The sequence below is a fragment of the Periplaneta americana genome, chromosome 8 (genome assembly GCF_040183065.1).
Source record: "Periplaneta americana isolate PAMFEO1 chromosome 8, P.americana_PAMFEO1_priV1, whole genome shotgun sequence".
Classification (NCBI taxonomy): Eukaryota; Metazoa; Arthropoda; class Insecta; order Blattodea; family Blattidae; genus Periplaneta; species Periplaneta americana.
In genome coordinates this window covers 77,054,373-77,126,461 of record NC_091124.1, presented here as the reverse complement: position 1 = coordinate 77,126,461, position 72,089 = coordinate 77,054,373, and the positions used below count along the sequence as shown (strand labels likewise).

The window sequence follows — 72,089 nt, the reverse complement described above, 5'->3', positions numbered from 1 at the left end:
GCAGAGGTAAAAAAGCTGTAGGTAAGACTCTCAAGCGTGTAATATTGCAGAGCATAGTTGAGGATATTGAAGTAATATTTTTACTGTCAATATAGACAACATTACATAAATATTTTATAAAATAAACGTATAAGCGGCACAAACAGAGCACTGAAAGACACTGCAATATCAAAAGGCACAGCAAGTGAGTTGAACGTAATCCAAAAGAACCAATATCATGAAAATCTGAAAATCATGAAGATATTAACTTGACGTTTAGCATGGATATGTATACAGTAGTCTACCATTATGTTCAGCGCCAACATCATAATTAATAAATTAAATAATCTACATTTTAGGGAATTTCTAGAACAGTATATAGAAAATCAGTGAGTTTTCAGTGATGAGCGACATAAGCAATATCCTAATGAAACACGAAAAAATAACAGACAATAGGAATATCTTGTACTACACCATGCACCAATAACCTCATGTGCTATTGAAAGAATTTCTTGCAATATATCTAAAATCATTTCAAGTGACATCCGCATATGTTCAAGTTCCATAACTCACGAATGCACGTTATTATTCACTGCAAAGATCACGACGAAAATGAACATTACGGCTCAAGCACGTGTTTACTAATATAGCTTAAAAATGTCGGGAGTTGACTGTACTCTATGGACACGCAGCGACGACCTGTCTGTTTACATCCTTATCCATTGCATTACCTGTGTCCGGCGTACTATATACCCGATGTGTCTTTAACTTCAGTCTTTAGGTAGCTGAATACGAAGCCTACAGATATGGTTCCAATATAAAAAGTGTGATGTTGGAATATGTATTGAGTGTTTCGTTGGTTATGAAGTTTGTGCCTAATACATAAAATGGTTACCTAGTAAACTTTGATGTGCATCAAGGAAAAAAGCCGCAGGGCAATGATATTTATGAAAATGATTTTGGAAAAGCAGCAGTCCCATTGGCGCAAATGATAGACAACCTGCCTGACAATGTGAGAAAAATTCCATTCAAGTTTTTCTTTGATAATTTGGTTACTTTTAGCAAATATTGAAACTAGATAGCTGGTATGCCTGTTCAAAATAAAGCGTTTATTTTCCCCATTATTAAGACCACCCTACTATCCGTCGAATATTACAAGAAGGACGTTTCCATCCACTCTTATAAGGAACACCTAGGGCAATGTTACGTGTGATTCAGGTTCACAACTAAGGCAGCTAGAGTTTAGGAGTGATTTCTTTCAGACATGTCTGGCCAGGTACAGAATTCCAAAAGGTCTGGCAGATCACCAATGGCTCTCTGCACAGTAAAGAACACAAGGGTGTTAGAAAATATAACTGTCACTTATTTACTTGAAAATTTTATAAATTTTGCTTTTAAGTGATCAATATAAAATGGTTTATTTTATTACTCTTAAATAAAAGTTATAGTAATTATTATTATTATTATTATTATTATTATTATTATTATTATTATTATTATTATTATTATTATGAATTCAATAGTTGACTGTTTCATATAATTTATCCTACTTTGCATACCGAACTGTTTCAGTTATCCTCAATACTACATATATTAATTGCATGCACTAGAAAAATATAAATGTTTCAAAAAAGTTGTGTAATTGTCCCCTGTTGATGTACATCCTCCTATGAAAGAGTAAGATCCGTATAAACATAATTTATGGGTAAATATGTTAATCTTATTTTATTTAATGAATTCCAAAACTGTATTGATTCTTGTACTTAGTATTGACAGGACTTCGTATGTTTAAGACACTATCACATCAATATAATTATTGATATTACATTGTGTAACAAAATATACATTCTACTGGATTTAATAATCCTATTAATTATTATCTCAACTTCTAAATAAATATGGCTGAGTAGTTCCTAAGAACATTATATGTAATCGGTGTAACACGGATACAATATTATGATAAATCGTCAGCAGAGTTATGTTTCGACTATAAAAGGAACCGTTTCAGGCGGTTTTGGTCTCTCCTTTTAGGTCACAAATCTTTTCGGTCATACGACATTTCGGTCGATACGGCAATATGGTACAACGATACTCTAGTAATGCAACGTTTCGATATCACGGACATAATGGTCAACCGGTTGTCTTGGCTGTATGTTTGCAGTGTTCATCATTCAATTGTATTGTCTGTATTCTAGCAATGTACATCATTCATATTCGGTTTAGAATTACTTTAATTCTCATCCCGTCACTACTTTTATAGAATCTTGAGTTATAACATTATTATAGTGAAAATTGCACGAATAATTCAGTCCACGAAGAACAAACCAATGCTTGTAGCCCATTAAATGAATTCTGTTACCAATTTGACACGTGCAACAAACAGAAAACTTGTCGTTACTGGCTTTATGAGGACAGGGGAACATGTACAGCAAGATGTACTACTGCTATGAGTCTTCACAGCATAGAAATATTCGTTGATGGAACAGGAAAACACAGTCTTCCTTGAAGAAACTGGTCGTGAAGACGATTACGAATGACTTTTGCTTATGCCACAAAAATTCTATGTAGGCTATTCGTACCACGAAAATGAAATACGTAAAAGAAGTTTTGTTTTCCTTCATTCTTACCGAGAAAATGAGTTACCGATTTCAGGGTCCCTAATGATTGACCAAAAAATCGTGACGCAATATGTGGTGAGTGACCTAAAAATTCCGACCAATATCCAGTGACCGAAATATATCTTTGAGCGGAAAAAGTATATATTATATATATATATATATATATATATATATATATATATCTGTCTCGGAGATTAGGGTCACTTTTTTCGCTCAAAGTTATATATGTATATATATATATATATATATATATATATATATATATGACTCATACGTACATTGACCGATAAACATTGAACAAAGTCGCTGTGAATCAAAGGAGCAATGGATATTGTGTTCTCCAGCAGAACAAGATGAAACTGTATATATATTTTTTTCCAATTGTGATATGTTCTCAAAAAACAATTGAATCACACAGGTGTTGGAGAACATCATAAAAAGGAAAAATACAATTTGGAAGACTTCCGAAGAGTGTATGACAAAACTGATTGGATTTCGTAACAGACAAAATATCAACCGTTTCTGAAAACTAGTAATGATACACATAGGAATCACAGAAATCGTGGGTGAAATATATTATATTCTTTCAGGAAAGTCAATAATGAAAATTTGTGAGTATTGATCCATTAAGTTATACAATTTTTAAAAATTGTTTATTAACAGTGTCAGTGTCAAATATTACCACAATCGATACTCTTATTACCTAGTACTTCCAATTTATTGGAAGGAATATTCGTCCAAAAGTTTTTTTTTATGTAAAGCCGATTTATACTAACTTAACTTCAACATTAATAGTAGTATTTATCTTAATGTGCTGAATTGCTTTCTTTCCTACAACTTTATATCCTATTCAGCACAAAAGTTTTACTTTTCAATTATTAACACAGTGTTATGATTAGCAAAACTTCTGTAGCAAATGATGGCTTGTGGCCAAGATGTCGGAGTGTAACTATGCTGCGTTCTGTCTTCTTCTATTACGCGATCCTTAAAACAGGGGTGCAAAAGACAAGATTTAGGTTTACAGCGACGTTAACAACAATTCACTTCAGAGGACTCTTGTAACTTTATTTGTATACAGTATGTTTCATTTCTAACACCTCCGAAGTATTATTTAGGTACAGCTTTATTTGCAATAATAAATTAAATTTTTTTTTGCCAAAAATATAAATTAGACCTATTATAGGCCTATGTTGTATATACAAGCGAAGTACTTGACTAGATGCTCACGCAACTTCTATTTTTCCAAGTAAGGCAGAACAAAACATGGACCACTTTAACAGTTACAATAAATTATTTCCATTATATATACTAGAATAAGTTATTTTTTCGATTTAAACTATCATGAAGAATGTAGGCCTACATTGATCAATGATCACACATTATTTATACATTTAAGTACAGTGTCTACGTATATATATTTTTTCTTTTGCTTTAATTTGTTTGTTTATCTTTCTTTTATTTCGGAAAGAAAATCTCCCAAGAGTTTTTCTTTATTTTCCAGTCGAGTCAGAGTTTGGAAATAATTTGTTCCACTATAAAAAGAAATAAAAAAGTGAAGAGATGTAACATGTATACAAATTAGTGTCACATTAATAAAAAAAAAGTTGACGTAGTCGGAAATCGAACGAAAGGAGACCGCAAGCAAGAATGCTGCTAACTGCTCCACTAGAGAGAACGTTGGAAGGCATTGCGAAGAGCCACTTGGCTTGAAGTCAATGGAGACATCGCAAATACAAACGTACTCGTGTAAATCGAGAATCAATTCTCCAACATTTCCACCACCAAGAGACACGACAAAACTTTTTTTCTAAAATTGTAATTCGTTGACTGAGCAAAATACGAATTAGAAAGTTAAGTACATTGTTTGATCTACTATATCCAAATTTTAATTGAAATGTTTAAACAAATGAATGAACTGACTATAGGTAATATTAAAATATTGAACACAGCCAGACCATTATCTGAAAAATGGAATTACTCACGAGCTACATATGTCCTACACAGACTGCTTAACAGAAACTTGTCTGGAATATTATTGTCCATATTTATGTTAAAGTGGTAATGTTATTATATTCCGTCTTTTCCTCGTTGGAATCAAACTTTAACCACAGTCTAGTATATACAGTCACGAAACTCAATACGTAGTAAATATGCATCCATAGATAGTTGCTAACCGCTAGGATCGCTAATATCGCTTCATTACAGACAATGCGAAATAGTACCGGCACAGTCTATTGTTCCTAGCAACCTCACAACTCAAGCTTCGTGACTGTATATACTAGACTGTGGTTTTACTTCTTGAATCAGTTACAGATTATGGGAAGTTCTGTAGTAAATAATGACTTGTAGTGGTGATGTCAATCCATACGCCGCTTTTATCTTCATTTATCACGCAATTCTTAATCAGGGATGGAAAAAACGTAACTTGTAAGTTTACTGTGACTTTAACAACAATAAATTTCCAGTAACTACACTGTATGTATATCTCTGATTGAGGTTCTGGCTATACTGTATGTACAGTAGTGGCAAAAAAAACCCGGACAGAACCTTGTAGCTGATTTCAGAGCCTTGTTCTCAGTGACAGCACGATAGACTGGTAGTGGCAAAAAAAAAAAAAAAACAGGACCGAACCTTGTAGCTGATTTCAGAGCCGTGTTCACAGTGACAGCACGATAGGTTGGTAAGTAAGACTTTCGTGGTTCGAATCTTACCTGGGAAGAAAACTTTTTTTTTTTGTTCCTTATTCAAAATTATTCCTAATACTTTTCGATTGCAGCGATATTTTACTACTTAATTAACTTATTATTCCCAGAACATGAATTTTACCAGCTTATTTTCTAATAGCTTTCGAAATGGGCTACGTCAGCAGTCGAAATTACAACAATTTCAATAGATTACTCACTATCTTGTGAATGCGGGCGTGGCATGCGCAGTGGCTCATTTCGAGGACTTCGATTATTCCGTCGGTCCGCTTTTTTTTGCCACTATTGTATATATTTCATCAGGCAGTACATCTCACTTTACGATAAGTGTCAGAGGAAGAAAAGTTTTATTGTTTGTATACACATTAAGCCTGATTCATGAAATGTGTTTTTAGTCAGCGATGTATGCAACAAATGGGGAAAGTAACAGGTCACCCTACCCCATTTATCTTGGCTTAAGTGACTTATGAGTGATGTCATTTATAGCCTTGGTTTTTCGGAACCGACGTATGTGAGGTACAAGTTGAGAAGTTTGGAAGGCGCCGTTCTACAGGGCGCCCGCGTATTTCAACAGGGGAAGATGACGAGACCCTTCGCAGAGCTCACGAAGAGTACCCGTTCCGCTCTGCGAATCAGTTAAGGGCCGCGACCAACTTCCCTGGTTCTTCTCGAAGAGATATCAACCGTTTGAGAGAGGTAAATATTCGTTGCCGAAGAGCTGCGGCCAAAGAGGCTTTCACAGAGAAACATGCTGTCAACCGCCTAGCTATCGCAACGATTGGATTTCAATTGGAGAAGAGTAATTCTCTCCGACGAAACAACCATCCCATCCAATGGCGAATCACGTTTATCGTGAGCCCGGAACCAGATATGATCGACGCTATATCCAACGACGACATGATCGGGAAGATTTAGCGTGTCATGCTAGGGCTGGATATCTCGCGATGGCGCTGGCGTGCTAGAGCTATCTTCAGTTACAAGCCGGAACATGGGTAGGTTTGGCAACGCTGACTGGAGGCGGGCGGAGACGAAATAATGCACGACGTTTGACGTTTTAGTGCTTTGGGTTCGTTGTCACGTGTACATTTTCGACATTAATTTGTACAAAAGTAAGTCCATAAGATCAAGATTCAGTATATTGATGTACGTATTTTATTACGGATTCCAAAATGGTACTTTGAGTTACAGAATACCGCGTAAGTACTTGCATACAGCCAATTATAACTTAAAAAAATTAAAAGCATACGTGTTTTTTATTGATACAAAGGAAAATAAATAAATACTTAAAGAAATGTTACTTGTACCAAAAGTAAATAAAGTAACGACGTACTTTCCCAGTACCCTATTCCAATCAATTAACCATTATGTAGGTAGAAAATTGACAATGTTTTGCCGCTTTATGTTGTTTCACCTCTTACGTGAAATATCTAGGATATCCTACATTTTAATCTCATGTGATTATCTTCATACTTTTCTATACATATTTCAGATGCCTATGAAGCCAGTTTTAGTTTCAACCTGGCCAATCACCATAACAATACTGTTATCCTGAATTATTTGTTACAAACATTTAGAATATAATTTTAAATAAATATAACTACAGAAAACGAGCTAAGAACGTAAATTATGTAAATAAAATAAAAATATAAACAGAGGAAATTATTGACATATTATAATAAAGCATGAGGATGTAAATACAGTTAGACCAAGTAAAAAGAACTATGAAAAAATACAGAAACATATCTTCAACATAATACATAACAGAACACATTATCTATTACGTATGTGCCAATTAGTATAAACTCAGTGAACTTTAAATCCTGTAAATACTAAGCAAAAGAAATATGTTATAACTAATTTATTACAAAAAAAATAATATTAATAAACAAACCTTGAAAACCAACAAAGCGACTGTATGCATCTACAAATTACAGATAGTTCTTACGTATAGCAGGTGTTCCGAATCTTCAACAAAACTGCAACATTTATGGGATTACAAAATAAATAGCTGTTTCCAATGAACTTGAAAATCAACGGCATAACTTTATTGATATAATTATGTAGCAGGTGAGATCCAATAATTTGGCTAGAATTCTGATACATCGCAAACCACAAGTAAGAATATAAAAATACAGTTTATACAATATTGAATAGCTAGAAGAACTGGCAATGACTTTGTCATCATTAACCGTAAAAACTGTCAAAGACTGCAATCATTTTACTTTCATTTCTTGTCTTGCTTTCATCGTCAATACACACTTAGTTTATAATACATAAACAATGAACTTTTGGTACGACCGCGAACATAATTTCATCGATACATACTTGTTATAACATTCATTTACATTGAACGTCGATATTAACAAAAACATGTGCTTTTGTATCGTAGGCCTCCGCTTGACAGTTAATTACAGTGTTGCCGACCCATTGCTCCGGCTTTGTATATAGATGACTCTAGACAAAACACATCATTCATATTATAAAGATGACATGCTGAAAGAAACTAGGTATTTGGAAGACAATTGCCATTAAAATGAAGTGTAAGAGTGTGTGTATTTTGTTCATTTAGTTCATCATATTCAGAACATCATAGCTAACCTATAATAGCCTATTAACCATATCTAGGATAAATAGTAATTTGTAGTGTTCAGTCATGTCTTACTATATGGAACAAATAAATATCTCACATTTGCAATAGGCCTAATTCTTTTATTCGAACATAACATATTCGATTGCACTTTCATGTAATTCTTGTTTGCGACTGCAGTCATCTGTTTACGCATAGGGTAAATTTGGATCTGTTGGACAGTCGGGCATGTTGAACACTTTGTATTTAACGTGTTACCTCGCCACTTGTGGTCACCACATTCTGCTAGAAGTCAATGACGGAAGTAGCCACGATTGGGGCTACTTCCGTCATTGACTTCTAGCAGAATGTGGTGCCCACAAGTGGCGAGGTAACACTTTAAAATACAAAGTGTCCAACATGCCCGACTGTCCAACAGACCCTAATTTACCATATAAAATTTACACGATGACTCAACTGCTTACCTTTACTGTAATGTTTACGTTCTCACGTTAATTTTACAATTTTCATTGTGAATGGGCCCTGTTCTTCCCAGAAATGTTTGTTAGTTTGTTGTAGATTTTAATACAGATTTCTGAACACGTTTCTGAACTACATTTCTGAGGTGAGAACCATGAAGAAATAAGTAACTATGGATTCATAGCGTACTAGACTGATGGAAAATGAAGTTACTTCAGATCCTTAAAACAATGCAAACAATGAGTATAGGAACTACAACTCTCGTACACCTGTATTCCGGCCGTCAGTCCTCTCCCTCGCTATAGTAGCGCCGCCAGTCTATCCTATTCCGATCTTCGTTGAGTAATACTCATTGTAACCATGGCAACGGTAACCATGATAACGGTAACCATGATAACTGTAACCATGGTTACAGTTGCCATGGTTACCGTTGTCATGGTTACTGTTGTCATGGTTACAGTTATTATGGTTACCGTTGTCATGGTTACCGTTGCCATGGTTACCGTCGCCATGGTTACGGTTATCATGGTTACCGTTGTCATGGTTACCATTATCATGGTTACAGTTCCCATGGTTACAGTTGCCATGGTTACCGTTGCCATGGTTACCGTTATCATGGTTATCGTTGTCATGGTTACTGTTCCCATGGTTACAGTTATCATAGTTACCGTTGTCATGGTTACCGTTGCCATGGTTACAGTTATCACGGTTACCGTTGTCATGGTTACAGTTATCATGGTTACCGTTGTCATGGTTACCGTTACCATGGTTACAGTTCCCATAGTTACCGTTGTCATGGTTCCCGTTGCCATGGTTACCGTTGTCATTGTTACCGTTGTCATGGTTACCGTTGTCATGGTTACCGTTGCCATGGTTACCGTTGCCATGGTTACTGTTGTCATGGTTACCGTTGCCAATGGTTACAGTTATCATGGTTACCGTTGTCATGGTTACCGTTCCCATGGTTACCGTTGTCATGGTTACCGTTGCCATGGTTACTGTTGCCATGGTTACCGTTGCCATGGTTACAGTAATCATGGTTACCGTTGTCATGGTTACCGTTGCCATAGTTACAGTTGCCATGGTTACCGTTGCCATGGTTACAGTTGCCATAGTTACCGTTGCCATGGTTACAGTTATCATGGTTACCGTTGTCATGGTTACCGTTGCTATGGTTACAGTTGCCATGGTTACAGTTGCCATGGTTACCGTTGTCATTGTTACCGTTGTCATAGTTACAGTTATCATGGTTACCGTTGTCATGGTTACAGTTATCATGGTTACTGTTGTCATGGTTGCCGTTGTCATGGTTACTGTTTCCTATTCCGAGCTTGGTTGCGTAATACTACTATGTAACTTCAGAATAATACGTAAATATGAATGTTAAATTTGTTACTTATGTGTTACGTATAATATTTACGTCAAGGAAGATCGAGGTAATTCATTAATTTCTTACTGAATTAAATTTCTACATTCATTATTGTATTTTATTGGTGCATAAAATGAATAGTAGTGCCTAAATTGATTACTTACTTGTTTACGCACTAGTGTTTTAAAGGCTCAATTTAGGCATTGATAAGAGTGGATAAAATGCAACTTGATGCACTATCGTAGAACAAATCTATCAATTCAAGAAACTGCTAATTTCAACAATAATACCGTATTATTAACACAGGTTAGGAACACATTCCTTTACAGCATATGATTAATACACACATGATCAGTCGGCTGAGGCGATTGACTTCCGATCCGGATTTGGGCTAGAGTGCGGGTTCGATTCCCGTTTGAGTTGACTACCCAATTGGTTGGGTGTTCTCCGAGGTTTTTTTAAATTTTTTTTACTTCGTTATTTAACAACGCTGTATCAACTACGAAGTTATTTAGCGTCGATGAAATTAGTGATAGCGAAATATTTTGGCGAGATGTAGCCGAGAATGCGCCATAGATTCCCTAACATTTGCCTTACGGTTGGGAAAAACCTCGGAAAAAATCCAACCTGAAGTGGGAATCGAACCCGCGCCCGAGCGGAACTACGGATCGGCAGGCAAGCGCCTTAGCCGACTGAGCTACGCCGGTGGCTTCGAGGTTGTCCTCAAATAAGGCAAATGTCAGGTAATCCACAGCGAATCCTCGGCTTCATTTCGCCAAATACCATCTTCCTATCACGAGTCTCACCGACACTAAATGACCCAGTAGTTGATATAGTGTCGTTAAATAAATAACTAAAAAATATACACATATAACCATAAATATTTTAATCTATAAGCCATAAAATTCATCGTTACAATATAAAATATGGTGAGAAGTGTTCAATGATAGTAACTTCACAGAGTAGCCTAAGTCCTTAATATAAAAGTACCTAACAGAAATATTCTTTTTTGGCATTTTAAATTATTTCTTTTAATTTTGCGGGAAATCTACTTTCTCCCTCCTTCAACATCGCAATAAATTTAGCACCAATCGCCATCACATGCAAACACCAATTATCTGCAGCAGTGAGGAATGTTATGTAGTCACAGTCAACATTAGATCTGTTTCACGAGGTCACTGTTTCTGGTAACAATTACGTCTAAAGAAACATTCAATTTTTATCGTTTTTAGTACTGTAGCCTACTTACTTTATATTTGGGTGATAAATAACAAAATTTTAGAAATTTATAGTGAAACATTGAAAAGAGAGAGAGAGTGAGAGAGTATGTGTGTGAGAGTGTGTATGTATTGAACTAAATTGATACGATTAACTGAATTAACACAATTAATTGAAAAGTAATCAGCTTCGTGAAACAATCAATTTTACGAGAATCCATTCATGTTTGTAGTACTACTGCACCCAGCATAACTCCACCTATATTGATTACGCTGTCACTGAAGTAGCCAATAGAAACTTAGGAAAAGGATTTCAATAAATTATAGTAAAACTGAAGCTTTCTCATTGGTTATACAAGTGAAATATAAAGGAACATGGACACATCTTTTCAGTTTCATACTTGGTGCGATCGTGGAATCCACTTATAAATCAGACTGGAATTTGTTGCCAGAGATTGAAGTAACAAGATGGAAACGCGTACTAGTTCAAATTCGAAGCAGAAATCTGACAAACGTTTTCCATTCCTTTTCGCGTTGTTCACCTTCGGTGGTTTACCTCTTGGAACAAAAGAAGTGTTTATTTTACAGAAAGTTTATAATTCAGTTATTTCTGTCTGCAGTTGTTTAGCTTATGCGAGTGTTATAGTCGATGCGATTTCGCGTGCTACAGAAGATCTGAAGATCGCTTTCTCAAGCATCCGTGTCGCCTTCTTAATGGCGATGTATTTCTGGGCAGAATTCATAATCAGGTACTTAATTTAGCCACTTTTCGTCAAAATACTAAAGGGATTAAAAGACAACACTGAAGAAGTTGATCATTGCTTTGGCATCTCTGAATTATAAATCTCTGATATTATGTATAACTGCAAATCTTAAGACATAAAAGGAATAATACAGCTATCTTTACATTAGGTTCTCATTTCTGTAGACATGTCTACCAGAAAAGGGGTGCTTGTATTTTTCTTAGACATAATCTATTACGTAGTAAAATTGCTGTCTCTTTCTGTAGACAACAAGATATTGAAATCTCGTTGGATTCAAGTTGGTGATCAGTAGACTTCGAAGTTCAGGCACATTTTCTCTGACGTTAAGTACACAGAAAATAATAGTGTTTACAATGAAGATGGCAAGGTAGTCTTCTGTTCTCAGCGTATTAGTTGGATGGAGCAATACAGGCCGAACAAGATAAAAAATTAAATGTTCGCCTAACGGACAAACGTAAATATTACGTTTCTTACAACAAATCGCATTGCCGTATCTGGAGTCTAGAAACGTAATATTATTCTTCGGTCTATAAACTGTTACATAGAGCAATACTGTTTACAAAGGTACTTTGTAACAATTTTAATAATAATAATAATAATAATAATAATAATAATAATAATAATAATTCTTTATTTATACTGGCAGAGTTAAGGCCATAGGGCCTTCTCTTACACACTACCACGTCACAAAGTATACAAGCAGTTAAAATATAACAAAAAGTTAAAGAACAGAATACTAATATATTACACAAAAAAAAATAATAATAATAATAATAATAATAATAATAATAATAATAATAATAATAATAATAAAATCGACACGAAACAACTTGAAAATAATACCATAATAGAAAAAAGAAAGTAAAATACATTCAATAATATATTCAAATCATTCAAACTTCGTAGAAATACTATCATAATGTTCTTTCTCCCCCACTTACAATGTTAATAATCTGAGTTCTACAACTTCAATCATATTTTTTTTCTAATTAGCATATTTATCTAGAAGGATGTCATATTATAGTCGATTTTGAGGACCAACTGCAGTTAGACACTTAATACTGTCAGTTTAACTTCATCTTCATATTATAGTCTCTTCAGTGAAACAAGATCAATGTTCCATTTTCCTTTAAATTGAAAGTTTTCTGTTAATAAATCACCGGAAGTTGTACTTACCGCAAAACTATTGAATCTGCATTTTTTGGTTGGTTATTTAACGACGCTGTACTAACTACTCAGTTATTTAGTATCAATAGGATTGATGATAGCTAGATGATATATGGCGAGATGAAGACGAGGATTCGCCATAGATTACCTCTCATTAATCTTATAGTTGAGGATAACCTCGGAAAACGCCCAAACAGATAATTAGCCCAAGTGAGAATCCGGATCGACAGGCAAGCGCCTCAGTCGACTAAGCTACGCCGGTGGCTGAATCTGTATTCCACAAACTTATATAATGTCATCTTCCTGCCACCTGATTTTTTTGAGTGCCACTGGGATCTTGATATTCGAAAATAATACATATATAAATTTTAGCATGATCGGTATCAATATCGATAACATTAAGGGGAAGCTTCTTTCTTGGCAACTAGTCACTGTTCTGAGGTGTATAAAGTATCTTGCTTCTAATTCTTTAGTTCAATGGAGCCAAAATCCCTATCACATGAGAGGTAGAAGTGTCTCTTTGTAGGAGAAATATGTCCAATATAATCAAAACTATCCTCTGATTGAGGTTCTGGCTGATATTTACAGCTATTATCAAGCAGGACATCATATTAATTCACCATCTGCGAAATTAATATTACAGAATTGCAGTACACTGCCTCGAAAACGTATCCACTGCAATCACAATAACAAATCTGACACGTATTTCTATTCCACATTAATTCTGAGAATCTTAGAGTATTAAATAAGCAATTTTCATTTACAGGATAAAAAGGAAAGCATTGGATGACCTGTTCATTCAAATGGAAGGCTTTACATGGGAAGAAATTCCGGAAACTGACATCGTTACTGGAGAATTAACAATAGTTGGGTGGATGCCTCGAATTCAAAAATTGATTAAGATAATAATGAATTCGACAGTAGGACTCTTTTCAGTTGTATCAACGATAAAGCTCCTGGCAAGTCGCGATTTAATCTACCCTACTACGCTCCCTTTTGATGTATTCGTCAGCCCTATTTACGAGGTTGTACTACTGACTCAGGTAATGTTAGAATTTAATAAAAATTGATATTAAAATTTTAAAATAAGAACAATTTAAAGAAATGGTTACATAAACACTGGTTACTTAATTGCAAAATTTCCCGATTCCTAAAATTGTGTAAGAGTGGAAGAAGAGAAGGTATGCCATAGCAGTTAAGGAATAAGTTCAAACGTGATACAATGTGCATAAAAATTTCGTAATATTCGAGTTTCATATTTTCAATCACAATTTGAAATTTAACAGGTACTTCCATGTGGAACAAGAATGCTACTGTTCCTACCACTGCGTTTGATCAATAATTCGATGGCTAAGAACTCACACCTGTTATGTATAGAAATGGTCATTCAGTTTAACTACGCTATTATTTAAATTAACTACGTTATTATTGTGTTCACAAAATTGGATAAGTAACTAATTATTTTGTCCTAGAGTAGAAGACCTTGCAAAGCAGAAACAAATGTAAAAATGTTGTCTATTTTGAGGAAAATTAATTTTTAAAACAGTTATTTAATTCACATGGAAATTTACAGACACAACATATGACTTCTTAGCCATCGAATTAATCCTTCATCTGTTTTGAGTCTATGTCATTAGCTACGCTTCGATTACTGTATGTACAGATGGTCAAAATATTATTTCTGCGTGTGTGTAATGAGCGACATGAGGTTTTTGCAAGTCAAAGAATTCCACACTGTGTATGATCCAAGCAGAATGATTTCGGTCATTTGTTGATGAGATATTCGCTTCGTTTTTCTGTTTAAATATTACATATCTGTGCTGACAGGGAATTATTATTATTATTATTATTATTATTATTATTATTATTATTACTTACTTACTTACTTTTAAAGGCTTCTCCACTTTATAAGCGGTTGCCTTGGATTCCCTTTTTCCATTCTTCTCTGTTATTCCAGGATCCATCTTCCAGGCCTCTAGCTCTCATTCCTTCTATAATTCTTCCCCTCCACATATATCTAGACCGTCCTCTTTTTCTTCTTCCAGGTGGAGACCAATTCAATACTTTCTTGGGCCACCTCTTGTGTGACATCCGTTGCACGTGTCCAAACCATTGTAGTTGTCTTCGTTCCATACGGTCGATTATATTTTCTTGTAGGTTCAACTCTTCCACAATAATGTCATTCCTAACCTTTTGTAAACGAGACACCCGCAAGCTACGTCGTAAACCATCCATTTCCACTGCTTTAATAGTATTTTTTTGTCTTTCATTCAATGTCCAGCCCTCGGCACCATATGTGAGAATACTTTCTACTATCACATTTAAAATCATCAGCTTTGTCTTGTGTGTTATGTTCCGACTCCAAAGGACTCCATTTAACTGCTTTATAGCAGAGCGGGCCTGAGACACACGATTTTCAACATCTCTCTCACATGTACCAGATTGATGTAGTACTGATCCCAAGTATTTAAAATGGTCCACCGCCCGAGTTACCTACATCATTCTCTAAATTAAAATTTCTGCTTTCTCCGCCGACAACCAGATATTCTGTCTTTGTAAAATTAATATTTAGATCTCCTGATTTATAACAACTTATTAACTTTTTGTCATAAATTTTATGTCATCCCTTTCTTGTGCCATGATGATCTGGTAGTCTGCAAAAAGTAATGAATGTATAATCTTATTCTTAATTTCAATTCCCATTGAGCTACAAGACCTATTCCATTGACTCAAAACAGTTTCTAGATAGATCTTAAATAGAGATGGTGACATTCCACATCCTTGTCTCAGTCCTTTAGATACAGGAAACTCTGATGAAATTATTTTTCCACATTTAACAACAGCTTTACAGTTCTGATACATTCTCTTCACCAGATTAATAATAGGTTCTTGCACATGCATTCTCTCCATTGATCCCATAGTTGTTGTACGGGCACTGAATCATATGCTTTTTCCAGGTCTATATATACTAAATGTGTTTCTTGACCTTTTAAGCTTCTCTTTTCCGTAATCTGTCTAAGTGTAAATATATTATCCAAACAGGACTTTCCTGCAGTAAAACCAGCATGTTCTTCTGATATATTGGTGGATATACTATTTTCAATTCTTGATATTATTTTATTAAATAATCGACTCATCGAGGCCATCACACTAATACCACGATAATTTGATGGGTCTTTCTTACTGCCCTTTTAAAAATGGGTATTATTATTATTATTATTATTATTATTATTATTATTATTATTATTATTATTATATTTTTAATATTCGTGACTACTGCGGAAATACTAAAACTAAAAATAAATAGACAAGACAGAAGACAAATCACTATATGTCTACTTACAATAAATAGCAAATTAATTCATATTACTGAAAAAAATATAAGCTTACACCAGCTTTACCCAATTTTATGGTTGCAGGCGCAAGGTTTCTTTTTATCCTTAAAATACAGTCTATTGTGTAGGTACAGATATGTTAGTCTTATATAACCTTCAAAATTACAGAAAAATATTCGGTTCATGGCTCTACTAACATAAGTTCGTTCGCCATTTCCTATACGGTATTCTATGTGTGTTTAAGTTCTTATAAGGACGAGTGACAAGTCAGAGATGAGATTTATGGCATAATTCCTTGGCTTAACTTTGAGAGATAGGCTCAGAACAACAATGGTAGAAGATACTACGTAATATCAAATTAATTACATTCGATGGCTTACTGTAGTGCACACACGTGGCAAGTGATAATTTCTCAATTTTGAGGAAACAAGTTTCAATTTTCAGTACTTAATTACACTTCAATTAACATCTGTTCTCAAAAAGTAAACCTAACATAGGGAAATCTTATTATTCACTTCCCACATTTTTGCATAGTAAAGATACACCTCACAGGACTTCGATTTTGTACTTAACTCAATTTGACCGGAAAATGTACTTAATACATGTGTCCACTAAGCCATCGAATTTTTGTTTAGGAATATTTACACTGAACAAAACAAGACTGTAACTTTCAATTACTATATAAGGATAAGATAAGTAATTTCAGTAATGCATTTTGAGTAAATATTGAACTTAATTATTGCACTTCATGAAAATATAGCCTAACTATTTGGAATATTGAGTGTGAGTTTGCAGACAACGAAAAAATATTGTAACTGCTGTGATCAAAATTCTTGTCACATTTTGTTACCAAAAATAATTATTTATAATTGTCGTCACCTTCAACACCACCAGCAGCAGCAATACTACTACGATAAAAAAACAACAAAACAACCATTACAAAATCTATCCACACCACTAGCACCACTAGCCTCATCACTATCACCCAGCACTACTAATCAGCGATATTTCGAATTATAAAAATGGAGAAAGGGAAATGAAATAAAGCAGAATCGACTCCTGAATGAAGGTTGAAGTGTATAGTAGAGCATTAAGGGAGAAACTTACACACATCAAATGGAAGAAATTGTATCAAAACAAACGCAGTTCCTATTAAAGAAGCATAATATAATGCGTGTTAGTGTACTGATGGTTCATTCATTGTTCAGATGTAATTTAAATGGTTTATTTTAACTTATAATTTTATTTAATATTTTAGGAGAAAAATTCGTTCCGGCATCGGGAATCGAACCCGGGTCCTTGGTGTACGTACTAAGCGCTCTGACCACTGAGTTACGTCGAATTCAATCCATCGAACCTTCCTCATTTCGATGTTTTTCTTTGTGGCCTGACTCCAACTTTGGCATATATATGTTGACGTGTATCTTTTTTTTTTTTTTTACCTTGGGGATTTAATTGATCCAATATCAACTGCCATTACAGTAGGAGCGCACTCAGCTAAGTGACTTGTTGGCCGGGAATCCGCAGTTATTATGCACTGCTAGCTGAGAGAATATTATATATATATATATATATATATATATATATATATATATATTAATTTGTCCTACAGAATTTATCTGTAATATTGACATTTAATATTTTAGGAGAATTTTTGCCCTAAAATATTAAGTGTCAATATTACAGATACATTCTGTAGGACAAATTAATATATCTATATATATATATATATATATATATATAATATTATAATTTTATGACAAACTAAAAGTATACATCACTCAATAAATGGTACATAAATTTATGTAATATACAAAGACGAATGACGGATGAAGGGAAGGAAAGGTAGAGAGATTTGTAACAAAAAACAAAACAAAAAAAAAAAAACGAAAATGAATTAGTTTCTTTTTTTTTTCAGATATTGTCTTTACCGCGAATTCTAAGCTTATTTTACGGCATTCCATACCTGTACTCTGTACTGATGTGCGTTGGATGCACGCAGCTGCAGAAGATAAGAATGTGGCTACTTAATATCAAACAGAATCACGAGATAGGAGTTACCAATTCAGAAGAAGAAAAGTTTCGGATAGAAAATGAGCTTAGGTGCTGCGTAGAACTCCATCAGCAAGTTCTGAGGTTTGTTGTTTTTTATATACGGTACTATGTTTTCCTTTAAGTGAAAGTAGGTTTTTTGCTAGATCCTGGACTCATTTCGCTTGTCTTATCACCTTCATTTCACTCAAGACGCTAGTTAACAATCTCAGTCCATTCAGCATCGTAAAATATACCAATGAATTCCTATGAATATAATTAAAGGCCACATTATACCGTTGAACTAATAAACAATCAGACCAATTATTTGTTTATTTAGTTTTTTAGCACAATTGTTATTTCATAAATATTTGGTTACAGTTTTCATCCATTTTAGATAATATATTATAGAAATATAATAATTGTTAAAATATATTTAAGCATTATATAAAATTGTAAGAAAAAGTAGCTGCAGATTATGAAGTTGCTGTATATCGGAGGAAAAGCATAAATAGTATAACTCGTGAATAAGTGCTTAAAATTAAAAAAAAAAGTGGTTCATTTTTAGTGGCAAAAACAATTCGCTAAAATTCTACATATTCCACTAGGGTTGAAACGTAATTAAAAAGAATATTTTTAGTTCACTCTATTGTGAGTCATTATTTGTATTCATTGAGAACTCTGCTCTGTTATCCGATGAATATAATAATCTTATTAATTTCCAACATTTAAATTGTTTATTGACTGAAAGCCATGATGTTTAGATACTTTAGTTCAGAAAAATTTCCGTCCCAATGCCTATCGTAAGAATCTGCATTCATTTCAACAGGAATACATCGCATATTTCATTTTTTTTTTAATTACGCGAGAGATTTTGGAGCTAGATTCATGTCACGAGATAGTACAGCTGTTTCTCAATTTGCAACGATTAATGAATTCATCCTTGTTGCAAATGTCTGCTTGTTAATTGTCATTTCACGCACTACATCAATCAAGTCATTGTCATTATTAAAAAAAATGCAGTACACAATATAGCGACGACTATTCCTCGCGAAAAACTACTGCATAGCACAATCTGACATAGCAACGTGTAATATCAGAGGAAACTCGGTGTTCGCGATCGTCCAGAGACAGAGAGGAAAGCAATACTGGCACTGGTATACAAGTTGGATATATATATATATATATATATATATATATATATATATATATATATATATATGCTTTCAGGACGATACGTTGGTTGGTTCGAATCCTACTTACGGGAAAGACAACAATGTGTTGTATCCGGGAATCGAAGCTCCTCCTGGCTTGACATAACATCAGGTATACCACAGGGGTCGGTACTCGGACCATTGTTGTTCACAATATATGTCAATGATATTACATCTCTTGTAAGGCATTGTAACTATCACTTGTATGCTGACGACCTTCAATGCTACATCTCTTCCCGCTTAGACCGAGTAAATGACGCTATAGATAAATTGAACGAAGACATTGACTCGATTGTGACATGGACAAAGAAACTCCGTCTTAAAATCAATCCTGGAAAGACACAAACAATTATATTAGGACACAAACGGCAAACCGACGCTGTAAAGCACCTCGACATTTCCCCCGTTAAAGTAAGTACAGTGCATATCCCTTTCAGTTCTTCAGTAAAAAATCTTGGCATTCACATGGATAATAATCTCAACTGGGACATGCAAATCACAGAAACCTGCAGAAAAGTATATTCTATTATCCATGTGCTAAAAAGGATAAATGTTCATCTCCCCTCTTGTTTAAAAAGTCCCTTGTGCAGACACTTGCATTTCCCTATTTCGACTATGCGGACATTTTACTGACTGACCTCTCCAGCGACAACAAAATGAAACTTCAACGTGCTCATAATTTGTGTGTACGTTTTGTAAGCAATGTTCGTAAATATGATCATATTACCCCATCCCTGGAAGCAATAGGTTGGCTTAAACTAGATAAGAAAAGAAATTTACATTCACTTCTCTTTCTCTTCGAAATCTTGAACTCTTCTATTCCTTCGTACCTGTCGTCTCGCTTCACTTACCTTTCTTCCCACCATAATCTGAACACACGCTCTCGTCATGAAACAATACTAACAATACCATCCCATCGCACCTCCTCATACTCATCTTCTTTCACAATAGCCCTGCCAAGACTCTGGAATTCGCTACCTGCTAGCATCAGGGACTGTCGAAATAAAATTGAATTCAAACGAAAACTTACTAGGCACTTGGTCAGTAATTGATTTCTTGTAAATAGTTTCTTTAATCTATCACAAAATATTTCAATATTCAGTAATTTCATCACTATAAAATTTTGTTATTCTAGATTTAATTTGTAATTCAGAAAATATAAAATATTCGTTGTTTCTCTATGATAAATTATCTAGCTTTAATTATTGAGGTAATATTTTCGTACTTTGATTTTATTCTAATTGTAAATTTAATACTAATTGTAATGTTATTTGTAATTGTAATTGTAAATCTAATACTAATTGTAATTTTATTGTTGATATTGTAGTTGGAATCTCCTGGTAGAGGGGCAGAGAAGGCCTGACGGCCTTATCTCTACCAGGTTAAATAAATAAATACTACTAAATACTAATACGTCCACAACAGTACCTCTATCAGAAAATTTGTCCACTATCTCACGTCCACAACTATTTTGCCCAAGGAAATTAGTCCAGCAAACATTTCGTCCACCAAAAATTTATCCATTAATATTTCGGTCAAGAATTATTGTATCCATAATTTTTTCCCAATTTTTCTTTGTCCACTACTTTCAGTGCCAATTAAATATTTTATCCTCGAATATTTTGTTCATTTTGTGTAACAAGTACTTCCAATATGCAATTTAAAAAAGGGTTGCTATGGATATATACTTAATTATTTTATATCATAATAATGTTAATTTCTATGTAGTTCATCGGTTCAGTACTAAATTTTGAAGTAAGTGAAAAACATCTAAAATGGGTTATATGATAACTATCGTGAGAGGGCGGGACATGCTAGTCAACAAAAATTATACTTACCACTTTCATTATTATTATTATTATTATTATTATTATTATTATTATTATTATAGTAGTAGTAGTAGTAGTGGTAGTGGTATAGTAGTAATAGTGTATCAGTCTTAAACCATTTATGCAAATGGACAATCAGGAATATTGGACACAATGTAGTGGACGAAACAATAAAATGAACAACTTAATAAAGAGAACAAAGATAAATGTAGGACATAATAAAATGTGGACCAAACTTTCAGAGGACATTTAAACTGTGGACGAAATAGTAGTGGACATGAAACACCAGAAGACGAAAAAATATAGTAGACAGAATATCAAAGGGACGTACGATATAGTGGACGAAATATCCTTGGACACAGCGTCTGGGAACCATATATATATATATATAATACATATGAATATATATAATACTATGTAAATTGTGTACAGTTATGTATTGTTTGCATTATAGTTCTTTGTGTGTGATGGTTTGGATAGTTTGTTTCCGTGTTTAGCTGGTATAATTTATGTATTTAGTTTGTGTAATTTATATGCTTAATTGTATAGTTTTTGTGTTTAGTTTCAATAGTTTGTTTGTGTGTTTAGTTGGCACAATGTATGTGTTTAGTTGGTACATTATTATGTGTGTTTAGACTGTATAATTTGTGTGTTCAGTTTGTATAGTTTTTATGTGTTAAGACTATATAATTTGTGTGTGTTTAGACTGTATAATTTATGTGTTCAGTTTTATAGTTTTTGTGGGTATTTAGTTTGTATAATTTATGTGATTAGTCTGTACAGTTTTTCGTGTTTAGTTTATATACTTTGTTGATGTGGTAGTTTGTAAGTATAGTGTAAGCTCTCTTGGACTGACTCCCCAAGTGTATTATACCTTCAGCTTACCCTACACTACTGTAGGAGGCCGTTGCCCTTATGGGATTCAGACTTTTCATATTTCAAATATAATATAGAACACATAGGACAATACTTATAAATGTAAACAATAATGTGTGTCGAAAGAAATGAAAATCTAACAAATCAGGTAGTTAACTATCAACCATTAGGAAGAAGAATATTGTAGTCCATCCACGCCTTATGTGGGAAGACCTAAGAAGTCTGATCAGGCTCATAGCATAATCTCTGAAATGAAGATTCAACAACTCTTAAGGAAAAGTGTCTCTTTACATTACTTCTATAAATAACTATTTAAGCAGTTCACTTATATGTTCAATTTAGAGTATTTATCGGTATAAAATTATAACGTGGATTTACTGATCAAGTTGTAGAAGAGTCCTTTGTGAGATTATGTTATTTTAGATAAACTATTTCTTGTGAACATACTTCACACCGAGTACAAAATACATTTTTCGTTAGTATATCTGATTAAAAATATTCTTCAAAATATATCTGCACAACAATTCTGAATAATGTATTATTGAATACAGTACAAGTGATATTTTGTGTTGTTTATTTACTTTCAGCTTCTTGTCTACTATCGAGGACGCGACCAGTGTTATATTGTGTGGGATTTTCTTCTTCCTGTTACTCACATCATGTACAACTGCCTTTTCTGCTGTCGCGGTATGTTAAATATTTGTATAGGCTATATTTCAGTCCTTTTTGCTTATCATTACATCAAAATGTTATGTATAGACTTCATTATCTTCCAGAATGATCGCATGTTCAATCTCACGTTAAAACTTCAGTTTCTGGCAAGCGAATAATTTTACAATTTCAAAATTAAATATACTTCATGTAATTTTTTCTCAGATATAAATTCTAAAAGAAATACTGAAACATACTTTCCATGTCATACTTCTGAATATCAAACAAATTCATACATAAGACATAGTGCGATATACAGTTACAAAAACCGACAATACGTTTATGAACACAAGGATTGCACGGGAGTAGTTTTTAGTACATTATGCAACGAGCCTATAATGGTAGTAATTAAGACGCGAGTATGTTTATGAAACGAGCGCAAGCGAGTTTCATAATTTTCATACGAGCAACATGTGTTGCAACAAAATCGCACCGTACAGTGGCTTCAAATTAGAGGTTTTTAAAATTAAATTTACACGAAAACCGTCCATGCTATTGAAATACGCCAGAAGGTTAAATTATTCTTTATTAGTTTTCCTATCGGTATGGACAAAAACACGATCCTACTCGCAATAGTTACCGAATAAGAGGTTGCTAAACATTTCAGAAAAAAATATTTTATTCCGAAAAAACCTTTTAACTTTCCACCAATAGTCTATGATATAGCTTTTTTGTCATACAACATGAGCTATTCGTCTTATTTTCACTTCCATCTGGTATGCTTGCTGAAGTTACATAACGTACTGTGGTTCTATAGTCACGATGTTGGTTAAACACAAGTCATTGTGTATACTCAGCGTGTCACTATATGGAATGATATAGAAACACAATTTATGTATCAAAGAATAGATGCACAGCAAAAAAAAAAAAAAAAAAAAAAACTTGTGTAGGCCTATAGTCGACAAGAAAACAATCTTACATAGGGCTATTAATTTATCATTTGAACTTTTACGTATGTTTTCAGTAAATGAAAGATTGTTGTTGTTGAGTCAACTGTCTGAAGACAGGTCTGAATCTCACAAATGATACCAAGAAGACACCACTTATGAGATAATTACGCCAGGAGATAATGGGGTAGGGTGACCAGTTCCTTTCCCTCTCCATTGTATATATCGCCAACTTGCTACATAAAGATTAAGAAGCTAAAATGTAATGCTTGTATGGATGTAATTTTCTAATGGAAATGTTTCACCGATTCTGTCTTTTCGACAATATCTAGCAGAAATGACCTTAATTTTATGGACATTGTGAAGAGTAACAGTCAAACTTTGTTTTCCTTCTTTTTATTTTTATGCCCATACATATAAATCAGTGATTGGCAAAGATTACGTCATATGAAATTCAGCCCGCAATACACAGCAAAGGTATTCTTCACATGACATGATTAGGAACATTAAATCAAGACGTTTGAGATGGGCAGGGCATGTAGCACGTATGGGCAAATCCAAAAATGCATAAAATATTATATTCGTAACACTAGCAGTGTAACGATTATAAATATCTTAATGTTAATTCACTTTAAATATAAATCATTTAATACGATATTATTTTGCTTACAGAGTCTAGAAGATATATCCGAGGTCTCACAGAGCATTTGTGAATATATATCTGTAATAGTGGCTACGTCTATGTACTGTATATTTGCTACAATATTATATCAAAAGGTGAGATATTAATATCGACTCAATTGTGAGTACATTATTTGTATATGTAATAACAATTTGAAAATTAATAAGACAAATACGTTACTTTTAGTGTTGATTACTGTAGGCCGCCTATGTAAAATTTAAGCACAAAAGAAGCAGGAGAGTCTATGAAATCAGTGACCGGAACAAGAGTTACAATAAAATTTCTCTAAAATATTATTACAGAATTTAGTAGAAAATGACTTTTTGTTCATTGTTAACACATTCAAAAGTCACTCGAGTTTCTGTAAACGTAATAATAGACTCTGTGGGTGGATGTCGTTATTGAGGCCCCACGTTGGAAGCCATTTGTGGGTGGATGCCGTTATTGAGTTCCCACGTTGGACGCCATTTGATGGTGAGTGGTTATTGGGACCACACGTTGGGCGCCATTTGAGGGTGGGTGCGTCTCGATGTTGCGTGAGATTCACTCAGGGTAGCCGAGGTACTGTTGTGGTATAGGGTGATGTCGGGAATAATACCAAGCCGGCTACTTAAATAAAAGGCAGCGTAAACTTCAAAACGATAAGTTTATTGTCGTATCCACTTGGTAAACCCTAGAGTATGTATTTCCGGCTGACTTATAATTCAATCGTTGGTCGCACCTCTAGATTGAATCTATGGCGGCTCTGAATAAGCTCTATCCGATACTACAAATTCAATACTCTGTCCAGTACACTATGACACGAGGCGAAATAGTAATCCTGTCGACACCAAACGAAGTAGTTATTCTGCCCTGTATGTAGGGCCGCCGACACGATGTAAAGTCGTTTTGATGATCTCCGCTCCGAAGCGGAATAGTAGTCGTCTTCTCCGCTCCCCGTCACCCTTATTTATAAAAACCTATCCTGCGCTAAAACTAACTATCCTATTGGTTAAAAACTACGTCACTAACTGGCCTAAAATCTATTCCCTATTGGTCCAAAGTGACCTCATAAGCTGGACCAAGATCTCTTCTTATTGGGCGCGAAATATGTCATCTCTAAATTTAAACTTTGGATTTCCCATAACATCTAATTAGTTTGTATATCTCACAAGAATACCCGTTCTTTGGAAAACCCAAGCTTGGCAGTATCTTTCCCACGGGTCCAGTCTAACTCCGGCTTTAGAATTTTATGCTTCATCGAGTCTCTATACGAAAACCCCGCTCAAGGTGGCCCTAAATCTGTCCGATGCTGACAAGTGACGAAACACCTGTGTGAGGAAGCTAATTCTAACGAAGTCGCCAGAACATCCCCGCGAATACATGTAATAGAAATATGGAGATATCACTTCGCTGGTAAATCGGTCTCTCCCTCTCCTAATTACTGCTTCAACTCTAAAAATAATAATAATAATAATAATAATAATAATAATAATAATAATAATAATAATAATAATAATAATAATAATAATAATAATACACGATTTGGTTCTATCGTCATAGTATTATCTGTGCAAAGTTCCAGAGTTCTATTATTTTTCATACTGATAGAGAAAAATAGATACTGTATTTCTTGTAGCATATTGTAATTTCACATAAAGTGGTTATGTTTATGGATTGAGTGCAATGTAAAACTATTATGAAATTTTTTCGATAATAAATACTTGCTTAGAAAAAATGCTTATGTAGCAATTAGCCAACTTTTCAGGGAACAAAAAAACATAAAATTACGTTTCACAAATTAATAGATGAATTATTTTATTTCCCGAAAAAGTCATACTTTACAGAACGTAATCCTAAAAACTTACTGCATGGAAGCATTTGACAACAATTTTGTTAACTTACTTTCCAAACAAAAATGCAACAAATGCACTGAATTTATTATTACACAATTAGGTACTCGATTTTTTTATCCAAATAATAATGCAAAAATATATTATTTATCAATGGTGGGTACTTGACTCTTCGTCATGCACCCATATGAAGCCGTTGTATAGATCAATTTACCGACAGTTGCTGCCTAACGTGCGCCATAGGAGGCCAGTTTATGATACACCCACGATGCAATGAGGTCGTGATGGAGATTTGTTGGGATTCCACAGGGGACTGCAGATCCCAGAGTAAACCTCTGTGTTATCTGGATCACGGGCATGCCCAACACAAGCTATGTAAAAATATCATTTCTAGTATTCAACTTTCACAAGTGTTGATTCTATACAAAATGTTGATGCTATAGAGCACACAATTCTTGAAAAGGACTCGTTCCACTAATTCAGGAATGGTGCATGGCTGAGTCGCGTAGAACGATCCTTCATGAATCCCCAGTCCAGAGGAGTCAAATCAGGTGATCGCGGTAGCCAACGGATTGGGCCTGTGCGACCGATCCACCTGCCTGGGAAGACTTCATCTACGGAATAAACGCATAATTTGAGAAACATTGTTTCCAAGTTCAAACCAGGCAGCAATTTTTCTCTTCTACAATAACGTTAAGCGACTGCGTGGCATTTTATCATTCCAGTCTATGAGACCAATGTGTAGGGTATAGGCATTGCCGTTTGCTATTATCCTTGGCCAAGCTCCAGGTCATTTTAAGTTAGCATTAAATGCACATTACACATGGACAAGTAGCTTCCTGTGGTGGCGGGGGGAGGGGGTATTTGTTTTCGAATCGACTGTACGGTACCAGGAAGGGTTCTTTCTCGTGAGGATGAACATCATTTAAAAAAATTATCCAAAATAGTTCATTTTTCGATAGACTCGGTACTTATGAAAGACTCTGTAGTTTGAATATTTCGTCGTAATTTGCTTGTGGAGAAGATTGAAGTTAATTTTCTTCGGATATTTTCTACGGTTATGATTAAATATGTAATACATTGCTTTACATTGCAGAATGAGGAAGTGAAGAATGCAGCCTGGTCCTCAGACTGGATCGGTGCCCCAGTCTCATATCAACGCTCCATTGCTCTCATTATGACAATGTCTAACAAAGAGATAACTCTCACTGCTGGGAAGATAGTTCCGGTGTCTAACAGCACACTCATGGGTGTAAGTAGGATAAACCTTGAAAAAGACTTTACGAAACAATTCTAATTTGAAGAGGGAAGGAAAGTACGTGTGATAATGTACCCCTGGGTAATATGGGTATGGGGTACCTCCAAATATAGCGGAGGGAGTAAGCGATTTCAGCTCATGGTATTGCGGAATAAAGTAAATTCAATTGTTAGTGATTTTCAAGGTGTGTTTTTGCCCAGTTCAAAACAAAGTCCTAACTTTTGGACGAATCTGTCAAACTAAAATAAAATTTAAAAAATTCTATATGCTGTGTAAATGATCAGCGTGGTAATTTAATTGAATGATATGAAGTTATGAAATATTGTATATTGTGTATTAATTCTTCCACTCAAAATACATAGATCTATGCAAAATCATTACAATAAATCTCTTCATTAATTCGTTTCAATAAGGAAGTATAATATTTCTTTTGCATGAACTTCTATAAAACACAGCACCATAATTTCCTAATCATTTTACTTTCTCTCTCTGTTTACAGATGATAAACGAATCCGTGTCATTGTTTATGTTCCTGCTAACAATGAGAGAAAAGAACAAATGATTGAATGTGATCTGAATTTTTGTGATTTATTACTACAGTATTATAGTAATTATTATCATTGTAATTATTATTATTATTATTATTATTATTTTCATTATTATTATTATTATTATTATTATTATTATTATTATTATTATTATTATTGTAAGCCTGTTTTGCTAAATAATATTACTCCTAAACTAATTGGCACATACATATTTTCAACTTACTGAAAATCAGTCTGTCCAAATATCTGTCACTCATATGACTAAGCACGAAATACTGTCACTTCGTTCTAAATAATATTAAAATATTTCTTATTTAATGCTACATCTAATTACATATGAAGCGGTGTTCTTAACAATCACTCAATGCAGTATTTATTTTCTCTTTCTCGTGTGGGTAACAGAACATGCATAGGTATATATTTCCGTTTGAGCAAGACGACTTATTAAATGAGGAGCTCCGAAACAAAACCCGTTAAGTCCACAAATCATAAATTTTCAGAAAAGGCGAAAAACGTCTACCGCTTAAAAAATTAAAAGAAACCACTGTTGTAAAAAGGACTCTTTCTTGATAACAAAATGACTAGCGCTGAAAATCAGATGCATCTAAATTAGGAATAATCGTACTTAAAAAAATTATCGGATGGACTTAACTTGTTTTGTTCCATACGGGTGGACAAAACGGTTTGTGAAACGGAAGCTAAGGAAATACAAGTATGTACTTTAGTAAAATAAATTTACTAAATCACAATTAACTCGTACCAGTACATGTTACTGTGATTGTTAATGAATTAATGGTTCAAAATGTATGACTACTATACTTTATTCATCTTCACAAGCAAATCAAAACACAAAAGAAAATTCTATATCATTCCAAATCCTTCATTATCAAAATAATCACATCTTTCAGTTTCCGCTTCATTCTATGTCGTTTTTCTGATAATCAACAATGTTTGCGTAAAAGTGAAGTTTTGGCATGTTCCTCCACTTATCTCCAAATCTTTGTTTCAACAAACAATCCACATCAGCCTTCTCTGCAGTTTTCACATTACCTGGGCAAAATGACATGTTCAAGGGCTGAGTTATATCTTAGACATGACAACCTCTCTTTAACAATGATTTCGAACGTCTAGAATGATCAAGTCGATATGACACATTCACTGCTACATTTACATTCGTTTTACCTGAATTTATTTTCTTCATTAGACGTATCGTTTTCATAGTACTGATCCCTTCCAACTTGTGAACTTTGGAGGTAAATGCCTTGAAGTCTTGAACTTTCTAATCTATCCTCAAAACGGAATCTTGTCCACATTACCACAGAAATTATGGTAGTCTTCAGGCATAAACATTTCAGAATGCCTCCGCAATGCTTTTTCTATTATGCCAAACGCCCTATCTGTTGGGAGGATATGAATGGTCTGGACCATGAAAAATCACACATATGTCTTTCACAGATTGCGGTGATTTTTGCAGAAGTCACTACTACAGAGCTGTACAAGAATGGAATTTCGATTTTGGTCTCCAGACCTGTCTGGAACTAGACATTTAGTAGAGACAGCTTCATCAAAATTCTGTCTGCTAATAAAATTTGTAAGAGCTTTTGCTCCTCGGCTTGCCTGATTTTCAGTCCAGCAGTAAAATTTCGGGGATTTTTTCTCAACATTTGTAATACAGAATGCGTAGAAACTAATCTGTCTAACATAAAAGCCTCACTTATTGGTAGTTTCGGCCACGGCTGAACCTGTTGTAAAATCGAAACAGAGTGTGGCAGAATTTTGTGGCGTTTCTTTCAACATTTTGTAGAATTTCTTTGCTCTGATTTTGTGGGCGATGAGTGCAGCACGAGTTTCTTCCTTTTTCTTACCGCTGGCGGAGGATTACACTTCATGATGCATTCTTGCACAATATCTACATGTGTCAGTAGCAGGTGTACCAAACCCCAAGTTGAATTCAGTGGAAAATATGTTGTAAAAGAAACACCGTTTTACTTTCAAAGAGTCTGACATACTGGAATTATGAATTTTTTGTGGTTCGCTTATACTGAGATTTGAAATAAGGTACAATCTCCTACTTTTTCCGCGAGAGTAGTGGCTTTCGTATGCTTTCAAGTTTGATATAAATATAATGATAGAGCGTCTCTTTTTCGAGACCGTTTTGTCTTACGATCGTCACCCCATCTTTCCTTAGTGGGCTTTCCAGCCAGTGTGTTGGATGCTATAGTGTTCAGTCGACATTGACCGATAACGAAGAGAGCACGAAAGAATGAACAGATTTGAATCGACATAACCACTTGTAACATTGAATTGAGTCTCTTTAGGGTAATATTTGTGATGTGCTTTCCACTTTCTTATGATGTGCAAAAACCCCTTTTTCTGGGCTTTATAAAACTAATGCGGGGATCGAACAGAATTTGAAGCGCCCTTCCTTGTGACTACCGGGAGGTTCAAAATTCCATGATACCGTAATCCTTGTCATTATAATATCTAGAATAAAATTGTGGAGTCGTATATCCAAGACATTTTTACGAACGCTTTAACTCAGGACCACATTGTTTTAATTTAATTTACAGTGGAGATTTAATTAAATATTGTACTTGGCTTCATATTCTTTCTTTCGCCTTGTCTTCGTCATTCTTTTCCTCTTTCTGGACCCTGAAGATCCCTCTAAGACAGACACACTTCCCTCCATGGCACCTACTACAAGAGCACTATTGAGAGACAAACTTATTTTCTACGAATACAATTTTATTCTCCTGCTTAAATTGTTAAAAATGTGTGATTTATACACCAACAATGATGCCATTATAGTGACATTGATATGCCGCCAGCAGCAGATGCAGCTGCAACAATGAATTAATAAAATTATTAGTATTATGTGGCTGCAGAATAAACAGAAGTCTGAGTCTGTTGACTTAACGGGGTGTGTTCCGACTGGAGCGGTGGACTGAATGGATTATGAAACAAACACTCGATTTCGACCGCATTTTTAACAGGGATGCAACGGAGTTAGAACAGAATAGAGACTGTAGATCGATGTAGGACTTTTCGTAGAGTAAGAATCCGTTTCAAACTCAATTTCGATCGAAGGTGGACTTAACAGGTTTTGTTTCGGAGCTCCTTAAATATTGATGTAGCTAAATGAATTCTTCATTTGATAATATGGTTTCTATTGCTCTCAACGCAACTTCTGTATAATTTTACCAACTCTCCGATAACCGTTTCTAGAAATAAGTCTGCTAGTTTCTTGAACCTAACTTTTGTATCGCAATTACCTGTACTTATCTCGAAAAAGCACTTTCCATTTCTTAGGGTCGTATTCATAGACGAGACTTTGGATCAAAGTCGACTTTGGAAAGTACAAAGTCACCATTTTCCTATTCACAGTGGACACTTTGACAAAAGTAAACTTCAATCGTGACTTTACTTCGAAGCTGCCGAAGATCTTGACTTTGAATTTGACTTTCGTTCGTAGACATAAGGAAAATGGCTGATATTTGGGAAATTGTTCAACTTGCCGAGAATATTGAGGGCATCCAGGAGATAATTAGAGCTGCTCGTGTTTCTTGGCATATATATATATATATATATATATATATATATATATCTATTCAAGTCAAGGTACAGATTTGATAAACATACAGTATTAGATATCCTCGTCATGTTTTAACATGCACTCATGAATAACAATCAAAGAGGATTATCAGTTCCACCATAATACAACTTCTTATTTCATCACGATTTTATGCTAGAGGTAAGGATTGATGGCTTAATAATGATTTTTACTACTTAATTATATAGAGGATAGGTTATACAGTTGGATAAGCAGTTAATTTATAATACTGTTTACTGCATATTGATTTCAGGTAATTTTCAAGCAGTTTCCGCAGACATGCAGAGAATAAGTCTACCAACTCTCAGAAGGATAATATGTCTCATTTATAGTCTGTCATTGGTGGCATCTTCTTATCTTCCCTACCTTCAGAATAAAATTATTTTGCAATGAAATAATTAGGTATTCTTATATAAAGCTGCAAGAACGGCTAGCAGTCGCTTAACAAGTACCGATTTTCAATTGTTTCAGTGATTGGTGGCTCAAAAGATGGCTTTGATTGTGGAATGCTACTCTATTTCAGCTTTTTATTATTTAATCTGTTTGAAAAGCAGAGATTGTGATTACCAACGTTAAAACAATATCATCAAATCTCGACTTACCAAAGTCAAAGTCTCAGAAGTATTGTCTATGAATAGGACTTCAAACAAAGTTAAACTTTACTACAAGAGTCGACTTTGGGAAGTCTTCCTCCAAAGTCTTGTTTATAAATACGGCCCTTAATCAAATCGCTTGACACATATCTTGTAGGCGTATTGCGCTTTTTTATCACGGACATTGTAGCTATATCTCTTCTTAAAAAAAACAATGACTAACTTAATTTTAATTTATGATTTTGCCACCTACTTATGCAATGGAAGGGAAAAGCACTCTACCCTATTATCTCTTAGCTTAGTTGCCTTATGAGTGATGCCTTATTGGTGTCTCCTATGAGGTTGAAACCTGTCTTCGGACAGTTGACTAGACAACATATCTCAGAGAGTTATCTGTGAATTTCTGTATGACAAATGTTACCTAAACTCACCTCAATACCAACTGAGTTTTTGACAAAATAAGAGTGTTAACAATATTCATAAGTTAATGGACGCTGTGTATATAAAAATATGAATAAAAGTTAATAATGTATACAAGAAAGAATGAAATTATTTATCCTGCAACAAATCAAATTGTTCGATGATTTGTTTCTGTGGACAGAATGTGAACTTCCCATCCTAGTTATTCGTAGTTCGATTTCAGGCGAAGGCAATGGAATATATTTACCTGTCTTGCACACTTCCAGGTCCTTGTCTTTTGCTATGTGCGTGAACCAACTCATATTATTTAAAAATGTCAAAGAAAACACTAAAACGTCATTGTTTCTTAAATTATAACTGTTGTTCAGATTGTAATAATCTAATTAACAACTTAAAAGTTTTACGTTCTAACAAATAAGCTATTCAAATAAGTTCAAGTTATCAACATAAATATAATTACAAAAATTCTTGAGGACTGGAAAGAATATTTGGACAAGGAATGAACTCTTTCTTATGTGTTTCGTTGAATTTAATGTTTAAGTTAAAAAGTTAAATAATCCATTTATCTGAAAACAAAGATCACAGAGACGCATCATGGATTGGCTCTCTCTTTTCAACACATCTGTAGCACCACAGATTATTTCTGTGTTGTTTGGGTAAAGGGATATGTCATAAAAATGAGTCTGGAGATAAATTAAAATTAAACTTCGGAACGTTTATTGAAAATAATTTTCTACACAAATAAAACACATCAACTGCTAGTATTCTTTTGATTTTTGCATATTCACTTGTATAATTTTACTTGTGTGTTCATCTGGGGAACAAAATTCCATCTCCACAAACTAATGACATCCCCCTTTACCCGAACACTACAGATTTGTCCTGCTGCCATGATTTTCTAAGTGAAAATCCTCGTTGTTGACTGCAGTAGTGGAAACTGTATTCTCGCTATGTCTTCACAAAAATAAATTCAATCAGGTAAGGTCTGGTGATCTTAGTGGCCATAGAGCCGGTCCAGCAAGATCAATCCATCTGTTGAGGGAGTTGGTATTCAGAAAATGACAAACATTAAATTGTCAGTATGTTAGACAGCCATCGTGCTGATACCTTATGTGTTGTCTCATCATCAAAGACATATCCTCAATGAAGGCAGACAGCGTTTCCTGGAGAAAGTGGAGGTAATGTTACCTTTCAGGCGCAGTGATAAGATGGGATCGAAGGTTGATACAAGCACTAAGTGGTAACTTAGTCGTGGCATAGCGGTATAACAACGAGTAGCCGACTCCATGCTGGCGAAAAGAATATTTCACTTGACATTTCTAATCACAGAGAGAGAGAAAATCCCATTATTATAGCATTTTTGTAATTGCATTCATTGTATTCTCAGCAACCGCAAAATTGTTTTGAAAAGAGACAAATCATATAATAGTAGGGCTACTTAAATGTAAATTATGGTACAAATTTAAGTAACAATATTTAGTAGGTATATTATTTTGTAGTGATAGATCTATTAGGGTACTATTCATAGACATTTCGCAGCACGCGCTACGAGCGTACTAAGCTAGCCCCGGCTATCCACTAGTTACTTGTACAGAATTCAAATCATATCCTATCGCTAACACTGGTTTATGAATACGAAAAACGCTGATCATCCACCGGAAACCCGCGCTAAAAATGTCTATGAATACGGCCCTGTATTCTCTATTTTTACTTCAAAATTTCTATTACACTAATCAACAATGATTTTTATTAAACATACAATTTCTGCTGTTTCTTATGTAATGTCATCTGCTGATTCCAAAAATGAAATCAGAATTTTTCTGCCACTCACCATTTTTTGTAATTTTATAAAAATTGATTTATTTTTATTCATATATATATAGTCCTTAACATGCCTATGGAAAGAAAATATTTCAAACATTTCATTTCATTGCTTTGACAACTGACATATAGCTTTAGATCACTGTTGCCTGTGAAGACAGAATTCATAGAAATGAATTTTATTCCTCATAAGACTGCGAGAGTTACTATTAATTGGACTTTACATTCACGAAACAAGTTTCATAACCAATGTTTAATTTGTTTTAATTTTAAGTGTGGTAAAAGTATCTTATACAATGAAACATATCTTGAAATACTGTGTAAATCACAAACAATTTTTATTACGTTTGTGGTTAATTAACTATGTAAACACACAGCTTAATTTTATTACACTTGTTAAAACAGCTTTCGAGTGTTCTTTTGATTGCAAAATAGATGAGGACAGGAACTGGGCCTCTGAAATCTGTTCTGCTCCATGTAATTCTATTAGCCTAACTGGTTGGCTAAAAGGATCCCGTCAGATGCCTTTTTCAGTTCCAGTGTTATGCCGGGAACTTAAGGATCATTCAACAGACTGTTACTTTCTAGGAACCACAGATCAGAAGATTACTGAGAACTTGTCAGCGAGATGATTCAGAACTATAACGTGATGGAGTGTCATGTATCTCTCAAAATAACTTATTTGATTCTCATCTATTTCTTCTTTCCTCAAAACCTTCGGATAGTGAGCGACGAACATGGGGAGCGTTTTCATCAGGATTTGTATGAAATGGTAAGGAGTTACCAGGAAAAATGAAGCCCAAATATTCTGTCAGACTACTGCTGGACACTGAAAATAGATGTTTCTCAGGCTAAGTATAGCCCAAAATCTATTTCACACACGTCTGAGGTAAATAAATATGATTTTAGGTAAAATGTTACAAGGTATCAATACTAGAAAAGTTTGAAGTACATTTCATATGATTACTCAAAAACCCTGAGCGATAGAAAAATTTTGAAAACAGAACTGAAATCAGCACAAAAAGTGCTATAAGAATCACACATTCTTTATCTTTTAACACAAAATTCGTTTAATTTTGTTGGCCAGTGTTATTTCTTTTTAATTTATTTTAATTCGAAGTACAATATCATGTATTCAATACGATAAACCAATATATTTGACTGGAAAGAAATTCTTACCTTTGCCTTTAAATTAATTAATATTTTTATATTTTTAACGTGAACTCTGTTGTTGTTGAAACTTTAGAAAATCATAAAACGGAGTAGTAGATTTAAGGGTTTGAAACATGTTAATCTTTATAATACAACGTAAACCACAACATATTATCAACTTTGATGAAATTATGAAACTTTTCAATACCATTCGACAAATTAATATACGTAGGTCTATTGGAATTCAAGTCCAAATGTAGACAGCCGGTAGTTGACAGGTAAATTACAGAAAATCTATGAAAAACTTATTATGAGACTAGTATTCACTGTTTACATTCGCAGTTGAACTTCTTTCTTAAATAGGGGTTATGTATGATGAGTCATACAAAGGAAGGTGGGATCCAAGGATGATTAGTATCTATTTCTGATTTACTAAAATAGAGGACTGCTTTAGTATCAAGAAGTAGACGTAACTGAAAACTGTTATATTTCACAGTTTCATATTAAACAATATATCTTCGTTGTTTCTGCAATATCTCCTTTGTGACATATTTATCGATTTTCAGATTTTTGCTCTATTAAATAATTTAAATAGTGATACAGCAAATAATAAAATCTATATGTAATTAAATCTTTATTTCGAAAATGTAAGAATTCACAGTCTCCTATGTACCGCTGCCATAGAATGAATAAATATGTTTTTTCTTCCTACTGAAAAATTTTATATTTAGCACATAGGAGTTATTGCAGGAACAACGACGATATATTCTGGAGTTCTCTAGATATTTTAACATTCGTTTTTATTTTAAATATCTTCCTTTGTTTTCAGATCCTAGTGATTATATCGTATCATAGTTACTTTCAATGAAACAAATACATATTATAAATGAATTGTAGGGCCTATGTAAATTACAATGTCTCCGATCTTGATGGTAGGAAATCATATGACAAGAAGACGGTACCTTTTGTGAACATGTTATTGTCATTTTCTTGTTCAACAGCTGCGGCGAAACAAAATTTCCCTTTAGCAAAACAAAAATTCAAGTACGTAATTGACTAGTGCAATTAGTACCACATGATGTTTGATATTTCTTACAACAGAGAAACAGGAATGACTTTAGGATTATTTGTACATCTTGCTTTTGGATATTATGAGTACCTATGAGAAAATTGCACAATAAGGCACTTTGCTAGAAGTGATATTAGGAATTAAAGGAAATTGAGAAAAGTTACAATGTATAAAATTATTATGTAATTAAGTGTAATTAGGCCTACTTATGAAAATTGAGGTACAATGATCTCCAAGTCTGAAGTTTAATTTTATTATATCGTAAATAGAGAAAATATATTTTCACACCTAAATAATTAATTCAATATTAATTTCTTTTCTCGTAACTTTTGGATATCTTGAATTTTTATTTTTATAATATCAGAGGAGATATATACAGCAAATTAATACCTACAATGAGACTCAATCTACCGGGTAAATTCGATCTCCTCCACTAAGCATTAAATAAAGAGTTCCAAAGCTCCAGAGATTTTTACTTGTCAAGGAGGTAAGAATATACTTCGAAAATAAAGAATCTTATCTTTCTGTAAAGAAAGTTTCAATTGCTTTAAATTGGCTACGTTGAGTTTAAATTTCCTAAAGATTCATAATGATTATTGGTATAATTAAATTTTATTGACACAATAAATTTGTCCCCACGTATATTTAATTATATATGCATCTTGAAAGAAATGATAAATTATTTCCGTGTACGTTAAAGCCATCGAAAACTGAAGAAATTAATTAGTAGGTACTTCGGTTATTGAAAGAGTTTCATTTAGTAGTTATTAAATCTTACGTCTGTTGACAGAGTAACAATGAGTTTTACATAAAGTATGTCTACAGATCTTGGAAACCAAGCGTATAATGACATTTAAAATTCATGAAACAGAAATCAATATCTTTCCATTTGTGATGTGTAATTACAAGTAAAATCCTACCCAAGTTTTCTTTAGAATTAAGATTTTAAAAGTGTCCAGTTACTTTTTTACGTACCGTTCACAAAACGCTCTTACTTAATATTACGGACAAGGTACATAATTGTACGCACAAGATCTAAATTACTCTATTATTAAGCCTACTTATAAAGCTAAGGGAGAAAACTTCACGTCAATAAACAGAAACGTCACGCGAAGAGACATAAAAATTAACACCTTTTTCATAACGGGTTCTTCATCTATTTTTCTAAATTATTTCTTTAAGTTTGTACTGAGCCACCGGCGTAGCTCACTCGGCAGAGATGCTTGCCTGCGCTCGGGCGTGTGTTCGATTCCAGCTTGGGCTGATTACCTGATTGGATTTTCCCAAATTATAAGGCGAATGTCAAGTAATCTATGGCGAATCCTCGACCTCATCTCGCAAATACCATCTCGCCATCACCAATTACATCGACGCTAAATAACCGATTACTTGACACACTGTCGTTAAATAACCAACTAAAAAGAAAGTTTGTACTTACTGTGAGAATTGTAACTAGTTTGGTGATTTAGATAGGAAGAAACATTCCGGAAAATTTATAGACCTACTGTTGAAGCTCATAAACAAATGGAGGTCAATGGGAAAATACAAATACAAATATTTCATATGTTTGCCTACATGCAAACAAATATTTAATATTCCACATCTATTACACCAAAAAAAATTGTCTCACACACATTATAATGTGGCTGCAATTCCTGAAGAAATAATGCAGTGAATGGCTATTTCTTATCAGACACATTAACTTCCAGATATAACAGTGATATTTTACCTCTGATTGAGGTTTTGTCAGATATGTACATCAGGCAGTACATCTCACTTGACGATATGTGTCAGAGGAAGGACAATTTTATTATTTGTATAGGTCTACATCTGAAGTCCGATAATATTCGTAATATGTAGCTAGTCAGTGGCGTATGCAATGGAGAGGAAAGAAACTGGCCATCATACCACATTATCTCCTGGCTTAGTTTCCTCATAAGTGGTGCCTTTTTGGTATTACTTGTGAGGTGCAGACCTGTCTTCGGACAGCTGACTAAATAAAAACAGTGATATTCTTGTAATATTTTATGCGATTTTTATTTATGGGGGAGCTAAAAAAAATCAATAAAAGAAAAAGAAAGTGTATTGGAATAACGGGCTTAGTTTGGAAAAAGTGAAAGATAATGTAAGGAGGGATATTGCAGCAATGGTTATTGTAATAATTACTGTAAATTACATGAGCAATCTATGCGCTTTGACTTAAGGGACTATGAACATCTGATTCTGCCGGCAAACAGCGTGTTTCCAGCCGCCACGAGCGGCTACACACTTACGGATCAACATCTATTTGAAGGCTTTGTACTACAATACATTACATTAAATTTCATCTTATGACTCGTCTTCTTGATGTCCTCACATCCACTCTGTTCATCTTCTTAAACATAACTGAAATAAATTTATATTTGGAAAATCTGAAGATAAAAGCATGAAAGTGGAAGAATAATCTGATTTTAGAGCCATAATGCCATATATAGAAATATGGTCTGCTTAAAACAAATGACAGAAAAAAGAAAACTACTATATTTATTTTTATCTATTGTTTATCGATTGCATAAAAGCAGATGACAATCTAAGACTAAATGAATTATTGGAAACTTTATACAAATCCAATAGTAATGGAAGATAAATTGATTCAATAAACTCATTATAAATTGAAGAAATTAAAAAAAAATGTAAATTTTAAATTACATAAAAATAGTTTAAAATTTAGACAAGAAATAGGAGAGAAATGGAGTTTATCAACAACTCCATTTTAAATGTACCTTGAACAAATAACAGGGAACTAAAATGAATGAAAAATCTGTATAACAATACAGAGGCCTACACCTGTGGAGTAACGATCAGCGCGTCTGGCCGCGAAACCAGGTGGCCCGGGTTCGAATCCCGGTCGAGGCAAGTTACCGGTTGTCGTTTTTTTCCGGGGTTTTCCCTCAACCCAATACGAGCAAATGCTGGTGCCGGACCCCGGACTCATTTCACCGGCATTATCATCTTCATTTCATTCAAACGCTAAATGACCTGAGATGTTGATACAGCGTCGTAAAATAACCCAATTAAAAATAAAAACGATCCAGAACATATGTATATTTACTGAATTTCTTATTAGACTAGATATCACTAGTATAAGATTATGGTGACATGGAATATATGGCGAGAAAAATAAAGGAATAGTATTGAAAAAGGAAAACAATTGTGCCTATATTTGAAGAAGAATGATGAATTTCGAATTTTGAAAATGGAGACGAAATAAAACCACATTTTTTTCAAGTTCGAATATTTCAGTCCACCAGTTTATTTCTCAGCTACTTTCTTGTCACTTTTCATCATTGTTCCCATTTAACATTAAAACATTAGCATATTATACAATTTGATATTCTAATCCTTTCGTATCCGCCTCATAAGAGGAGACCATTTTCTGGACATAAGAGTAAAAATGCGGTGTATTTAAATACTGTGAAATTATTACTATTAATACATGAAATTTTTAAGTTAGCTGTAGCTCACAAAAGACAGGTAAAAGTTTACGAAAGTTTACTTTTTTGCCACTCGACTCTTTTCAAATAGAATTTCTTATTCTTCAAAACGCATTCGGTCAAAATTAATGACTATATTTTCGAGCAGATAAAACGTACCTTTCCCATTGTACTTTATATCGGAAACAATAGAGAAGTAGAGTGAGATATCTAATCAATTGACTAACTGACTGTTATTAGAAGTTATAAAAATGATGGCTCACGGAAAAAAAACCATCCTATAATCCAATACTCTTTTTACTTCTTCACGCATCTTCATTAAACAGGGATGTCAAACTGATATGAAAGAGCCGCATGAGTCCTTTTCGGAGTATGTTGTTAAAAATTAAAGTACCAAAGAATCTTGAAACAAAATAGTTAGTAAGTAGGCCTATAGGTTATTTAATTACTTTCGTTCCGTTTTGTATAATCATTCTATATATATATATATATATATATATATATATATATATATATATATATTGATACATTAAAAAAAGGCAGCACAATAGGCCAAGATGTGAGTCCAGCCTTCACAAAGCCAGCCAGCCAGCCAGCCAGGCAACAATAAAAAAGAACTCCTATGTATGAATGCCAAAGAAACTACTGATTCTCGTAGTGGCCACGAAAAGAAGTTTCTGGTCTGATTAATATTTTATTGAAGGGGGAATATAACGTCCATTATAATGATATATTATCCTAACCCCAGGCTGACCGAATTCTCACACCCACGAGTTAAATCTGCTAAGGTTCATTATGTATCCAAGTTTCATTCAGGGAATTCCAAATATCTCTAGAGCAGACCCCTCAAGTATTATTATTCGCGCATTTAAGGAAAAATGGCTGTTATAGTGTATAAAAAAATTTAAAAAAAGTAGTCTAAAATAAGATTTCCTTATATTTAGTCCTAATAATAGTAGATTAACTTGGACTCTCACTTTGAGAGAGGAACAGAGATTAAGGGTGGAGAAAGTTACACAACGCAGAGCTGCACGAATTGTATACTTCACCTGACATAATTAGGACCATAAAATCCAGACGTTTGAGATGGGCAGGACATGTAGCACGTATGGGCGAATCCAGAAATGCATATAGAGTGTTAGTTGGGAGGCCGGAGGGCAAAAGACCTTTGGGGAGGCCGAGACGTAGATGGGAGGATAATATTAAAATGGATTTGAGGGAGGTAGGATATGGTGGTAGAGACTGGGTTAATCTTGCTCAGGATAGGGACCAATGGCGGGCTTATGTGAGGGCGGCAATGAACCTCCGGGTTCCTTAAACGCCAGTAATTAAGTAAGTAATCGTAGATTTTTTTTTTCTTCAGTTTTTGTGCTGAATGAGGTAACGTTGCTCAAGGAATTAACCTACATTGGTTGTTATTTATTGTATTGTAAGCTATATTAGAAATAATTTTTAATTGAGAAGATTAGACCGGTTGAGGAGATTAGACTGAAAATGTATTTGTAGATGCAGTGTAATTAATTAAGTTGTGTCATGTAATTAATTAAGTTGATATGTAATTAATTAAGATGATATGAAATTAGGTTGATATGTAAATACATTAAGGTGATATGTAATTAATTAATATGGTACGTAATTAAGTTGATAAGTAATTAATTAAGGTGATATGTAATTACTTAAATTGGTAATAGTTGGGTGAAATAGAAATACTTATAAGTTAAGTTTACTTTTGCTTATTGTAGGCGTTATTATAGCATAGTTTTAATTTATAGTCCTAGGTTTATTGCTTTTATTTATTTGTAGTTAGAAAATTTACGTTTATTTTTTTTTATTGTTGTAATTATTGCATTATTGTAAAGTATTTTTGTATATTATATATCACTGCCACCGGGTGTATACCTAATTGTAGTGTCAATAAATACACATACATACATACATACATGCATACATACATACATACATACATACATACATACATACATACATACAGACATACATACATACATACCTACAAACATACATACATACATACATACATATCATTTTTAAGGTACTTTATATAATTATTACATCATTGTATATTGGTGCACTTTATTCATTTTATTAAAGATATAATCGCAATATTTATTTTTAGTGGGTTATTTTACGACGCTTTAGCAACATCTTAGGTTATTTAGCGTCTGAATGAGATGAAGGTGATAATGCCGGTGAAATGAGTCCGGGGTACAGCACCGAAAGTTACCCAGCATTTTCTCATATTGGGTTGAGGGAAAACCCCGAAAAAACCTCAACCAGGTAACTTGCCCCGAAAGGGAATCGAACCCGGGCCATCTGGTTTCGCAGCCAGACGCGCCGACCGTTACTCCACAGTTGTGGACTATAATCGTAATAAAATTCAACCACTTACTGTCATAACATAATAAATTATAACAATAATATATGTATCTTTTTACTGTGTATATTGTTTTTCTACTAAAACTCAAATAGGTATTCGTGGTTCAAAAAGGTACTTTCTTCATCTATAAAATGAAGAAAAAGAAAACAAAGAAAGGAGACATTTTAAAATAACTGCAATCAACATTAATACTGTCATATAATATATTAATATATCACAAATATAAGTTAAACAGTTTCTAAAAAAAATTGTACAATTGGAATGAAAAGTGTAATTTACGGAGAGAGAAGAAATCAAATTTAATTTATATTTTACAATGAAGTAGATAAAATGTTAAGTTTAATTCCATAGCCCAACGTCCTCTTATTCGGCGCATAAATTAAAAAAAAAATCTACCATCACTAGGACCAAATGTATGGCAATCTGATTTGTTAATTTTTTATTATTTTTCACATACCATAACTACTAACTTCCTTTTCTGTTGGTTTTCTTTCGTTTAAGAGAAGTAAGCCTATTGGAGTACAAACATCATCTTCTGTCAAGGATTAGGCGACTCTTGCCTGTTGCTGTCTCTAAACTCAAGCCTTCTTTTACTGAATCTGCCTAAGCCTCTCCTTCCTATTTGCTGATAATTAAATACATCTTTGAGTAATCTATCTTCTTTCATCCTATCAATATGATGCCTCTTTTTCTTTTATTGTCCTCTATCCTCTTATGCTTCGAGAATATATTTAAGGAGAAACTCCAGTAAAAATGTCAACTTTCTTCCTTATCATTTTTGAACCAAAGTTTAAGAGCATATTTACTATGTAAATGAATGACAAAATCCAAATTTTAAACTCCCAAATGTATTTGACTTTCTAATATTTTCTATTCTTTTACAAGTATTTTCAAACTCAAGTTTTGAAGGTCTCAATTTTTAACCTTCCTTTCTTTCTTTATTACATTCACAAGATATAGGGAAACATATATAAGTAATCAATTTATGAAATAATTCGTTTATTGACTTTCAGATTTTTTTTTAACTTTTCTAATGTTTTGTTTTCTATAATTTATGAAAAAATGTTAATAAAATAAACTATAAATATTTCTTAAAAAATATATGCACAGAAATAGGCAGCTATCTCATAAATACTTGCAGTAAAATTTTCATCCAGATTGATTAATATCTTGAATAAAAAACTTGAAAAAAATGGATTTGAAGTTAAAATGAATATTAGGTAACATATAGCCTACCTATCAAAATTATCCTACGCTATATTCATCTAATGACTTCAGCGAGCCAACTTTAGAATAAAATGTTACCAGATTTCTAATCAGAAATTTGTAAAAAAAATAAATAAAAATATTCTTTGATGAAGAAATGTTTGACAGCTCTTTAAATGCCATGCCCTCTTACAGTCTTAATTTTCAAAAAATAACATATGTCATTAAAATTGAACTAAATCAATTAGGGGTATGAAAATAATATTTAAAAAAAGTGAAAGAGTCTTTAATTTTTTTTGGTATGTTTTCATGATTTTCAGTGGAACCTCCCCTTAAATCCGTTTCTATTGGTTTTATTTGTTATAAATTTTAGTACAACCTCTTATATATCTCATAAATTCCTCGGAGCGAACACAATATAAATACATATGATTTTTAGTACTCTGTAGCATTGTACGGTTTTACCGAGAAACAATACACTTAAAAAATGAGAGAAAATTGCATTATATTTTATTAAGACACAGCTTTCATTTCTTGTACATATGTGCATCTTAGGAACCTAATATAATTGTCAAAATTGGACATTCATCTTACACTTATTTTTTCAGTTATTCAATTAAGAAAAAGAGGGATTAATCTTCAAAGTTCTAATTCTCATACAAATTTCAATGAATCAGTATGAATATTTTATACAACACCACTAATATGTTAGGAATATAACTGTGTATTCTCTTTTTAAAGTAATTACAAATTACAGATACAAAATTAATTCGTTAAATAGCCCTAACATCGCTTTCAAATTACTCGTATTTTATTTGTGACATTTATTTTCAAAGTTTAGAATTAAAACAATTCAAACATAAACTGATAAGCATGATATAGTGAAATATATATAAAAAAATTCAGCTTATTTACAAAAGTATAGAAGTCTTAGTGATTTGGTTGAAGACAAATAAACAAAATATTACAGCCGAGAAAAATTACTTTACAAGAGAGCAAAACTTCAATAATGATGACATAACAAGGGTTTCCAGTCCTCTTACTCTCTTCAAATTTCCAAACCTGTAGAGTCGGCAATTAGGAACTATTTACAGAAATAAGAAAAATCAATTTGTTTTTTTTTTTCTAAAAATGTTATATTTTCTCCATAAGCCTCCTTTAATCTAACAGAGGAAGTAATTCATCGAAGTAAATTCATCCTAAATTTCACAGAATCCTTCAGGAAGTGAATCCTTTGTCTCTTTGGTGAGGAAGTGGTATTTCGTTGAAATTATCCCGAAAATAAGGCAGCGACTCAACTCAAAAGAAGTTTCTTACATTATGTAATACTTTGCCGAAGCATAAGTTACCCCCACTCTTCCACTGCCCCACCATCGCAGCTCGAAAAGTTAGAATTATTTACTGATGTACCTATAACGTCATATCACTCACATATATGTACAGATACACCCAGTGCCCTGATCAGTTTGTCGGTCAGTGAGAGCTGAACATTTGGACGGAAAGTGTTGAAATTGCGTTAATTGTTTACTTCATATAAAATATACTATTGAATTGCACTATAATAAGAGTACCGGTATATGGAACTAATTTTACAATTCTTATTGAAAATGGAAAATTCATCAAAATATATCGCCAAAGACATAACGGAGAAACGATTTAATGACATATTCCTTGTTTCTACAATCGGAGGATTTTGTCTGAATGTGAAAAAATTATCAATTTTAAATTCAGTATACAATACAATTATGTCATTTTGTTTTTACTCAGTCTTCGTGGCAGAACTTTTAGAAGCATGCAACAGCAGTGATTTAAGACATTCCATGAGGGTACTTCGAGTGATGTCTCTGCACACGTATGTGGTTTTTGTGGAATTAAACTACAGGTAAACCAATATTAAATATTTATTATAATAAATATAATTTCACGGCTGAATACAGCTACAGCTGTTCCTACTACTAAATTCACTGCAATTTTCATAAGATTCCATTATCAGAATGAAAAATTATCCATTATATTTAGGAAGTGTTTGTAATATTACTTCATTCGTAGACAAGAATAACGAATTTTCGACACTAATAACTGCATAATTTAGCAAAAAATTAGTCCGCATCATACCACGCATTGAATATAATAAGATTATCTAATATTCTGCCTTTCCAATATATTTTGAGAAAAATATATATCTATACGTTTTAATAAATGGAATGTGTAACAAGAGAATTATATTATATACCATAATTAATGGATGGGATTTACGTACTACATGTTGAAATAATATATTTTTTTTATTTCTCTTTAAGTATATATACATATATTTATTTATTTAATACTTTACACTTGAGCTACATTAGGCATTGCAGCCCGAAAGAGCAGAAGCTCGTGCTCGGGCGCAGTTCAGATCAGTTATACAAAATATATCACAGAATTAAGAGAATTCAATGAGCATAATAACATTAATAAATGGTAAAATACATACAACATGTAATAATAGGGTTTATATACAAATATAAAATGCAAAAGTACATGAATATTAGAGTATCAATTTTTAACTCAATTACCTTAAACAATTAAATAATTAATCTGATTTGTTTTTTAAATCTATGTGTGTTAAGTGTACTTAGCTCAGGGTAAGCTATAATTAATGCATTATATATTTTGGGTCCAAAATTCATGCTATGTTTTAATCCAGCAGTTATGTGGCATTTGGCAGTATTTAGAAAGAAACTGTAGTTTTGTCTCGTATGGTATTCATGAGGATCAAATTTAAATTTATTGTGATTTTTATGGAAGTAAATCAGCAATGTTTATTTATAATTTGTTCTAGATTTTATACAACAAATTCCTGAAAAATTAATTTTGTTGGGTAATCAAAAGGTTTATATAGACAAATTTTGATAATTCTTTTTTGGAGCAAATTTAAAGGATGGAGAGTCGATTTTGCCATTCCTCCCCAACCTAATATACCATACTGAATTATTGGTTGAAACAGAGCTAAGTATACAGTACACAGAACATAAAAAGGTAAATAAGGGCGTAGAATGGAAAATTTGTGGATCGTTTTACGAAATCTGTTACACAGGAAGGAGATATGCTTGTCCCATTTTAAATGTTGGTCACAAGATGTAAATGATTTAATTAAAACAAGTAGCTTTAGATATTAGTATTTATATTGTTTTAAATTTTTTGACTAATACATAGAGAATTATTTTTAACATTTCATAAAAATTATTGGACCTAAAGAAAATTAATATTTAATCTCATTTTTCAGCTTGTTTTAATATGTATCTAATTTTTACGCTATGAAATTGAAATTGTTTAATAACGAACATTAATTTGCTCCCTGTTACACAAGTATTCAACATGACACTATAATTTAATGTACATGATGATGCCTGAAGAGCGAAAACGTTCGTCTAAATAAAAAAAAACAAACTAGGTTTGCGACTATTATATTAAGTCATCACTTTTAATAAAAATAAGTTAAAGATGACAACATCTATTAAGATTTTTCTTTAGTTACAAAAACTTATCGGGAGCAAAATGACAATGAATATTATTCGTTCCTAGTTTCTTCGTTTCTTTTTCGTCACTGCAATGTTTGTTACTTGAAGTTGGCATGAAGATGCTAACTGTAGAATATACTTATTCCGTAGTAACAAATAATTCTGCAGTGCCTGGGAAAAGTGACACAAGTCAGTTTCCACAAAGCATTTTTGATAATTAATTGACAACTTACGGAATATCTGCTCGCTTGGAAAAGTGACATCAGTATTTCTCCCATTACAATAATTCATACAGAAAAAAATCAAATCGACATACCGGTGTAAGTTGTCAATATATTATCAAAAAAGTTTGTGGAAACTGACTTATGTCACTTTTCCCACTGCAGAATTAGCCCAATTTTTTCTAGTAGAGTTCGCATTTTTCACTATATTTTTCATTTCAAATGAAACAAATCTTAAAGAGGAATGCAATTTTCTGTCACGAAGAAGTCTCTTAAACATTGTTATGATATATTAGAGGTATGAACACAATTAAAAATAGACTACATGAGTATATCTTACTGAAACTTATCAAATATATCGAGAGGAGAAACAAAATTTTTCACTAACATGACACGATTTCTATGCTGCATCAAGTGGTCATGAAATGAAAACAATAAAATTGGCAAAATTCATGTTCTATAATACTGCTATTTATGTTGCTTATATGTAGTCGATTTCCGAATATAATAATTATATGTACTGATCTTGTATTTTACCTCTGCCGGTAACTAAACGTTAGATTGCTATGGGCTTATCTTGGTCGTGGGTGTTCAGTACAAATGAAGAAAACAAAAGACATCTGGTTGCCTTGGGCCCAGCAGAACTGATCTCCTCATGGTGCATCTACACATTTCAACTTTTCTTTCAACTTTTAAGCATTCAAGTAATGCATTCAATTGAGCATACTGTTTTGAACTAAAAATGATACGCATTCGGGAATTGAAAGTTACTCATCGCTGATAGATATTTTGTGCGTTTTTTGTCCAACATTAGTATGTAACAAGCAGTTTATTGTTCTAGTTGGCCATTGTCGTAAGTAGCCATGAGCAATCTGAAAATTATTTTGTTACCATGACAATTTCTAGAATTGAAGTCAAAGTATAAATATAGGCCCTACCGTGAAAGAATTACAAACATGATTAAAATACCATAGTACCGGTAAATAATATTTAGGTCTACATGGAAAAAAATGCTGTAGCCTAGGTCTAAAGCCAACTGTTATGTATTAAACGCAATGTGCATGAAATAAAAAAATAACACAACCAAAAATTTGTATATAAATATAGGTCCTACTATAAAATAATTATAGACACTCAACAAGAATATCATAATGGTAATTTGAGGTACATCTAGGCCTATTTCTTTAATTTACTGTAGTTTAAATAAACGTCATTAAATAACATTATCGTACTTCAGTTTATTGCAATGAGGTTATCCAATGTACACACATATGAAATATTTATCGTAATTTCTCTCGTGCTCATTGCTTTTCTTCTGGAGAGAAAAAGGTGGATCTCTGTATAGAATATATCTGCAGTGCTCGGGAAAAGTGACATAAGTCAGTTTCCACAAATTTTTTTGATAATTTATTGACAACTTACACTGGTTTATATCGATTTGATTTTTTTTCTGCATGAATTATTGTAATGGGAGAAATACTTATCTATTTTTTTTCCAAGCTAGTAGATGTTCCGTAAGTTGTCAATAAATTATCAAAAAAGGTTTGTGGAAACTGATTTGTATCACTTTTCCCGAGCACTGCAGATATTATAGTGGAAGGGAGTTGATTGCTCTCCAGTACATGGAAATTTTATTGTTTTTAATCTCCCTTTCATTCAACTCTTGAACTTTCAATACTGCAGATATTATAGTGGAAGGGAGTTGATTGCTCTCCAGTACATGAAAATTTTGTCGTTTTTAACCTCCCTTTCATCCAAATTTAAAACTTTCAAAACATAAGCGGAGTTCAAAGAAAAGTGTTGTTAAAGACTTAATTATTAATATGTTTCTCGCTTCCACGATAAAAACTACAAGAAAATAAAATTAATTCTGGCGCGTCCCGGCAGAAAAAAAAAGAACTGATCGTGCTCAAAAAATAGTAACGTATATTAGTACAGTAATCTTTGTATGTCCTATTTTACCAATCAAAGTATAGTATAGTATAGGTTGGAAATTTAATATATATATACAGTATATATACACACACACGTAGTGAAGATGACGTTCAACACGGCATATAGTGTAGACACAACATATTCATGGATCTTAATTAAACTGTCGTTTCAACTTGATTATTTCAATATTCTCCCCAGATTGCATGCTTAATAGCATGGAAAGTTGAACAGTATAGATGTACCTTTTGTAATGTGTGTTTCAGACCATTTGGGCGAACTGTCTTTTCTCTCTCTCTTCCTCCTTACCGTAAACAATGACGTCGCTCACCGCAGATATATAAGTTCTGTACATTTTTTACCTTTTGTTAATAGTTTACAGAAAAATACAAAAATGCGTTGCTATGATATTAATAACACACCGCGTACACGTTACAGACATTTCATATACGAATAAACAGACAACAAATCAATAATTAAATAGTGATGATAATAACAAATTTGTATCCCTTTCAAACATCTGCCTTTCCATGAACAATTCCTAATGTGCAATTATTTGTTACACTTTTCACGATCATTAATACTCGTCGTTCATTAAAAGCGCAGTTTCTGTTTGAATGTATTCTAATTGTTAACTCTCCCTTTCTAGATTTAGGAGGAACGCATTTTATAATTTATTCAAATTGACCGAGATGTTTAAATGGGAAGATCTCCCCCACTGGCATAAGGAGACTGGAAGTCTGACGATTGCTGGATGGCTACCACGCATTCAAAAAATACTGAGGAAATCATCGGCGTTTTTTGTAACATTTCACTTTCTGCAGAGACTAATAGCCGGAATTACAGAACATGAGCTTATGTATGTCACTTGGTACCCATTTGATGCATCTGTCAGCCCAACATTTGAAATTGTTTACTTCACACAGGTAAAGTTTTATATAATGTTATTATATATGATATTTTCTACAGAGTGATTTATATAGAACTGACACATTTCTTTCATTAATTGTTTCAAAACGAATTGTGCTAGCGACAACTTATTATACCTAAAATGTAGAGGAATTTTGGGAGATTATTTAGCTCTATAGCAAATGTTGAAAATGTCCTCCATCCTGCATAAGGCACAACTCAACACGTCGTTCCATGTTACTGGCCACTCGTTGGAGGACTCTGTTGTCAATAGCTTGAATCTCCTGTGTGATGTTGTGCTTCAGATCGTCCAATGTCTGGGGACGTGTGGCGTAAACCCTGTCTTTTAAGTAACCCCATAGAAAGAAGTCCGGCGTTGTTAAATCCGGAGATCTCGGTGGCCACAGGTTCCTGGAAATTATTCGGTCGTCAAAGAAACTTGGTTTTAGGCCTGCACTTTTCGCAGCTCTCTAACACATTGAGTAGGTGTACCCTGTCTCCTGCGACAAACGTTTTAATGATTTTTGGGTGACTGCTCCAGTCGTGCTCTTACGTCAACAACAACCGTGGGAAGCCTAGATGAATGATGCTTGTCCTTTTCACTCACCAGAGATCCAGTTGGTTCCAATTTGTTTACCAGTCCCAGTATTGTGCTTCTTTTGGAAGGATTGCGAACACCAAATTCTCTCTGGTATGCCCTTTGAGTAGCTGTAATTGAATTCGAAATCCAGTATTGCTTCACAAGGAAGAGTCGTTGATTTAATATGTACTGCATTTTCACGTTGACACAAAATGTCGAAAACAGCTGCCAACAATAGGAATAAAACATAAACATCTGCGCATCCAGTGCTGCCAACAATAGGAATAAAACAAACATCTGTGCATCTAGTGACAAGGAATCGAAACTCCAGAACATTCTGCTTAATTTGGTGCTAAAATTGGGTCATTGAATGAATTTCCAACGGAATAATTAAAGAAAGAAATGTGTCAGTTCTATATAAATCACTCTGTATTTAAAATAATTTACAACACTCGTATAATTCCAGTACTTTTTAAGCAAATCTGTCACAGTTGATATAAAACGCACTATAATAACAATAGGTGTCTGATTCTGAGATATTTAATTAAAATATTACTTATAATATGTCTTGTCTCACTGTAAAATATAACACGAATAAAAAAAACGAAACAATACACAGTTTAACTATATAGCCTAGTCTGCATACCGGTAATGTATATACTGGTTTACACATATATCACTTTAATAGATGATATGATCATATTAAAAAAATTCTTTGATTGAACAGATTTCTCTAGTTGCATTATCTTGTTAGATAAATAGTGGAAACTTTATGCCACAGAACACGTTTATAATAATAGATTTTAGTGTTATATGTGATATTTTCATTGATAATGGTACAAGATAAATTCGTCTACAAATTGTAATCTTTCATGAATTGGTCAGATTTACTGAAGACTCATGGGTATAGATTTAAATATCTGTACCTCATGTCTGTACTTCATCATGGCCTTCGGAACCATAGTAAAATCACAGTCTAGTATATACAGTCATGTAACTCATGTAGTAAATATGCATCCATAGATAGTAGCTAACCACTAGGATCGCTAATATCGCTCATTACAGACAATGCGAAATAATACCGGCACAGTCTATTGTTCCTAGCACCCTCACAACTCAAGCTTCGTGACTGTATATACTAGACTATGGTAAAATCACGTAAAATCGTAATTTCGAAGATCGTGTGCCTTGCTAATGTAAGCAGTGACCTATATAGTGAGTTCATTTGTTATATTACGACAATAAATTGTCGTCATAAACAGAAGTAACCTCAAAACATATTAAAATCATCGAAAACAAGAACATGAATGGGTAGACTTCAGAAGAAAAGAAGAAAGTTTGGAAATACGTAGAAAGAGATTTCAATGCAAGGAAACGTCTTCCCAATATCTTCAGCAATACTGAAGACAAAACGGGATAATATGAAAGTAAATGCAAGAAAATATCATGCAATAACAAAATGGGAAGACTTCACATGGATTCGCGCTATTCCAGTACCTACATGATAAATTTATGTTATTCATAATACTTTACTTGCAGTACGTTATACAACGAAAGATTGATTAAACGTTTCTTCAATAAATGTATCATTTAAATAATAATGTAAAGTATTCAACTATCAGTTGGAATCTATTAATTTGAGAAAAATTCGTTCCGACATCGCGAATCGAACCGGTGCCGGAATGAATTCTTCTCAAATTAAGATATTTACTGTACAGTATGGCTACTTACAGTCAATGTTTGTTCAATGAGGATGGCGAATACTCATATATGATTCTTAAATATATTTTATTCCAGTAATATTTCAACCACGAATACTCTCGAAATTAATAAAAAATTAAAAAAATTGTATTGGATTTATAGTTTGGTTTTAAACATATTAAACACTATATAATCTGTATTAACTCTCAATTTTATTTTTATTTTTGTCTGTATTGGAATCCTCTTCTGAGGACGAGTGTTACTCATTCAGAAGTGAGCTAGTTTATCTTTCATTGTATTTATTAACTTGTATTCATTTCAAACTTAATTGCAATAAAAATAAATAAATAAATATGTAGGCTATATATCAGTTGAAAATTGAAAATAACTTTTTGTACTATTCAAAATAGGCCTATATAGTGCTTATGTCTTGCTGAAAATAAACCGCATTTGGTTTTTTTTTTTTTTTTTTTTTTTTTTTTTTTTTTTTTTTTTTTTTTTTTTTTTTTTTGTATTAAAACAATTTTCTCTTTCGGAAATTATCCTCGTCAGATATCGAATCATCTTCGTCCTCGCCATGATGAAAAATTTTGTCGTTAATGAAGGATTAATTATTTAAATGACTATTGACCAGTTAAATGAAATGTAGTTTAATGAGAGTTAAAATCCAATTTGGTGAAATACATTGAGCGTTTAATTGCCAATTAAAACGATTTTAAGTAACAATTAAAGTTAAATACGTTTAGTGAAATCTGCCCTTAGTGCAGTGGTCGTCAGCTCTCGCTGAAATGTGCAAAGGCCAAGTGGAGCCGTCCCGTGTGCCCCGCCGTGCAGCAGTAAGAGATTGAGAACATAACCGGTAGCAGCTACGAGTGCACCATGCTGCACTGTGTTTTCCGCGGGTAAGAGACGCAAGCCTCAGGATGCTCTGTGCTGACGGCCGATGCCTTAGTGTAATAAGAATGTAGGAATGTTATATTCATCCTGTTGAACTCATAAAGGTATTAATATTGTTTCCCTTTTGTTGCAAGTAGTGACGTAATAAGATATTGATGTGACGAAATTATTTCATTCTTAGCATAGCGGTACCAGAAATTTAACCCTAACATGCACATTTATAGCTTGGAATTTATTTTCGCGCTAATGATTGAACAAAATTTCAGACTGATGACGGCTATATTGTTCTATTTCAATTTTAAAATGCATGATTGCCCATGACGATTATGAAGAGGACGAGGAATCTGACAACGATTATGGTTGTCATAGGAAATTGACAAGATCATCATGACAGACGAAACTGTATTTCTCCTAGAAACCTCACGTATGACGTCCTTTAACAACACCATCTGTGATCGCTTTTGTTCTTCTCAGTATTTCCGTATACAAGCTAATTTTCTAACTGTATTTAAATTTTTTGTCATATTTTTACATAGCGCAGTATCTTGGAATCTCAAATATGAAACATATATTGTTCCAGCATATCTATAATATATCTAGTGAAAATTATCTTTCAACTTTACTGTCTCTAATTTCAGATTCTGATGACAATTCTTATTGCTAGCATATTTCACACTTTTTTTTATTCCTACTGCATTCTGGTTTGCATTGCATGCAGTGAATTGGAGAACTTACAATATAACTTACTGGATATAAAACAAAAACACAAACTTCTAAGAGGAGAAGCTGAGTCACATTCTGAAACTGAATACGAAATGCAGAAAGAATTAAATACATGTGTCGAACATCATCAAAAGATAATCAGGTAAGTATTCGAATTATTAGAAAATATTTAACATGTCATTGGACACATTATTACGAAATTAGTGTCATGTTTTCAGCATAATTTCACAATAAAATATAGAGTATTTGCTTTTATTCGGTTTTTGAACCGTGTATTGTAGTACAAATCTACAGACAAGTTCTATTACACCTTTGACTTGACATTTATTCATTTTAGGTACATACACCATATTTACGCTACTTTCTAATAATACAACAACTTGATGATAATGTTTGTGAGTAATTCGTGTTAAGAAAAATTACTGAAAAATTCACAGTCACTTTCATGACAGTTTCATGGATAGTCCTCCTCTTTCATCACACAATTATCTGTACGATTTTTGAAATTATACTGCAATGATTATGTCTATTAAAATTTCTTTGAGAACTGGACGAGATGAACCTCAGATATGATTTCCACAGTGACAAATCTAGCTTTATTCTATAGGGATTCGTGAAACAGCATGTTTTTCAGAAAAAAAAGCCTGCGTCTATAGATGAACTAATACAAGGGGTCACACATTCCACAAGCAATAATTTCAAGAGTTACAAGAGAATGTCGTGATCGAGTAAGACACTCCCTTCAATTAAATGGAACACTCTTCAACACATGCAGTAGTGCACTGTGCAGATGCATTGAGAACAGTAATCTTTACGTGCAGATGTAATGGTTAAAGCTATGAAATAATGTAATAATATTTGCTGGAATGATATTTTGCGATGCAATGTGATTACCAGGGAAAGGATTTATATGTAAATACATATTTACTTATAAAGCTAATATAATTTATATTTTGCATTATCTTTATGTTTCACAATGTGTAGGGTTGAAAAATCCTACTTTTATTTTCCATATTTTTCCATATTTTAGAGTTTAGTACATATTTTCGTTAATTTCCATATATTTTCCATATTTCATATAAAACAGTCCATATTATATTAGGTTTAACAATAAAACAAAACAAAATTCCATTAACTTTTAAAAATACATTTCAACAATAGAGATTTAAACACATGTTCAGTAATCCCTTTAACATCAGAGTTATTTGAAAATTAGCAGTCCTATCAACAATGGGAAAGTAAGTTACAAAACTGTATTAATTTAATTTAAAATTTTTAACAGACTTCAGTTGTGCAGCTCAACAGTTAAATGCCAGTCAGAGTACACATAGGTTCAGTTTTGTAAATCATACTATAAAGACGGTAAATATGCCAAAAGTACGTCATTCAGTCAATTTAAAATCAAAACTAACAAGTTACATTTCAGAATTTAAAGAAGATGGTTTATCAACTGACAATAAAATATTATTTTGTAATTTGTGTCAGTGTGCAGTATCATCTACACAAAAGTTCCTGGTGCAACAACACATTACAACTAGTAAACATCAGGCCAACAAACAACTAAATTCCAAGCAGAGACAATTGTTTTTAACACAACCAACAACATCGAATGTAAGATCTGAGTTTAACATCGACCTGTGCCGTTCTCTCATCTCTGCTGATATTCCTCTCTACAAACTAAAGAATAAGGTCTTCAGGGAATTCCTTGAAAAATATACTCAACATACAATCCCGGATGAGTCAACACTTAGGAAGACGTATGCTCCATCCATCTACGATGAGACAATACAGAAGATAAGAGATGAAATTAAAGATAGTTCAATTTGGGTTTCCATTGATGAGACTCCCGACAAAGAAGGTAGACTTGTTGGTAATGTAGTTATCGGTTTGTTAAGTGAACAATATTCTGAACGAATTCTTTTACATTGTGATGTTCTAGAAAAGTGCAATAACAAAACTATAGTTAAACTGTTCAACGAAGCTATGGGTATCCTGTGGCCAAAGGGTATTATGTACGATAATGTGTTATTCTTTATTAGCGATGCTGCCCCTTATATGGTCAAAGCTGGACAAGCATTATCTGTTGTATATCCTAAATTGACTCATTTTACTTGTGTGGCGCATGCATTTCATCGTGTGGCAGAAGTGGTCAGAGACAATTTCCCTAAAGTAGATTTGTTGATTTCATCAGTGAAAAAAGTATTTCTCAAAGCTCCCAGTAGAGTTAACGTGTTGAAAGAAATGTACCCTGAAATTCCATTGCCACCAAAGCCAATTTTAACTAGATGGGGTACATGGCTAGAAGCAGTTGAATATTATGCCGAACATATAGACTCTATTAACAATGTTCTCCTTGCATTGGACTCTGAAGATGCAGTCTCAATTGATACTGCGAAAACAGTTACCTGTGACATAAGTGTGAAGAATGACTTAGCTCACATTCAGCATACATTTTCATGCATCATAAAAACGCTCAAAAGTCTCCAAAATAGGCACCTTTCACTATCTGAAAGTTTTGAAATTATAAATAGTACTGTGGAACAACTGAATCGTGGTAGAGGTAAAGTTGCAGATGCAGTAAGAGCTAAGGTGGACACTGTACTTTCAAAAAACCCTGGATATGAAGAACTACAAAAGGTTGTTGCTGTGATGAGTGGTGAATCAACAGTGAAGATTAACTTGGACTTATCCCCAGCAGACATTGTGAAATTGAATTATGTACCAGTTACTTCTTGTGACGTCGAACGCTCTTTTAGTCAGTATAAATCTATCCTCAGAGACAATAGAAGAAGATTCACTTTTCAGCACTTGAAAGAAATGTTTGTAACCTATTGTTATGGTAACAGACAATAAAAATTGTGTTTTGTTGAAACTACATTGGAAGATAAGGTACGTCCATTATATTTTTTGTTTAGTTTGATTAAAATGTACCAATATTTAACGTACATAGTCATTTTTTTATAATTTTAAGTCCATATTTAATTCCATATTTTGGTAAAAATCCATATTTAATTCCATATTTTGGTAAAAATAACTACATATATATTTACATATTTCATATATTTTTAGTCCATATAAATCCGTTCCCTGGTGATTACAAAGAGATTTTTCCGACAAAAATTTGTTATGCTGATATTTGTCATTTCAAAATAGAGTTTTTTTTTTCATTTCACAAATGACTTTTGTTCATAAGCTATTATGAACAGAAATAAGTAGTTTTTTTTCCTAATAGTAACACTTACTAAAATTGGAGACATTATTACAAAAACTACCGTCGTCAAAATTGTTATTTTTCAGGAGAACAATAAAAAATAAATAGAACAACACATGTCAGCTGTTTCCATACAACTGGTGTTTATCCTTGTGGCTATTGCGCCTAGCATGTGTCATTTTTGGAGTCTATAAACATTTGAAATAGTAGCAAATGTGTCCTTATCTCAATTTCATTAAAATGACTAGGGCTGTTTTTGTAATAATGTCTTGAATTGCAATGAAAGAAAACGCGCTTATTAATGACATGACTTTCCTTCGAAAATTGCTTTTATTTTAGAAATAATAAATAAAACATTCAGGTAATGTGATTGTTATTATTAAAAGAAATTACTAATTTTAAATTTTAAAATTCGTTTTTGAATATTATACAAAATTCGTATATTTAACTTCGACAACATCAAATCTGCAACCCTTCTAGCGCTCACTCACGATCATCTTGAATTCTCTTCCTCAATTATTGCCCCATTGTTTCAGGTATTTAGACGCTTTGGAATCAACAATGAATTTGCCTATATGTGGAATGTTATTTGTTCTTCAAGTCTCACTGTGTATTGCTGCTTTTTCAGTCATCACGGTAAATATACTGTCACAGACATCCAATACGTTTAATAGAACTAAAAATAATAAAATCTTAGACATATTTTAATCTAACATGCCAATTTTTATTTATTTATACTATCATCAACATTTACACCGGCTATGGTGTGCCATCACATTTCTGATATGGGTTTCAACATAACTTTCTATTACATTTACCTACAATTATTAATATGAAATCCCGACAGTGTTTAATTATGATATGATATGATATATGATATGATATGATATGATATATGATATGATATGATATGATATGATATGATATGATATGATATGATATGATATGATATGATATGATATACGATATGAGATATGACATCATATATGATATGATATGATATGATATATGATACGATATGATACATGATATGATATATTTATTCGTCAACAAACTTTACAGTTATCCTTAGTTATGGTACATTTCTGCTTTTCGATCCACCATCACTCTAATATCTACTCAATATCATCCCTGTTCATTGATTTATTATTATTATTATTATTATTATTATTATTATTATTATTATTATTATTATTATTATTATTATCGTCTGTTCTGTAATAACATATTCATTTTTTACGTATTTCCCGTTTAATTATTCGTATCCTACCGTTCTAAACATATTGTTATCTATCCTTTCCTATCTCTCCTCTGCTATTCTCTTTCTCCTAACTAGACTATGTCCCTATCTTTATCTTCTTTCCTATTACATATTGCATATTCCTTTCATTGATTATTTGCCTATTAGTTTCCAGCTCACATAATTTCGCTACAGATTTCTCTCCTTTTCACCTCTTATTTGATTCTGATATTTATTCAATATAATTTATTGTTTCTATGTCTGTCTCACTACACTCATTACACTTTCTTCTGATACTTGACACTTTCTTCTCTATTCTTGTTCTATCACTATGTCCTCCCTGTTTTTCCCCCACTCACTTTTTAGCACTCTTCTTCCTAGCTAATTCCACCTCGTTTACTATTAATTATTTTACTGACTACACATTAACAACTCATCACTACATACATTCCTTAATCTTAGCCCTTCTGGATTTGTTATCCTCCTTTCTATCTTATAGTAAAATAAATGTAAATATGCTTGTATGCATGATAAAAGTTATCACTTTTAGGTACTTGATTTTGCATATGTTAATACTGTAATTATGTATTTTACATTCTCTACCAGAAGAAATTTGATATGTCCTTTATCTGAAGTTCACACAAACACTGGAATAAATCATAGCCAGAGTTACGAGCCAAGGTTACATAATACCATTTTCAAAATAAATCCTGACCTAGATTGTTTTGATTTTAAGAAGTAAAAAAGGCAAACTATTTGGTATATATTTCCCTTTTTCCTTTTCGTAATGTCAACATAATATTTATTCATTCAAACTAATATTTTGTTCTTGACTGGATTCTCTAATTTTATCTCCGTTTATTATCCCTGTTTTTGTAATAATTGTACTGCGTTTGTAAGTTCGATAAATTTTTAGAGTAGGGGAGAGTCGGGTAGTATCGGACAGTGAGTTTCTTTCATCTACCACACGATGATAGTACCTGATTGACATGGCTACGTTTCTGTGATGTCGCAAAGAGAAACGTAACCATGTCATTCAGGTACTACCACATGGTGGTAGATGAAAGAAACGCACTGTCCGATACTACCCAATGTCCGATACTACCCGACTCTCCCCTAATAGATAGGAATTTCATACTGAATTCAATAGTATAGAAAATTCCTTTTGTTTTCAGAGTTGGGGAGATTTCATAGATATCCTTCAGTGTGCATTACTGTACGTGGTAATAATGATGTTAGTATCCACGTATTGCGTGCTGGGTAGTTTGTTAACAGAGAAAGTAAGTACAATAGGCAGTTTTCTTATCTGAATTAGCTTTATCTAATTATAATTATTATTACGTAATTCAATTTTAGATCACTTGTAACGTCATCATAATAAGTGAGGGAGTTATTTGCCAACGAACAGAAAAAACTTCAAGTAGCAATTTAATATTTAATTATTTCCTTCGCGAGTTCTGAGAAATCCAGATATAATCATTCTAACACATTTATGTTGTACAATGTCGTAGCCGTTTTATTTTCCATAACAAAATTTTCTTTAAAAAAATTGTATTGGATTTGTCATTTTTTTTATTTTAGTTAGTATTGAATTTTTAAATTTAAATTAACTAATTATGAATTAAATAAACTGAAGTGTCAAGTATAAAAAAAGAATATCTGCAAAATGATATCTGTTTGGGTTTAATCGAGAACTAAAGACATTGGATGATTTTAGCTTTATTTATGAGAAAGTCATCGTGGAGGGTACGGCACGAAAATGGTTTTCTCGTTTAAAATAGAGCCATTTTCACATGAATAATTCTCTACTTTGAGGAAAACGGCCCGACTTTGATGAAGAGAGTTTACAATCTTTAATTCACTATTATTCATCTCAATCAACACGGGAATTGACCAATATTAATTATGACGACAAAATCATCCCACGACATTTGTATTACACAAAAAAATGGACATAATAATAGATACCGTACGTTTTGAACAAAAACAACAACAGAACTCAACGTGCCAACAGCGTGTCTACCTGGCAGACGCAGTTTGTATTGTCTTTCTCTTCTCCATCAGATTTTGCATACATCAACAGCTGAATACCTTGCATCACGATTTCATAATCTATCCACACATAATCTGTATACCCGGTCATAAAACGAAACTCTATTGTCAGTCCCTCGCCACAGAACTTCCGCGTATTCCTCGTCTTTTACAATAGACATTATTCGTTCTTGGAATTCTTTACCTACAGATGTTAGGATCTGCCCGACCTTAAACGCTTTAAAGTCCAAAGTGAAACATCTTCATTTAGAACGCAGAGTGTCCCAGGATATATATTATAATTCACAATTATAACTAGTTTATTAAGTAATAATGTAATTAATTTGTCATTGAGTTTCAGTAAGTATTGAAGTTCGAAAATATCCTGGCTTATGCATACTTTTTCTGTTTCGATTTTGTCTTAGATACAAGTATAACTTTCTTTTGCATTAACATTATATTATCATGCATTTCCCCTTTATCCTCTGGTTGAATGGAAGAGAAGGCGTCACGCCTTGAACTACTACTACTACTACTACCTAACCTACTACTACTACTACTACTACCTAACCTACTACTACTACTACTACTACTACTACTACCTAACCTACTACTACCACTACTACTACCACTACCACTACCACTACTACTACTACTACTATTATTATTATTATTATTATTATTATTATTATTATTATTATTCCCCACGTTTCTCTGTTTGCTCGTCATCGTTTAGCTCGTGAATACATCGACAACTTTTGTCTCAGATTTTTCTGGTGGCGAAAAATAGTGCCTTTAAATCAACACTAAAAACAGAAGAAATGGCTGAAACTTAAAGAGAAAACTACTCATCGTGCGAAATACGGTGTCCACCTACATGAACTAATGTGCATCTGGTGAGAGGAAGAAGACACCATCTACTATGAATTTTCTCCGAGGAATTAACCAGCACTGCCAAGAGTTATTGTCAACAACTCAATCGCCTCGAGACCGACATTACAAAGCAATGACAGTGAAGACTGGATCAAGTCATACTGAAACATGAGAATTCCCGTCCGCAACCTGCTAACATTACAAAAATGGTTATACAAGACTTCTATTGGGAGGTTTTTCTACATCCAATCTATTCTTCTGATCATCAGAAAATAATCTCGTCCTCTTTCTCTATGAAACAATCTCCAGTGAATCACATTTTATAAAGAAGCTGGACTTTAAAATTGGCTTACGACTTTTTCAACTTCAAAGCATCGATTTTATTCAGGCGTGGACTGGAAAAACTGTCAGAAGTTTGGGAGTTTGTCATAAATATTGTGGGGAAATATATTATTTATTAGTTTTGTAAATTATTTTGTTCAGGTAGAATAAATTATTCTTGATTTAGCAATGAATTTATGCATTAACATAAAATATCAAGCAAAATTTTGTGCTTTAAATATATAATTCTTAAGGAATGTGTAAATAAAGTTAACTATTGAAATTTGGTGAAAATGATTACTTAATGCGTTCTTTACATGTGAAACTGACGATACTGTTTATTATTATTATATTATTATTATTATTAATATTATTATTATTATTATTATTACTACTTAATTCTTGATTTATATGCTACAAGTCGTCTGTCTTCGAAGATAAGTTTACCATGCCTGGAATGGATGTGAGGTTTATGGAATCATAAGCGACCGAAGACAAAGTATTGAGGTGAAAAAAAAAATTATCTTTAATGTCTTCGGAAGAGAATTAAAGCCATGAGTAAAATATTGTAGATTAAAGACATACAGAAGGACTTTATCTCTGAAATAAGAAGCTTTACTTAAAAAATTAACGTCATTTCTTGTCTAAGTCAAGAACTGAACATAGCAGAATGAGCCCACATTTGTGGACTAAGAATACAAACTATAATTACACGCTTTGACTTAAAATCATACCATGCTGGACTACTAATATTGCCTGCTATTTATCACAAAATTTATATTACAACAATACAGCACGGTAGTATGGAAACAAAATATTTTAAAATTAGAAATTAATATTGTTTCTAAATACCAAAAACATTCTTTGCTGGTATGGAATATAACTTCCAAGCGTGTTTTAAGCGAAATTATATGAAGCTGGACCAATGCTACCCTGATGAACATGGGAAACGAAAACTGCAGTACTTTGTATTGTGTCTATGTATTTGAGCGAAAGAAAGAAATGAAGAAATACAGAACTAAACAGCTGCAGATCTACGTTCAATAACTTATTTTGGCCAGGTATGAGATATGAAATTTAATTTCCTTATTTTTTTTACAATTACCTTTCCAAAATTCTTCTATAATTTTAATAGCCCTTATCTATATGTAAAATATGATGTAAGCAAGATGTATATTAATTCACATTTCTTATCACTACATTGCAATTTATTACATTTATTAGAAAAATTTACGAATTTTTATTTTTACTAATTTTTCATGCATTAGTATATAAATATAACGAAAGGAATCTTGACCTCTAATTTGCTACGTATGTGATTTTTTTAGCTATTTCTAATTTCGACCTAACATTCAGTCAATGTCAATAAATAGCGTGAGATCTGCTGTCTGGATTTCTAACTACATAAGATTGTCGGCCATTATTACATCAACGATGTATTCTGATCGATGGCCGATAAATTCTACAAGGAGCTCTTTTTTTTCCATAAATCATGTCTTCGTTCCAGTGTCTAACACAAGGTACTACCACTTTTCAATACAAGAGAGCTGAGGACACAGATGGAGACTGACTTGGTGAAGACGCTCATCTTCTATAAGATACCCAGCTTGTTGATTATCGCTAAATCCAAGAAGGAAAGGCATACAGGTAATTCGTTATCTCGTGAAACCAAATGCACTCCAATAGGTCATTGTAAAATTGTTTGCTTCTTCGTTTGTGAATTTCCACATCACACTGTACAGCCCATTTAACGTAATCAGACAGGTAGATGGTTTTAATTTTATTTTCAGCTCTTCATACTTGCTTCAAATTCGTTCTTTGTAGCTCTTAGTACAGTCATTGCTACCGATTCTGACGTGTAAAATAAGTAATGAGAACTTGAGAGCGAGTCTCTTAACTTTGCAACAGAATGTGGACGAGAAAGCTGATAACTGTGATTGGGAGATTGATGATGTCACATCTGTTTAGGAGATGGAACCACTCTCAACCGAAGTAGCAACAGATGCTACTGACTGGACAGTGTACACAAGGACACACTCCAGAAACGCGAAGTGCGAGTGTGATTGCTGACGTGACATGTTGGGCGGTACCGTTCTCAGCTGCACTGGCAACAAGTGCTCACTGACTGGCTTTTTACTCAAGGACACGCGCCAAAAACCTTGGCACTGGCTATAAGAACCTTATGATGGGGTTAAGCGAGCTAGCTAGCTGGAAGTCGAAGCGTAGCGAGTAAGAGAAGCTCCTCAGTCCACTATACCTTCCCCTCACGAGCAGATACGTTTCACGAGATACCGAATGACCTATAACACTCTAGGATGGACACTTTGTTGTGAATCTAATGTTGAAATGTTTGTTTCAGTACGAATGCGTGGGGGCGGCAGCCTGGGAGTCTGACTGGGTGGGAGCGCCAGTCTCTTATCAGCGGTCCATTTTGTTAATAATTTCTAAATCCACCAATGAGTTCGCACTCACGGCTGGAAAATTTGTTCCGTTATCTAATTCGACTATGATGAACGTAAGTTCACACTTTAATTATATTTAATTCATTTATTTTATACGACATTTTTCCTTAGTCAAGATTAGAGTCCACACCTGTGGAGTAACGGTCAGCGCGTCTGGCCGCGAAACCAGGTGGCCCGGGTTCGATTCCCGGTCGGGGCAAGTTACCTGGTTGAGGTTTTTTCCGGGGTTTTCCCTCAACCCAATACGAGCAAATGCTGGGTAACTATCGGTGCTGGACCCCGGACTCATTTCACCGGAATTATCACCTTCATTTCATTCAGACGCCAAATAACCTAGATGTTGATACAGCGTCGTAAGATAACCCAATAAAATAAAAAAAAATCACGATTAGAGAGAGATTAGAAAGGTACGTAAGAAATCGTAATTCCAGAGATTTTATATATTGTATTTTCAGGTATATCTCCGGATTATAATAGTCGCACATACCTATTTATTTCACTTCACGTTTGTTTCATGTTTCGTAACATATTCTTAATTTCAAATGCAAACAAGTCACTCAGCAATGTGTATTAAAGAAACATGCTCCTAAGGGAAGAATGAAATTTATACATTAATACCTACAATAGGCAAGTGCCTGGAAAGAAGAACCTGTAATTTTTTTTACGTAATTTAACGTAGAACTACAACCACAGTCTAGTATATATAATCACGAAGCTTGAATTGTGAGGGTGCTAGGAACAATAGACTGTGCCGGAATTATTTCATATTGTCTCTAATGAGGCGATAGTAGCGATCCTAGTGGTTAGCAACTATCTATGGATGCATATTTACTACGTATTGAGCTTCGTGACTCTATATATACTAGACTGTGCTACAACTTTCTCCTCATTAGTTATGGGGAGTCACGTAAGATTGCAAGCCCCACTCGCTCTCTCTTTAGTCCCCTTTTCCCTCTGTCTTCACCCAGTTTTCCTGGTCTTATTATTATTTTTATTATTATTATTATTATTATTATTATTATTATTATTATTATATTATTATTGCCGATGACATGATTGTAATACAAGATACTGAAACAAAACTACAAAAAGCAGTATATGTACTAAATAAAATATGCCAGAAACATAACTTTAATATATCAAATACAAAAACAAAAGTAATGGCACTTCAAGGCAAAAATACTGTAAGATCTAAGATTGAAATAGATAATAAAGCAGTAGAACAAGTAACAAATTTTAAGTACCTGGGATGTGTTGTAAGTTACAAAAAGGATACTGATATAAAAATAAAATTGCAATCATTCCAGACAGTATGTGGCACAATTAATAGAACTTTGAAGAATAAAAGCAGAAAGGAAACAAAAATGAAATTCTACAATGTAATGGCAGTCCCTACTCTTTTATATGGAAGTGAAAGCTGGGTTACAACAAAACCTGAAGTTAGTAAAATTCAAGCGGCAGAGATGAGATTCTTGCGGAAAGTAAAAGGATGCAAGAGATTGGATTGAATTAGAAATTAAGATATTAGGCAGGAACTAGGAGCATACCCATTTATTGATAAAATAGACAATTACAAACAAGATTGGAAATTACATGTAGAGAGAATGGACGACTATAGACTTCCCAAGAAAGAAAGAAATTATAAACCAAAAGGACGAAGAGATCAGGGACGACCTTTGAAGCCGAAACGGGCAATGCCCATACCATGAAGTGAAGATCATTATTATTATTATTATTATTATTATTATTATTATTATTTATCCTTAATCTCCTTGAATTCTCTTTCTTCTCTTTATATTCCCCTTTTTCTCATTGTCTTACATTTTTCTCTTTGTATTCTACATATATTTCCCTTGTTCTCCTTGTTTTCCTATGCTATTGTACGTCATATCTATCTAATATTATGCAATTAATTCACACACATTTGTCTACGAATTTTAATTAAGGATGAATTCCCTGTTTCAGATGTTGAATCAGTCACTCTCTCTCTTCATGTTTCTTCTCACCATGAAGGACAAGAACTAAGACATTGGGCAGTATACGAGATAATCCATTGATTCCTCTTTCCTCCACCCGATTTAAATACAGTAACCGCAGTAAGGAAATGAGTAAAAGCTTATATTTGGTTTTCTACTGATATATTCGATAAAGAATTTCAACAAAATATTATTAAGGGTCGTTAAAGTATAGTGTATTCCCATAAATGCAAAAACATATTACACATTTAATGCCATAACATCACAACATGCAAGTATAGAAGCATACATATCTTACTTAGTTACTAATGGCTTTTAAGGAACCCACAGGTTCATTGCCGCTTTCACATAAGCCAGCCATCGGTCCCTATCCTGTGCAAGATTAATCCAGTCTCTATCATCATATCCCACCTACCTGAAATCCATTTGATATTATCTGACGATGTAATGCAGAAACATTAGTTTCAACATAAGTATGCTTTAATATATGGTAAGATCAATATAACATTTTCTTATTACCTCTCACCGGGACATTATATGTACGGTACCACAGGCCTAAAGCACCACCATTCACTACCGATTAGTTTCCCTCCCGAGCGAGCGGTCCGATCTTCCCATAAAGATTGGTTCACAATAAACCGGGAACGGAAACGACAGCATGAACAGAAATATTGTCAAAATAAATGTATTTAAATGTGAGCATTCACAATTAACTATTGTGAAAACTCACATTTAAATACATTTATTTTAACATTATTTCCGTTGTCGTCCTCGTTGTCGTTCCCGTTCCCGTTTTCGTTTCCGTTCCCGGTTTATTGTGAACCAGCCTTAATCATGCTCGTTACCACCGCTTAAATACCGGTAACTCTATTCAGTCAGCTGACTTTACATCCTTTTAAATATTGTAAATAGTCAAAGCACTACTACTGTTACGAATAGTTTACTATTAGTTTTTGTTTCAAGTTCAGACAGAATATAAAAACAGTGGAGCAACAAATGTGTGAAGTATGGCATTACTGCAATGGAGCATACTGAATAAAAAGGGGAATACAATGCTATTAAAATAAAAATACCGGTAAGCTGTACTATAAGCCGTTCACTGTATTATAGTGCCACCTAAGATAAGAAAGAGAGTGACAGTTAATTTGCCGGTTTAGGACCGGGACAACGTAACTACAAAAATTATAATTTTCAGGAAACAAGATAAACCAGTTCGCAAAGGATTTGATTTGCTCTAGCTATGTGTTGTTTAGAATTAAAAACCTAAAATCTTACTCAGTAAATTTGTAAACATTTCTCGATGAACTGTAGTGAGTATATTTTTAATTTCATCATTTATTTCTATAAAATATTATAATGTTCTACAATGTATAGATATAAGCTATTTAGACTTTAATATATTTTTGCATTTGCGATGTAGTGATGTTTATGAAAGATGATCTTAGTGATATTATTTCCAATCTTCTATAGTTTTTTTCTGAGTGCTGATTGTGGTTAAGAAATGAATGATCATACTAAAGTCAAATAGTTACTCATGTCAATATTTAATAAGATTATTATAATGATTTGTATTAGGTAAAAAAGATCCCAATTAGTATAACTGTGTGAAGTGTTACGAGTTAGATGTAAATTTATTTACCAAGATTAGAATGCTGAAAGGAACGTAAGTGTGGAACGAAAAGATGGTGTTCATTTAAGATCAATGAGAAGAAAATGACTGTTTGTAGTTAAATTAATAGCGAGAGTAGAAGAGTTATTAGTTTAACAGGCTGTCGGGCTTGCATGCTAATTGTAGGTATATGTAATAGAAAGTTATGGTGAAACCCGTATACATAAGTTGTGGTACACCATAACTAATATAAATGTTGATGACAAATATCTAAATATCTAATATATTTTTGCATTGTTGTAGTTACGCTACTTTATTGGTAAAAAGTCAGAGAGGAAAATGTATACAATGGAATTTTAATCAATAATTATGTCAGTAATTCTAATATTACATAATTAACTTTGCTGCGGACACAACTATAGAATTTAGGATAATAAATTACAGATTTAATTGCAGTAATATTAATACTAAACAACTTGGTACGGAAAATATTACAAAGCATAGTTTATAATATTCTAAGAAAACATTCTTTTATCAGACTGACAATGGCACAGATCTATTCGTCCAAATCACTCTCATCGTCATTCTGAACTACATGCCTCAGAGACTTGTAGAATTAGTGGTAGGGGTTCTTTATCATTCCTGTTTCACAAAACTCAAGAAGGTCCTTGTATTTTTATTATTGAACTGATAGGAATTCAAGATAAGCTAGTTTCATTGCTATATTACTTACGGAAACAGTACGACTCCTTCGAATTGAATTTATTTTATTGAAAGATTCTTCCTCAAGGGAATATTTAAAGAGAATGTTACTCAGAATAATTTTTTCCTGAATTGTAGCAATTTTGTCTTGAGCCAGTTGACGTCTTTTCCTTCTATATTCACTTTTTTATTTTTCACAATAGGCCTATGTTTTTTAAATTCACCGATATCAAAAAACTGATTCTGGTCCATTTCAACAACTTCATAAGGATTCTTCTTTGCATGCCAGTCTTACTACGGTATAAAATCCAGAAGGATCGAAAATATCAATGTCTTTCTTTCTTTCTTTCTTTCTTTCTTTCTTTCTTTCTTTTTGGGCATGAACGCTATCCACTTTCATTTGACTGTGTTCAGGTTCAAAACCTTTTTTGATTAATATTGTCACTGACGAACACTGCAGACGCAACAGAACAAGCCACGACAACGAAGTCGACCTGGGGGGGCAGGTGGCGAGACTACATCAGACAAGATGGGCCCATGCAGTCACGATGTGGGACCCCTACGTCGGAAAGAGAGGACAGGGAAGACCACGTCTCAGATGGTCTGACATGTGTACCAAAGAGGCGGGGAAACAATGGTCAAGGACAGCAAAGAACAGAGTTTTGTGGAAAGAACTAGGGAAGGTCATTGTAAATAGATAACGTAATCAGTGTTAAGATGTTGTAAATAGTAAAGTCAGTATTAATGAAAGTGTGAGGTAAGTTTTGTAAATAGTAAAGCCAGTGTTGAGAAAGTGTCAGTTAAATAGTGTAAATAGTACTCAGTGTTTGTCAAAGTGCTGGTGTTAGTATAATGTGGATAGTGCAAAAAAATGGACAAAGAACAGAGTGCTGAGACTAGTTAAAGTTTAACAGGGTTATTAACCATGTCACAAAAGTAGCATACACGACAAGCTCGCCTGGATTGGCTCACTAAGCGAGTACACTTGAGCCATCCCTGTCGAGGGGATTCTAAGCCCATCACAGGAGGCCTGTGCCCAACATGGGACATCATGGCTGACATTCTTTCATTCATTCATTCATTGTTACAGGAATATCGAGAACTTGTGTAAAATACAATAACACTGCTGCAGCTGTTACGTTACGGTTTTGTCCACCGCACATATCTGACATTAATGTAATTTCTTTTCAGCTGATAAATTGTTTATACTCTTAAACAGACAAGATGCTAATTCACCACACTTTCGTGCCACAAATGACAACAAACTTTACTAATTAAGTACTAATTCCTATAAATAATTAACGTTATACCACAAGCGAAATGAACTTAATTGCCCTCTGCCTTCAGAGAAAATAAAACTTAACATCAAAGAAAATAGATTAGACGAGAAAAATAATGCAGATGCCAGCTGTATAATCTATTAATAAAGCCCTCGAAACTGTAATACGTTAATGACAGAATAGCGTAAAGATCAATAAGCTAATATTTTGTGCGTTGTATGAATCCTTTCTTTTAGAAGCAGTACAACGTAACTTGAGATGCGATAGTAAGGCTCTAACAGAAACACAACAATCTCAGTTACGCTATAGGTTCATTTAAAAAAATAGTCATCATACACTTATATTAATTTGGCGTAAAACTTAATGAAGTCGAAAGAGTCTAGAACGTTAAATACGCTACTTTAGACATTTTTGTAGATACGTTATCCTGGTCCTAATCCGGAGAATTATAATCGGAGTTATAATTTACAAGGACTTTCTATTTGGTTTGTGGAAATTTATGACTAATTTTAAACCGATAACGATTGAATGTAGGATAAAATAGAAATGTATAATAAGAATAAGTGCAAAGTATGTAATCTCTGCTAAACTACTTCTGTAAATATAATTGTATTATATTTCATTAAGGTCTAACACTACAGTGAATACTGCACGGCTTTGATAAGGAGTAAATTCTTAATAAAATGTTATGCATGCTTAATATTTCGCTATATTTTTAAGTAAGAATTTGATACTTGAGTACGATCTTCCTTATATGGAACTGTTAGATGTAAATATCAGCAATCAGCAATTAAAACATAAGATTACTATTGCAAAGAAAGTTCTTTCGAGGTACACAAGCAATGAGAGCAAAATTATAATTCAGAATTAAGTAATCGAACAGGTGAAGTGCTTCAAATATTTGCTGTGACAGTTACCACACACTGAAAATAAATATGTGGATATAAAAATTAACATATTCACGCAATTTTTGGGAACATCAATATGAACACTGTTAAAATAGTAAGAAGAGAGACAATTTTAAAGTTTTATAAAGTGATTCCCCGTCTTATACGCTTCTGAAAATCAGAAGACCAACAAAAAAGCCACTTAAGAAGAATAGAAGCTTCACACATACACACACACACACACACACACACACACACACACAAACACGCTCACACAGGGTGGAACGTGATCAATAACAGTTCTTTAAGGAAGGAATCCTCAGCATTGTATGTGGAAATATCTCCATAATTTTGTTCCTTAGCGCTGAGATTTCCCAGAAATGATTACTTTACATATTAGGTTTTTTACCTAATTACATTTAGAATCATATTTTAAAATGCGTATTTTATAAACGTCTTTACATTAGAGTTCTCTGTTGCAAAGAATAATTTTATCATATTTCTATATACACTTTTAACACTTATATATCACTGATTAAATTTCTAACTTCTTTACCGTGTTAATATTAGGAATTACCTTGCTTAACTAGGCTTTGGAGAATGACGCACAAGACGTCGAAACTAGTGAAGCAAGGTAACTCCTAAATATTTACATGGTAGAGAAGTTAGAAATTTGATTAGTGGAATAATTTTACATATTTTGTTTCTGTCACGCTTATGGTTTAGGAGTGTTTTAATACTTTAAGATATATAATATATTATATTAATAAATAACTTTAAGTAGGTGCAGTTTGGCAATGCTTTTATCAGCTGTGTACTTCACACTAAGTTCTGCGTAGGTCATAGAGCGTTTAGCAGAACGGAGCGCGCTGCAGGTTGTGTTTGTTTACATCATATCCTCCTCACTGCTGCCAAAAGGGTTTGCAAGTGCTACTGAATTTATTGTGATGTTGCAGTGTTTTCTGCAAGTAAACTTTAATTACCACTAAATAAAAATAAATAACTCAAAATTCCATGAACATTTTATTGTATTTTCTTAAGGATTTACTCTGTGACGTTACTGTCACTGAATACCCTTCATCCTGTAAGTTATATTAACCTATACATAAATGCAGCCTTTAGATTTACTACAAAGCCAGATAAAAGTTCTCTTTTGTCATTCGGTCCCCTTTATAAATTGAATTCTCTCTCGTTACGATTGATGACTATAATTTATGAAACCTGAAG

At 33.3% G+C, this 72,089-nt stretch overlaps 1 protein-coding gene across 1 annotated transcript; it reads left to right on the top strand.

Moving 5' to 3' along the window:
• The first annotated feature begins 45,411 nt into the window (after positions 1 to 45,411).
• Positions 45,412 to 66,433, top strand: LOC138704310 (odorant receptor 4-like). Its single transcript, XM_069832172.1, has 7 exons — positions 45,412 to 45,686; positions 50,110 to 50,386; positions 54,186 to 54,412; positions 58,018 to 58,117; positions 59,897 to 60,001; positions 64,306 to 64,461; positions 66,374 to 66,433. Exons 1-7 carry the CDS (start codon positions 45,412 to 45,414, stop codon positions 66,431 to 66,433), a joined length of 1,200 nt encoding a protein of 399 aa, XP_069688273.1.
• Positions 66,434 to 72,089: the final 5,656 nt, after the last annotated feature.

Coding starts and splice junctions, on each gene's coding strand:
- LOC138704310 (XM_069832172.1), top strand. CDS start 45,412: ATGGAAAATTCATCAAAATATATCGCCAAAGACATAACGGAGAAACGA. Junction 50,387..54,185: donor AAATTGTTTACTTCACACAG/GTAAAGTTTTAT, acceptor CTCTAATTTCAG/ATTCTGATGACAATTCTTAT. Junction 64,462..66,373: donor CTAATTCGACTATGATGAAC/GTAAGTTCACAC, acceptor TCCCTGTTTCAG/ATGTTGAATCAGTCACTCTC.